General features: G+C 39.6%; 1 long non-coding RNA gene across 2 annotated transcripts; it reads right to left on the bottom strand.

Annotated features, from left to right (window-relative positions):
- Window positions 1-22,070: 22,070 nt before the first annotated feature.
- On the bottom strand, window positions 22,071-44,987 carry LOC149120131 (uncharacterized). Of its 2 annotated transcripts, none has more exons than XR_016226694.1 (6): window positions 44,428-44,987; window positions 44,103-44,188; window positions 34,982-35,150; window positions 25,296-25,388; window positions 24,374-24,496; window positions 22,071-22,192 (listed from the first exon to the last, which is right to left on the bottom strand). It is a non-coding gene; the product is annotated as an uncharacterized LOC149120131 (long non-coding RNA). The 2 variants fall into 2 exon arrangements; XR_016226695.1 differs by having other exon boundaries at window positions 44,522-44,987.
- Window positions 44,988-72,089: the final 27,102 nt, after the last annotated feature.

Raw genomic sequence — 72,089 nt, 5'->3', positions numbered from 1 at the left:
GGATAACTCATTTCAGTTCTTCCTTCCATACCAATTGAGATTTTGACCACTGGGTTCTAACTGCTGTACCCGATTCTACTATAATCATTTAATTTGGATTTTCTTCGGAGGAGTAATCACTTTTTTTTTTTGACAGGCAGAGTGGGCAGTGAGAGAGAGACAGAGAGAAAGGTCTTCCTTTTGCCATTGGTTCATCCTCCAATGGCCGCCGCAGCCGGTGCACTGCGCTGATCCGAAGGCAGGAGCCAGGTGCTTCTCCTGGTCTCCCATGGGGTGCAGGGCCCAAGTACTTGGGCCATCCTCCACTGCACTCCCGGACCACAGCAGAGAGCTGGCCTGGAAGAGGGGCAACCGGGACAGAATCCAGCACTCTGACCAGGACTAGAACCCGGGGTGCCGGTGCCGCAAGGCAGAGGATTAGCCTAGTGAGCCGCGGTGCCGGCCAGGAGTAATCACTTTTCTAGAAAACAATCCATTTGTGATACAGATTTGCAGTTGGTCAATCTTGAGCAGTGTGTTGCCTTTTGTGGACTATGTGTTTACCTACTACAGTCTCCACTAGAAGCCCTTGAATGACCAAAGCCAGTCCATCATCTTAAAAAGGAGCAAGCTCTGATCATTTTGGCCAGCATCACCCTGTATTTTCTTCAATCACATTTGAAGTCACAAGTATGTCAATCTTTCCCAATGAGTCTTCCAATGGACTCTGGAGACTTACTGTTCTATGTCAAACCTATGCCTGAGACATTGTCTTGTTAAATTTATAGAAGTAATGCTACGTGTGTAAATTGCTAATTCGAGGTTATATTTGAGGAGCTCTGAGTATTATATGTATTTCCCACCCACACCCCCTCACAAATGAAGGGCAAGTAATTCATCTCATTTTGAAAAAATGAAAATAGCACCTCTTTTAAACAGTGCCCAAATAATTTTTAGTACAGGTTAGCAATTTTGCACCTCCAAGATATATACATGTTTTATGAGAACTGAAACATATGAGAACATTTTTAGGATAATATCTGAAGTATTTCCTAAGAAAATAAGAATGGCCACTGAAAACAAAGATTTCACAAATAAAATGAAGTGTTCCTTTGGCAGTTCAATATAGTGCTCCAGGAACTACCAATTCTGATTAACTCAGTGCTAAGCATGAAAATATGTAATAAACTTTAAAATCTTTGAATAAAACCATACTTCCATTAATGGAATGGTGTGTTAATTAAGCAAGTAATGTACTTTCATGTTCTTAAGAGGATCTAAGAAAATATTGTTATTCATAAGTAAATTGAGACTAGTTGCATTCGCTGTGATTGCATATCACAAGTTGCTGGTTCAAACAAACCTACCACTGAGAAATCCAATTAAGGACCATTGGAGCCATCAAGAGACCAAGTGTGTACAGAATACAAATGGACTACAAAGATTTACGAGGAAATGGTTCCATAGAGAGGGTCTCGTGACTCATAAACTACCAGAACTCAGCCTTTAAATGGTTTCTAATTTTTACCAGAACCCTAGGATGGAATTAATTCCATGTAAATTACTATCAAACATCTCTTTTTGTTATAACTTGGAGATCTGACACTGTGTGTGAGGATTTTTTGGCTTGAAACATTTAAAACAACTGAAGCATTAATTATTGAGGGAGTCATGCTACGAATTATTACAACTGTCCCAATGCACCAACTCCTGAGCATTGGATGGTGCAACTATTAGTCAGGCAGACTTCCATGGCTTCAGTGGGAGCTCTGCCAGAATTAAAGTCACAAAACATGATCCCACACTCACGTTGATTCCCAAGATTGTACTATAGTTATAATCAACACTCCTCAGGAACCCTCTCAAACAGTAATTCATCATTTTACAATGTCACGTGGCTTCTCTTGACAACCCCCAATACAGAATTGTAAACTTAAAGTTGCCAAAAATTATCAGAAAAAAGGGAGAGGGGGTGCATTTATTCATTTGTTAAGATTGATGGACAAAAATGCTACAGACTGGGCGACAAATTCAAACCTCAGTCCAGGAGAGTAAATTATTTCAGGTAAATGATTACAGCAAAATGATTTTCATATTCAATTATATCGATTAACACATGAAACAGTGCATAGTACTGAAAAATATGGCTATCATGGAGTAAATGTTCATACACATGTAATTAAATTCAAATGTTTCCAAAAATGTGAAAAAATCCTACACTAATAATTGGTACTACAGAATCAGGTTACCTAGTACTATAGAAGTGATGTGGATAGTTCCTCCAAATCCTTAGCTTCTTTAAGATACATAAGACACATGATCAAACCTATTTTCTCACATTTCCCCTATCTTCTGCCCTTATTTTTATTATTCAATTTGGAGAAAATATGGCCTATAAACCCTAACAAATACAGATTTAAGTTCAAAATCCTAGTATTACTGTAAATTGACAAAATTGAACCAAGAGAAAATGTCAAATTGGAAAATTCCAGTTCTATGTATTTTTACACTAAAAATCGAAAGCAAAGATATATTCAAGAAAGGTGAGTTTTTAAAAAAGATTGGAAATGGGAAAAAATTCATTGATAATTTATCTCTTTTCCCCAAGAGCAGTAGTTAAGTGAGTAGAGGTATTTCAGACAATGGGCTGTCATTCATTGTGAAAGACATCCCTCAAGCAATGTATTAATGTACAGTTAAGTTTAAGTGGATGAACAATGTCCAAAAAACACCTGTATACCTTATGATTCCAACTTGAAAACATCCTAGAGAATGCAAAATAATGGAGACCATGAAAAGATGAATGGTTGTCAGAGTTTGGGGCAAGGGAAGAATGAATAATATGCAGACAACAGAACATTTTTAGCAAAAGTGTATAACAAACTACTATATGATACTGTAATAGCCATCGCATGTTAATATAGTTGTGTCCAAGCACACAAGATGTACAACATCAATAGCAAAGCCCTATGGACTCTGGGTGTTAATTTGTCATTATAAATGTCTTAGTCATAGAAAATTTTTTTTTTTTTTTTTTTTTTTATGACAGGCAGAGTGGACAGTGAGAGAGAGAGAGACAGAGAGAAAGGTCTTCCTTTTGCCGTTGGTTCACCCTCCAATGGCCGCCATGGTGGCGCGCTGCGGCCGGCGCACCGCGCTGATCCGATGGCAGGAGCCAGGAGCCAGGTGCTTTTCCTGGTCTCCCATGGGGTGCAGGGCCCAAGCACCTTAGTCATAGAAAATTTAACACCCTGGTGGGAGATGTTTATAGTTGTAGCTTTTATGCATATGTAAGAGCAGGATATATATGTAGAATCTCTTAACATTCACAGTTTTGCTGTAAACCTGGAAGTGTTCCAATAATCAATTGCCTTTCTAGAGAAGTACTAGCCATTAAAGAATTAACTAATGCATTTGGGCACATTAAAACTGAGAAGTTTTATTCATGGAAGACTACCTCTAGTAAACTCAAAAGGTTAGAAAATAAACATCAACCACATTCTGGCTAAATTTGACCGATATTGGGCTCATACTAAAAAATCTTAAGAGCAAATATCACTTTTTACGGGCAATATAAGAAGAGCCATGGGACGTGTGTAGCCTACTGAAAAAATATAGAACAGCTAGACCCCTTATGCAGTGCTGGTTGGAGATTAGTTGGCACTGCACCTTGGGAACACAGGCAGTCTTGAGTTCATCCCTATATGAGGAAGCATGCCCACACTCATCTGAACTATGCCCAGTAATGTAAATAGCATTTCCAGGACAGGCCTATGGTTAATTGTACTTTATCAGCTTGACTAGGCCAGTTACCATAGTTTTTGGTCCAACATCAATGTACATATCACTATTAATGCATTTTCAAAAGTGATTAACATTTTAGTCAGTAGACTAAGTTAAGCAGATTACCATTCACAATGCTAGTTGCCTTCAAGCTACTCAACAACCATGGGATAAAGGGTCTAGATGCAAAAAAAAAAAAAAAAAAAAAAATAGAATTCTACCTCTAGATTAACTTTATATATAATACTGCAATAATAGTCTTCCTTGGGTTTCTCAGCCAGCTGACCTGTCTGTCAGACTTCTGACTTAACAGGTCCAACCATCACATGAGCCAATGCCCAAAAATCATATGAATAGGGGTGAAGATGGTCAAGTTTAAGTAAACAAATCCAACTGGTTCGATTTTTCTGGAGGAACCTAATACAAACTCAAAACTAAAATCAATTCAGTTGTCTAGTAACAAGCAGATATAAAACATGTAGAAATACTGAATTCCAATCAACAAATACGACTATCAAAATTTAAGTTTCATAAACATGGAGTTTAACAATAAAAACAAAATACCAAACAAATGTGGTTCGATTTTATCTTAAGTGTGAAAATAAGTAGGAAATTTTCGTTGTTTAAGGCTCTGTGCTCATGTGGTTAAATGACAAGGAAAATCATCACTGTTAATAACAGTAATGATTATCTTGGGAAGGGAAGGAAAATGAAGGAACTGGAGCACAAGAGTGCCTTCTGGAATACTAAAATGCACTGTTTCCTGAGTGCTACCTTGACTTTACTTGAGGATAACTACTTCAGCATTTTTTGTGTTTCTGAGTTACCCATTTTTTTCCTGAGCTAGAGGCTCAAACACTGTAGAAACAGACGTTCTTAACCAATTAGTTCTTGCTATGATAACAGTATCAGACTACATTCAACACTAATCATTTAGATCATTGGCCTGCATTGCTTTCGAGCCAAGTGGAAGCTGAGCAGAGCCATTCAATGATACAAAAACATTATGTCTAGAAGCAGTCATATCCTGAATGCATGTTTCAGCCTTCTGCAGTCAGCCAGTCATCCAGCACTCCTCCATCTACAAGGTGGTATCAATACACTTGCCTGTAACTGATAGTGATATTCTGTAAGGTAACAAATACTGCAGACCGTTTTTGGCAAACTGTTACCTGACCCAAAACTGCAGATTAAAAACCCATAATTTGCGTAGCCAGCATTGTCTTAGTGGGTTAAGCTGTTGCCTATGATGCCAGCAGTTCATCTGGGCACCAGTTCCAGTCCGGGTAGCTCCACATCTGATCCAGCTCCCTGATAATGCCCTAAGGAGATCAGGGGAGAACTGCCCAAGTGCTTGGGCCCCATGCCATCCACATGGAGACCCAAAGTCTTTTGCTCACACCTGGAACAGCCCCTGGCCTTTGCAACATTTGTAAAGTGAACTAACAGCAGAAAGAACTCTTCCCCTCTCCAACTCTGCCTTTCAAATAAATTATTCTCAAAAACCCAGTTTTCGACTGCTGAATCAGTCCAATGATGCAACAGGAAGCATGCTATATGAGCTTCCTTTACTTTGGTATCCAACTATTTTAATCAGCTCAAATCGAGTTCCCCTCTATTAGAAACTTTGTATTGATAACACTATTGCCAATCAGTAACTTTTACTAGGACTCAATAGCTCTGTTTCATCGTCTAACCTATGCCCATTCAACCCTGGAGTTTTACTTTACAATCAGTCCTACTGCTGTTATTCACATACTGGGTCTCCAAAACATCTTGAGTAAAATCAGTGTGCTTTAAAAAAATTTAAAATAAAACTTATAAAAATTCTGGTAAGTAAGGAATATAATTGCAACAAAAATGGTCTACACACTAAAAAGTACATCTGCTGATACCATGTTATGTGGCTCTTGAAGGCATGGCAACCTAAAGTTTTACCTAGTGTGCAAAATTCAGACCACCTGTACAGGTCTAACTGTTCCCTCAGTGCTTTTATGGAATTAAATATGATTTCTGTTGTAAGGAAGTTTCTACCTTTAATTTGATGCTTCTAAAATCTTATTAACAGAACTTTTGTTAACAGTCATCATTTACTTTGCTTGAAGACATTGAAGTCCAAACTTAATTCCTCCTTTTTAATTGAAGTCTAAATGATACCACTCTTTTTCATTAAAAGAAGTATCGGAGGGGCCAGTGCTTTGGCATAGTGGGCTAAGCCTCCACCTGCAGTGCCAGCATCCCATATAGGTGCTGGTTCGTGCTCTGGCTGCTCCTCTTCTGATTGAGCTCTCTGCTATGGCCTGGAAAAACAGTCCAACATGGTCCAAGTGCTTGAGTCTCTACACCTGTGTGGGAGACCCAGAATAACCTCCTGACTTTGGACTGGCCCATATTCAGTCATTGTGGCCATTTGGGAAATAGATCAATGGAACAAAGACCTTTCTCTCCATCTCTCCCAAACTACCACTCAAATTAATCTTAAAATTTGTCTGAGGATCATAAACATCATTAACATCTGTTTTAATGATCATGAATTACTTTTATGAAGTTTAATGTTGACAAGATTCAAGTAAACACTTTAATGCAAATTATTTTACTTGAAGTTTAACATCAATACCATTTAAGAAGTAAATATCTGTTTTTCTATCAAAGCCAGGTTATTGAAATATTTTCTATTTTACCTATGTTTCTTCTAACCTTTCACCTCGGAACAGAGCATTCAGATTCTAAAGCAGATATTCAAGATTGTTACTACTCCTGCACTCCAGGGTTTTTCCAAGACATAAAGTGGAAACTGCTAAAATCTTTTGCTCTGAAGCTCAGTAAAGTGATATTCTGGAAAAACAGTACAATTTTGAAATGAACCAAAGGGATCATGAAAAATCTTGATGTTTGTACAGAGAATACATATTGGGATTTGTTAGTAGTGATGGAGGAGGTACACCTACATATGATCAAGGTGACATGGTATTTATACATCTTCTTTAAAAGACATAGTTTAAATGTATCTTTCATTACTTAAGAAGAAAGGTTTCTACTCCAATTCTATCATAATCAGGCTCCCAACTCTTGTGAATATCTCCATAATTTCCAGCATTACAAAGCCTAATAAAATGAAGGGAAGACAAAAGCAAAACTAGATAAATTACATCTAACTCAGGAGCCAAAGAAATAGAGTGGAGATACATACAAGATGTTAAACGTTTGCACCCTACTTCTGTTAAAGGATTAATACCCAGAATCTGTCCACGTCTCAAAAATCTCTACAATCAAGTACAACCAAAACACAACCAATTAAGGAATGTGAGAAGAACCTGAACAGTTCTCAAAAAGAAAAAAAATGGTCAGATGTGTATATTATATATATATATACACACACATATATATGTATATAGATGAATCAGTATATATAAGCTCAGTATCATATATGATATACATATTATATACATATATATGTATACACACATACACACACATATATATATGTAAAGCTCAGTATCACCAGCCATCAGGGAAACGCAAATCAAAACCACCATGAGTATCACCTCACCCCTTTCAGAATAGCTATCATCCAATAGGCAGAGAACAAATTCTGGTTGGGATTTGGATAAAGGTAAACTATCATCGTGTTGGTTGGAATGTAAACTAATACTACCACTGTGTAATACAGTATGGAGATTTTTTTTTTTTTGACAGGCAGAGTAGACAGTGAGAGAGAGAGAGACAGAGAGAAAGGTCTTCCTTTGCTGTTGGTTCACCCTCCAACGGCCGGCGCACCGCACTGATCCAATGGCAGGAGCCAGGTACTTATCCTGGTCTCCCATGGGGTGCAGGGCCCAAGCACTTGGGCCATCCTCCACTGCACTTCCGGGCCACAGCAGAGAGCTGGCCTGGAAGAGGGGCAACCGGGACAGAATCCAGGGCCCCGACCGGGACTAGAACCCGGGGTGCTGGCGCCGCAAGGCGGAGGATTAGCCTAGTGCGCCACGGTGCCAGCTGGAGATTTCTTTATAAACTAGAAACCAAACTGTCATATGATGCAACAATCCCAGTACTCAATATGCCCCAAAAAGGCAAACTCATTTTATCATTTTCTTACTCCACCATGTTTATAGTAGCACTGTTATGTCACCATCTATGGAATCAACCATCCATCATCTGATGAACAGATAAAGAAATGTGGTATAGGACCCAGTGCTGTGGCACAGTGGGCTAAGCTTACATCCCATAAGGGTACCAGTTCGAGTCCCAGCTGCTCTTTTTCCAATCTAGCTCCCCACCATGGCCTGGGAAAGCAGAAGGTAGCCCAAGTACTTGGCCCTCAGGACTGGACTGGAAGATCTCGAAGATTCTGGCTTTAAATAGGCCAGCTCTGGCAGTTAAGGGCATTTTGGAAATGAACCAGGAGATGGAAGACCTTTCTCTCTCTCCTTCTCCAATAACTAAAATTAAGAAGAAACGTGGCCCATATGCAATGCAATACTATTCAGCTATTAAAAATCATTGAAATTCTATCATATGCATCACAAAGGACGTGTTGAATGAGATAAGCTAAACAGAAAAAAAAATGCCACTGTTCTCCCTTCTGTGCAGGAGCTGAAGCATCAGTTACTGGAGGGTGAAGTGGATCTGAGGAGTTTGCATTTAAAGAAAAGGACTCTGGGTGTGCTAGATCCACTTTGACAATACTGCTAATATGAAGTGTTAACAGGAAAAAGTGCAGGGGAAAGAGACAGGAACTCTTACTATCTGAGTTACCTTGTAAATATAAATAATTCTCATGTTTTAATTTTAAGGTAAACAGATTTCATATCTCATATATACTAATTCTGGAGCATAGTTATACTTCCCACCCTACCCTCCCTCATTCCCATGTTTCCAACCTCTCCTTTGCTTTTCCATTCAATGTTTTGTTTTACATTTAACAGAATGATTTGTAGAGACAAGTCCAAGAATGTATTGATATTCCCTTCCTCCCTCCTAGTCTCCTTCCTACTAATTTTTTTTAGTTTTTGAGATTAATCTTCAATTTACATTACAGTAAAAAGGCTTCATACTTCACTGAATAAGAAGTGATCAGGGGCTGGTGCTGTGGCTTAGCAGGCTAGGACTCCATCTGCAGCACCTGCACCCCATATGGGCACTGGTTCAGGCCCTTGATGTTCTGCTGATCTAGTTCTCTGCTATGGCCTGGGAAAGCAGAAGACAGCCCAAGTGCTTGGGCCCCTGAACCCCTATGGGAGACCCAAAAGAAACTCATGGCTTTGATTCGGTACAGTTCCAGCCACTGCAAACATTTGGGGAGTGAAACAACAGATCAAAGACCTTTCTCTCTTTTTCTCTAACTCTACATCTCAAAATCTTAAAAGTTTAACATGTAACAAACAAAAAGACCCTAGTTTATTGGGAATATGTATCATATCTATGAACAGTTAAATGTATTTCACTCATACAATTTTGGGGTCAATTATTCATAATTTCTTTTGATAAAATATAATTTACAATGTAACAAATGTATTTCCTGTGTGATTATAATATATCTTGCTTTTACTTTTACAATGCTCTTCTCTCAGGCTATTTTATACCCATAAGATTAAGAATTCAACAAGAAAAAAAACACTCTTATTCAAGAGTGCAGACAGCAGCATATTCTTAAGTATTTAAGAGTCAACAACTATCCAGATATAATTTTCAAATCCATTGAGTCTATTAATGAATTTATATCCAAGGACAGACAACCGAGTTGACCTGGCCTAATCCATTTCATGCCCCTAATACAAAAAATTACGACAAAAGTTACAGTAAACTCAGAATCAAATTCATGTGTACTTCAAGTTTTGAATACCATCTTGTTCTTAAAAACGATGTATTGTGTATTTTCTAACCAGTTAACCTCTAAGCTATTTCTCCAATCCCTATTACTTTTAGTTATCCTCAAATTATTTATCTTTGAGGATCCCATAGTCACAAAGATAGCTATTTTTCTGGTTTGACACTACATAGACTTTGTGGGGCATCTCTACAGATTTAGAACATTTAATAAGACTTTCAGTAAACCAGTCTTTAATATAAGCTAAACTCTTTACTTGACTAACAAATATGAAAAATATGAAGCTCAACATAGCTGACATGTACACACAAGCTGAAATGTACATATTAGTTGATACATAAAGAGATATGATAGGGGCCTGCACTATGGTGTAGTGGGTAAAGCCACTGCCTGCAGTGGCAGCATCCCATATGGGCACTAGTTCAAGTCCCAGATGCTCCACTTCTGACCCAGCTCTCTGCTATGGACTGGGAGGGCAGCAGAAGATGGCCCAAGTCTTGGGCCCCTGCACCAGTGTCGGAGACTGGAAGAAGCTCCTGGCTCCTGGCTTCAGATCAGCGCAGCACTGGCCATTATGGCCAATTGGGGAGTGAACCAGCATATTGAAGAGCCTTCTCTCCCCCCTCACCCCTTCTCTGTGCAAATGACCTTAAAATAAATGAATCTTAAAAAAAATGACAAATTGGATTACTCAGTCATAGAAGATGGCAAGTCCCATGTCATGCCATCTGAAAGCTGTAGACTCAGCATAGCCTGCAGTGTAAATGAGTCTAAGTCCTGAAATCCCAGAAGTCAGTGACATAGACACATATTTGAAGGCAAAAGAAACCCAATTGTCCCTAAAGCCTTTAGTCAAGGAGGAACAGATTCTCTTTCTCCACTATTTGTCTTATACAGCCCTAAATAGATTGGATATAGTCCATGTACACTAGGGAGCTGCCATCTGCTATATTCTGTCAACTGACTTAAATGGTAATCTCATTCAGAAACACCAAATAAATACCCAGACATTAATGTCTGTCAAGAAACCGAGTATCCCATGATCCATTCAACCCACAGAAATCAAGCATCACAATGTGCCACCTGGATTTCAGTGGTTTTCTAGCTGTATCACATTGTTGTCCTGACCTGAATGGCCTCTCTGAAGCTCATATTCAAATTTATTCCTCAGTGCATATGGTCATGGTATTTGGAGGCAGGGGTCTGCTATGGTTTAGGTGTTGTTTACCCTCCCCTAGGTTTGTGTTTGGGGACCTTGTTCCTCAAGGTGCTATTACTGAGAAGTGATATGGAACCTTGAGTAGGCTAAACCAGGCAGAAGGTCTTTGGTTCAGTTGAGGGCATGTGCTCAAAAGAAATTCAAGTATTACTCACGTGACCCCAGTTAGTTTTCTTAGGAGGATTTTCATTAAGACCCATGCCTGGCCCCACCAACGCTCTGGTTGCCCAGTTTGAGATGTGATTGCGTCTTCACACAATGCTTTCAAGCATTGCCATTTGCTATCAAGTGACCCGGCGACAAGTAGGCCCTCTCAGGAGCCCCTGGTGATCACATCTACCTACCTCGTGTTGGAGGTTGAAAGTAAACCTTTTTCCAAGTAGCCTGACTCCGGTATTTTGCTGCAGTAACATAGAACTGACAGTTACAGGATTGTGGGGAGGAGCGGGGAGGAACTGTGATTGATAAATTCATCAGGGTGGGCCCCTAAAGTTTCGTAAGCAAGCAGACATGGGCTGATGCATTCTTGCTCCACTCTGCCACAGCAGGCTGCAAGACAAAGGTCCTCACCAGGAACTACCTAGTAGCTGCTGGTACCAAGCTTTGGGACTTTGCAATATCCAGAACCATGAACCAAAATGAACTTCTATTCTTTGTAGGTCACCTGGCTTTAAGTATTTTCTTGTAACAGCACACCCCATCATCAGCACCAAAGCAGTACAAATACGAGTACCAAACAGTTTAGCTGTTTAAGATCTTACCTAGGAGTCTTACAGATATCTGTCCAAGGGGATATTAAAGCATTATTTTGGTAGTTCAGAGGCAAGCATTTGGCTTAGCAGCCAAGCTGCCAGGCGGGACATCTGTAATTCCATATCTGAGGGCGTGGGTTTATGAGTACTGGTTCCTGGGGTGTGGCTTAACCCAGTAGAGACACCAGAGCCTGTTGGAATAGTTGGTTCTTCACCATGCACACCGGAGGCCTGGAATAAATTCATAGCTCCTGGCTTCGGTCAGGCCCTGCCCTAGCCACTGCAGGCATTTAGCAAAGTCAAAACAGTTCGTAGCTATTTTTGAGTATCCGATTTAAATACTGTAATGTTTGAATTCCAAGTAAGCTATTTAATCAGAATTGTTTCCCACTGTAAATTGAGTATGATCACAAAAATGCCTCCAGAAATGCCTTTTTACTCAGACAATTGTACCGATTATGCAAAATTAAGGTAAATAGACAACTGTTCCCAGAGGCAGAGACACTTTGGAATAACAGGTTTAATTGACAAAGCAAATATGTGTTAGTTATCTGTTTCATTGGAATGGTTTTAGAAGTCTAAGGGCAAAGACCATCAACTTGAGGAAACATGTTCATTTTATTACATGCATCTGTACACATTTCTAATCTATTAGACTCCTATATGAGGGAGAAGGAATTTCAGATGGCTATTGGGACCCTGAGTAACAGTTTGAATTATGCTTGATGCTTAAGCTTTTTCCAAATTGCTACAAACTTTGCCATGTAAGGAGCACCTCCATAGCTACATTCAAAGTGGACTTGACACCTTGTAACAGTCCAAGAGAGTGTCAACATTATGCTTAATACATGACCAATGCTGAAAGTACAAATATGCTAATTTCAGATAGTAATTATGGATTGGCAGTGAACAGTCACATTGTTTAGAGTGCTTTATTAACATAAAAAGATCCCACTGGACAGAAATGATACTAAACATCTAAGTATTACAAGAGATACTTGATAAAAAAAAATCCCTCCTATTTTAGCATTAGGCCTATACTACAGTGGTATCAGTGAGAACTGGAAAAAAAGAGTACAGAAGACAATTTCAAATACCCCCCCGCCCCCCGCCCAGCTAGAGTTTTCTAGGTCATTTGCAATGACATTGTTCTGGCAATTAAACTTCCCTAACTATCCATCAGGTAATTTACTAAGTTTTCTCCAAATAAAGTTCATGCTTTTGAAGATCAAAAACTTAGCTCAATTCATCCATTGAAGTGTGTACCTTCTCCCTACAAATTCAGTCTTGTGGAATAGGAGTAGGATTAGAATCCAAAGCCCACAATCAAAACACATCCCACAGCACAAAGCCAAAGCAAACATGGGAAGCTTTGTATCAACAGTTTTAAAAAAACAAAAGTAATACCAAAGTGGAACAGTGAGTGATGTATATCTTTAAGTACACCATAGAATTTTTTTCTTCCCAACAATCTGCAAGATGGGCCAGCACTGTGGCTTAGTGGGTTAAGCCTCCACCTTCAGTGGCAGCATCCCATTGGGGCAGCAGTTCATGTCCCAGTTAGTCCTCTTTTCAACCCTGCTCTCTGCTATAGCCTGGGAAGGCAGTGGACAATGGCCCAAGTGCTTGCGCCCTTGCAACCTCGTGGGAGACCTGGAAGATGCTCCTGGCTCCTGAACGGCCCTACTCTGGCTGTTGTGGCCATTTGGGAATCGAACCAGTGGATCGAGGACTCCAACTTTAAAAAAAAAAAATTATGGGAGGACTTAAACTTTATGGGAAATGGAATTAACTATACTTGGGATAGGTTTTTTTAAACAATGCAGAGTTTTCATAATATACATATTCCACGAACTCGGTAAAAACTATTTACACATGCATACACACACACTTAAACTTCAACAAGGTCTTGTTAAAATAATCCTATGACTAATTTAGTTTTAAAAAATCACCGAAATAAAAATTAAACTTCTCAGTCTATCATTTGCAAGTATCTTCTAACAAGCAGCTGTTTAGTTTACGTAAGTTTTCTCCTTGGGAGGAAAACATACCCCATTTTTGCCCAAATTTTCTGAAATGTAGAATGGGCATTACACTATTTTCGGAAAAAAAAATCTGAATCAAACTACACGTACTATATTAAAAGCATTTTAAAGCATTCAAGTTCCATTTTTAAACCCAATTGTGAAAGACAGTAATCAAAGTGTCATATGGGTTAATAAAATACGTTATTAAACTATAATATAAATCAGAGGAGGTACAAATATTGATGCAGAATTTACTGGCTGTAAGCTGTATCTCATATTACTCATCAAAATTGAAAAAGTCATAGTTATTCTCCTAGGAAATTAAGGAGACTTGAAACAACTTAATGCAAGTTATTTGAACTTACAAGGCAGTTGTGTAAAAGTGAGATTAAATTCCCACTTTCAGAGGAAGCCAGAGCAGAAATGGAGGTAGCTAACAGCAAATAATGGAGTAATGAGATGGCTTGAGGGCTTGAAAAGTAATTTTATAAGACTTTTTCATTAGGCCTTTCGAATTCACTGATGTTGGGGTCAGTGCCTCTAGGTTGGCAGCAGTCACAGAGCAGGTTTGATGGTGAAGACAACACCAACTGACCCAAGCAGGCACAACTTGCCAGGATACCACTGACCTGAGATCATGGTTACTTCAAAAGCTCATGGCTCTGATCCGCCAACTCACTAAGGCCCAAATACAATAAGGAAAGCGAACTGGCCAGAACTTCAAGTCACCCAACCAAATTTAAACTAAAAATTTTTAAGTCTAATTCTGAAGATTGAATACTAAAGTTTGTTTTAAATCCATTCAGCTGGGGCCGGTGCCATGGCTCACTTGGTTAATCCTTCACCTGTGGCACCAGCATCCCATATGGGCTAGTCCTGGTTGCTCCTCTTCCAGTCCAGCTCTCTGCTGTGACCAGGGAAGGGAGTGGAGGATGGCCCAAGTGCTTGGGCCTCTGCACTGGCATGGGAGACCAGAAGGAAGCACCTGGCTCCTGACTTCGGATTGGTGCAGTGCCAGCCGTGGCAGCCATTTAGGGGGTGAACCAACGGAAGGAAGACCTGTCTTTCTCTGTCTATCCGTTAAAAAAAATAACCATTCAGTGACCTCAAAGCCGTAAGTAGAAACGTGTAAGAAAATGTTTTTGCAATATTGTAGTGATTCTGGCACAACTTTCCTACAATAATACATTGGCCAATTTTATATGCAGAAAAAAAAAAGCTTCAGAAACAATTAGAGATATGCCATTTTGTATTTTAAAGTCCCAAGACATGTTAGTGACATTTTCCAAAACTGAGACCAGCTTACACAAGTCCTACCCATGTAAGTGATTCTTTCCTTAAGTGCAAAGGGATCATATGCTTGGGAAATGCAGTGTCTATAAGGGGTCTTCAAGTTTGAGCAAAGTAGAAAATTTAATATTTATTTTGCTATAGAAATTTGAAATCCACGCTTGGTTTTTTCATCGTATGTTTTCCATGATTTTAAGACTAACTGATTAAAACCACAAACAAGTATTTTATGTTTCTATTATAATTTTCAGTCACCACTGTAATGTTGATCAGAACAAGCCACATAGTGGGATCTAACTTAAGCCTTGATAAACTTTAAACATAGAAGTGGAATCGAATTATATTAACTGTAACACATTTATTTGTAAATTAAGTGCCAATCTAAATACGAAAATAGGTAGTTGATAAATAATTTCAGACTGATAATGAAAACACAACATATCAAAATTTAAGAATTTAGGAAAGTTTATTCTATGTTTTCTAATTTAAAGGTAACAATGAAAAATTTCCAAGGAAAAATAAGCTGTAATATGAACTAAGTTAGTGAACTAAAGATCACGTTATAAATGAGTAGAAAATAGTATTTTTTCTACTCAATTTATAATAATACTAAAAGCTATATAGTGCTTCTTAAAGGTGGTAAATGAAATGGATTCACCACTCTGTTGCTCTTTCCTAGGGCTGACTTAAATGACTATGAATTGGGTGGTTCCCAACCAGTCTACAGGACAGAAACGTTTAAGTTGCATTAACAGGGTTAATTCTTGCCAATCACCAGGGGAGAATCCGTTCCATGCCTTCAAATTCTGGTGACCACTGGCAGAATTTTGCATTCTTTGCCATTTGACAGCCCCCAGTCACTGGCTCCATAATTCTGTGACATTTTCTTCCAATGTCTCATTTTTTGTGTCTCTTTAAACTTGCCATCATTGGATTTCAGGTCCACCCTAATGCAGGACACAGTCATCTTCAGATTCTTAATCTGTGAAGACCCTTAGGCTACTTAAGGTCATATTCAAGTTCTTAGTGGACAGTTTTATTGACAACATTCAATCTATCATATAGGTTAATCAAGTCAAAAAATACACAAAAAATGTTGAGGATAAGTTAATACTCCATAACTCCAAGATGTTCAAAGGATAACATGGGAATTTTATCAGCATAGGGAACCCAATATAATACCTAGAAAATGCAGTCTTTCAAAAACCAAGTTATAAAGTCCGATTCATCTCAAAACTACAGCATGCATTAAACACACATAAAACTGCATTAAGAATCAAACACTTCCTTTGAAATATCGTTAATTCCGATTTCCATGGTGAGCCCCAGGATAAAGGGCAAATGCCAATCTTTCACACACTGCTGTAAAATGCCAAAGGGAATAGTGATGGCTTTTTTTTTTTTTTTTAGTTTTTAATTTATTCTAGAGGCAGAGTTACAGACAGAGGGAAAGCAAAGAAAAGTTTTCCATCCACTGGTTCACTCCCCTAAATGGCCACAACAGCTGAAGCTAGGAGCCAGGAACTTCTTTCAGGTCTCCCGTGCAGGTGTAGGGGCCCAAACACTTTTACCCTATTTTACTGCTTTCCCAGGCCATAGCAGAAAGGAGGATCAGAAGAGGAGCTGCTGGGACTAGGACTGGTGCCCGCACAGGATGTTGGCACCACAGAGGGAGGCATTACCTGCTATACCACAGCACTGCCCTTCAATTCATTTTAGGAGGCTATGGTAATGAAATATAGCTAACACAGTATTTGAGAATAAAAAAATCAGATCAATAAGTTTTCTATGAAATTTAATCAACTCTAATATGGCAATTAAAAATCTCATTTTAAGATCAAGACTTTAGACAAAACAAAGCATAAATGAAGTTTGGAATACTACCCTCAATGATCAAACTATTTAATAAAAGTCATACTCATTAATAATAACCCTCAGGAAACTAGTAATAGCATAACACTTTTTCAATAAAGTTACTTATGAATACTTACAGCTGACACCATATTTAATGGTGAAAAACTAAATACTGCTGTGCCAGCATCCTCTAAGAGCACCAGTTGGTATCCCGGCTACTCTACTGCTAACGCACCTGGGAAAGCAGCAGAGAAGGGCCAGATGCTTGGGCTCCTGCACCCAGGTGGGGAACCCAGAAACACTTCCTGGCTTTGATTGGCCTGGCTCTAGCTATTGTCATCGTTTAGGGAGTGAACCAGAAGATGTAAGATACATCTCTTCCGTTCTACCTTTCAAACATGCATACACACAAACACACACACACACAGAATGACAGACAACAACTTTCACCCTCAAAGTTTCCATAGGCTGCTCAGACTTCAACTGTGGTGGAATGAGAAGGCCATGCCAACATGGCCACTGGCAACGGAGCCTGCCTGGCAACAGGCTGTGATTGGATGGCTTCGGAAACTGCCTGGCAACAGGCTGTGATTGGTTAGGGCATAAACTGCCCCTTGACTGGATTGGCTGCCTTGGCTATATAAGCTACTGTGCCAACAAATAAATCAGTCTGCAGGCTGCTTGCGTCTGGCCTGCTTTCACCTGACTCCCGGGTCTGTGTGGTGAGATCGTGCCTCTTGCCCCCACCACATTCCTCCTCTCAGAATGAATCCACAGCAACATTCATCTTTACCCTACAGGAAACTGGCAGTCAGCATAATTTTACAAGGCAGGCAGTGAAAGCTTCACCATACAGTTTTACATACTCCAATTGTCTTAGCACAATGAGAACTCCAACAGTTTACAGATGACTACATCCAAAACTCCCTTTAGAAAGTGTCGGTCAACTAATACCACTCTATCAAGGATGTTTTGCTCTGAATGATATTTCTGGCCATTTAATAGTGTGAAACAATTTCAGCTTTTAGGACTTTAAAATTCGAGACTAAATATCACCCATATTACAAAATAATTTTACTAGACGCTGAAGAATCACTGTTGTAAATTCCAACTCCTTATTGCCTAGGGGTCAAGTCAAATAGGAAACTTGTCAGAAGAGACGATTACAACTAATCTTGTTTCAGAGATCCTAGTTGGCTTTCTGATTTTTCAGCTGGGCAGCAGTCGAGACTGAAGATTGCTTAGTACACTCTATTCCTGGACAGAAACTGAAGCGTGGCAGGTTAGACCACCAGCTGGTACACCGACAACCCACACTGAAATGCCAGTTTGAGTCTCGGCATCTCTACTTCGAGTCCAGCTTCCTGGGAATGCATTCTAGGAGGCAGTGGATCAGTGTTCCAACACCGGGGCCCCAACTCCCATGTGGGAGACCTCTGTCAAGTTCTGGACTCCTGAATCAGCCTGATCCAGTTTTGTGTATTGTGGCCATTTGTAAAATGAACCAGAACATGGGCCATCACTGCACTGCTGTGACTTTCAGATAAAATAAAAAGTCCATCCCACCCAAGGGGAATGCATACTTGTTGTTAGAACTAAGAGGCACCTAGAAAATCAAATAAATGGCCCATTGGGTTACAGATCACGCCTGGTCCATATGGCCATGTTATTAGCAACTGGTTGCTCATAGGTGCCTATGACTCGTTAGCAATATGTCAGTCACTTTACACATTGAAGTACCCTTCAGTTTAAAGTTTAAAATCTGGAGGCATCTTTAAGTCAACTGCTTCAACACTTAAATGGGAATGCACTTAAAACTTCTCTGCTGGGACAGCCATTACGTCACAGCAAGTTAGGAAGCCACTTGGACAGCCAGCATCATATATTGGAGGGCCTGGTTGAAGTCCCAGCTACCGCACTTCTGATCTAGCTTCCTGCTAACAGGAGGCAGCAGATAGCAGCTCAGGTATTTAATTCCCTTCGAGGGAGTTCCTGGTTCCTGTCTGATGTGGTTCAACCACATCAGCTGTGTACATTTGCAAAGTCAGCTAGTGGATAGAAGATATCCCTCTTGGTCTCTGGTACTCTCAAAAATAAACCAACATGTTTAAGAAGTGTACTTTCTCCCACTAATTTACTCTTTACATATTTACCTAGTTCAGCAGCTTGTAAACAAATAGTCCCGAGTTGAACAGCCAAGCATTTGGTCAGAGACCAGAATGACAACACCCATAGGCTTGCTGCCTTCTTTGATTTAATAGTGAATATACCTCACCTCAAACCAGACTTTCTGTACTATTTGCAGTTAATAGTGAAGTTACAAGGCACCATATATTCTACCATCTAAGATATTTCATAAAAAGGAGGTTTTTCTTAACATCAGAACACTGTTCACCAGAAAGCAGTATCAATTTCATATTTACAGTCATCCAGGACACTATGAAGTGACATTTTTTAAACAAAAAATAGGTGCCATCTGGTAGCCACTGGATTTACTGTTTACCATTACATACCAGTCACATTATATACCAGTCACTAATAAAGCCAAGACAACCAAATATGTATTCCTCCTGTTTTTTTTTTAAAGATTCATGTATTTTAAAAGTCAGAGTTACACAGAGAAGAGGCAGAGAGAAAGGTCTTCCTTCCACTGGTTCACTCCCCAGATGGCCCCAACAGTCAGAGTTGGGACAATCCAAAGCCAGAGTATCTTCCTGGTCTCCCACACAGGTGCAGGGGCCCAAGGACCTGGGCCATCTTCTACTGCTTTCCCAGGTCATAGCAGAGAGCTGGATTTGAAGTAGAGCAGCCAGGACTTGAACCAGCGCCTGTATCGCAGGCTGACACTGCAGGCAGCAGCTTTACCCACTATGCCACAGCACTGGCCCACTGGTCTTTCTACATTTAATACAATTTAAGGAATATTGAAATCTGAGTCAAGTCATACTTGGCATTTCAAAGAATAAGACTTTGATTATGTCCCCAGAAAGTTAACTTCAAACAAATATACTTAATCACACTGCAAATTGGGGTTGCTAACAGTTCTAAATGTATTGCTGTAGAGTCAAAGACAAAGCATTTTAAGGTGTTCCCAAGTAACATGTCCTTACTTGACACAGTCTATTTCTACCTACATCTTTTTATTTTTTAATTTTTATTTAGTAAATATAAATTTCAAAGGAACAGTTTATGGATTACAATGGCTATTACCCCCCATGACTTCCCTCCCACCAGCAACCCTCCCATTTCCTCTCCTGTTCCATTCACATCAAGATTCATTTTCAATTCTCTTTATATACAGAAGAGCGATTTAATATATATTAAACACTTCGTCAGTTTGCACCCACACAGAACACAAAGTGTAAAATACTATTTCAGTACTAGTTATAGCATTACTTCACATTGGACAACACATTAAGGACAGAGATCTCACATGAGGAGTAAGTACACAGCGACTCCTGTTGTTGACTTAACAAATTCACAGTCTTGTTATGGCATCAGTAATCTCACTAGGCTCTTGTCACAAGTTGTCAAGCCTTTTGAGTTCACTGACTTCAATCTTATTTAGACAAGGTCATAGTCAAAGTGGAAGTTCTCTCCTCCCTTCAGAAAGGTACCTCCTTCTTTGATGGCCCGTTCTTTCCACTGGGATCTCACTCGCGGAGATCTTTCATTTAGGTCCTCTCCCCCCCCCCCACCAAAGTGTCTTGGCTTTCCATGCCTAAAATACTCTCATGGGATTTTCAGCCAGATCCGAATGCCTTAAGGGCTGATTCTGAGGCCAGAGTGCTATTTAGGACATCTGCCATTCTATGAGTCTGCTGTGTATCCCGCTTCCCATGTTGGGTCATTCTCTCCCTTTTTTTATTCTATCAGTTAGTATTAGCAGACACTAGTCTTGTTTGTGTGATCCCTTTGACTCTTAGACCTATCAGTGTGATCAATTGTGAACTGAAATTGATCCCTTGGACTAGTGAGATGGCATTGGTACATGCCACCCTGATGGTATTGCATTGGAATACCCTGGCACATTTCTAACTCCACCATTTGGGGTAAGTCTGATTGAGCATGTCCCAAATTGTACATCTTCTCCCTCTTATTCCCACTCTTATATTTAACAGTGATCACTTTTCAGGTAAATCTAAACACCTAAGAATAATTGTGTGTTAATTAGAGTTCAATCAATAGTATTAACTAGAACAAAAAAATACTAAAAGGTATAAAGTATTAAATTGTACATCAACATTCAGGACAAGGGCTGATCAAGTCACTGTTTCTCATAGTGTCCACTTACTTCAACAGGTTTCCTTTTTGGTGCTTGTCTACCTACATCTTTTGGACCATCCTAAGGTATTGTGTCCTTATTTGATGTTTTCATCTTTTTGACAATTGGGATTCATTTAATAAACTCAAAGCTAGACCTTTCTTGCTATGTTAACATGTTTAACCTTGGGGGATTGTCTTCTTTACCAGGATTATGCACACACTTCATATTTACATAAATACATTGAGCCTGCAGGGGGTCTAATTGGTCTCATGAATATTCAATACTGCTGTATTTTCTAGGAAGACACAGACATCTTTCTTTGTGGAGAGTTAGCATTACGATGTCTATTTTTCCCTGTCAGGTTTTGTTTGCTTACAACTGATAATACAAGGAGTGTTGAAGCTCATGTTTATTATGCCAGGTACCAAGATATTCTAACATCTTCATCCAAACAATTCAATTTCAGATTCAGATCTTTAGTATCCTATGACAGAAGTGCGCATGCACACACACACATACACACACACGCACACACACACACACACATGATCATTTTAAAGTCTTGGGATGGGGCCAGTGCTGTAGCATGCCTGGTTAAAGCTGCAGTTCTGGCATCCCATATGGGTGTCAATTCATGTCCCAGCTGCACCACTTCCAATCCAGCTCCCTGCTAATGTGCCTGGGAGAGCAGCAGAGGATGGTTCAAGTGCTTGAGCCCCTGCATCCATTTGAGACCCAGAAAAAAAAAACAGGCTCCTGGCTTCAGATTGGCTCACCCCCAGCTGCTATGGCCACCTGAGGAGTCCATCAGCTGATGGGATCTTGGTCTGTCTCCCTGTCTCTGCCCCCTTCTCTGTCGATCTCTCCTGCTCAGTCTCTCCCTCTGTCCTTCCTTCTCTCCCCACAACTCACTCTGCTTTTAAAATACTGTGTTTTATTTATTTTTTTAACACATGGAGTAACATTCTGATGGAAAGCAACCAGTATGACATGACCTGTTCCAAACCAAACTTATTCAAGCTATTTTAAATTCTAACAGTAAAAAGGCAAAAAACCAGTATTTTAAATAATTATCTATAACAGTTCACACAGAAAGTTGTCAATCATTCATCTATACACTTGTATGTTTGCAGCATTTAGCAGATCTGGAAATTATGTAGGCTCTAGGAAAGTAATGATGGAACTTACATCCTAAGGACAAAGAGGAGACAAAACACAATTGAATGCATAGAAGTGGCTGGATATATAAAGTTCTGAACACTATGCATTTAATTTCAGGAAACAATCTCATATTCATGTGCTTATCAGATATAACCTACCTAGTAGCAACACATGGATATATCTGTACATATGCACTGTTTTACTCACAGCAATAGTATGAAACGTTTTATAGATTAATATCACTTTAAAAATGGAAGAAAAGATAAACAGATCTCAAGCACTGATTCACACCATCAATATGCCAATTTATAAATTCAACTTACAGTGTAGTACACCAGCTTCAAGAGCTGCCCTCTATATGAACCATGCCCTTTATTAGGTAGCAATTCCTAAGTTCATCAATTTGTACAACATGAGTTGCAGCAAAGTAACCTGGAGACAGTCAAGATACACTAATTGGATGACAACGGTGTGGCTGCAAGTTTCCGGACTGACCACTAACAAGAATATGCATTTTACCTTGCAAAGAAACTAGTAGCTAGCTAAATGAAGCATAGTTAGGTCAAATAGGAGGTGGTGGGGGCAAACAACTTTGCAAAATAAGAAGCTTCTTCCCTACAGAGAAAAAGAGGGTATCCTTTTCTCCTGTCTACCAACTTCAGGCCATTATGTCACAGACATAGGAAACTGGGTCCTATGGTTACTGTTAATATGATGGAAAAGAGGCAATCTTGGTTATTGTCACATGGAAGAACAATCCCCCCATGAACAATGCAGTCAGCAAATCAAGATTTAAGTCAGAAACCTTTGCAGCAGTCAGGAGGGGGCATCCAAGACAGACAAGCCTAAGAAACTTTTAGTCTTTATTTTTTTTTTATTTTTTGACAGGCAGAGTTAGACAGTGAGACAGAGAAAGGTCTTTCCTCTGTTGGTTCACTCCCAAAATGGCCGCTACAGCCGGTGCACTGCACCGATCCAAAGCCAGGAGCTTCCTCCTGGTCTCCCATGCAGGTGCAGGGCCCAAGCACCTGGGCCATCCTCCACTGCACTCCCAGGCCACAGCAGAGAGCTGGACTGGAAGAGAAGCAACTGGGACAGACTGGTGCCCCAAGACTTTTAGTCTTTTAAGCCTTTTTTGGGGAGAGTGTGCTAACAATTGGAGGGTGGGGACAAATCCCATCAAGATGCCCAAGTCTCATCTACTTTGCTCATGATAGACCTTAAAAGCCATTAGTGGGGTATGATTGGGAATTTCTCCTTTATAGTCTCATGAACTGCAACTTCCTTGCTATGCTCGTGACAAACCTGGAAACTGAAAATACAAGTGGCACTTTAATCTTCTAAGGCAGCTTTGGGGAAGCAGCATGTACTTTGTACTCTTGAAGAGGCTTTCCTTTTTCTCATTTTGACTGGGACCCACTCTAACTGCCTATTAGTCCATCTCTCCCCTCACAGTTTGATGAAAGACAAGGATATCTAAAAAGATTTGTACAAATGTCGATTAAGCTCCTTCCAGGTGAGTCCAACCAGCTGATGCTACTACAATGGGAGTCCCTGCCCCAGACTAAGTATTACCCATTTTCTTGTTTACACAGCAACCTTCTAGGGAACTAAGATTCCAACGGGGCAAGGGGGGAGGGGCAGACTAAGCATTTCAATCAAAAGAAATTACTTTTAAAAGACCCTAAGTGCTCCCTATAGTACCCACAGATAACTAACCACGTGCGACTATGCTTTTGCCATAAATTTCAAGTGGAGGGAACCAGTTTAGAGGTTTCTTGGAGCCCTTTGCTCTCCGTATTGTCAGAAGAGGATCCTAGCCTTCGCTTGGAGATAAGAAATTTACTCAAGATCCCTTAATGGCAGATAGAAAATCTTAAGTCAGTGTGTGCTTTCTGTTCCCTATAAACCAGGACACTCATATTGACAAACAGCTTGGAGACAAATTAGAGGAAACTTGAGATCAAATCAACCCTCACCACTGTTGAGGGTCTTGTGTAGGACATCCACTTGAATATTCCTGTAGGGGAGACTGTATTAACAACAATGACAGTATCACGTTCCCATTCCCATCTCAAGAGTAGTGAACTTCTGTCTCCTGGATCAGTTTTGTCCCAATCCCCCAAACAGCATTATTATATAAGCAGTCACCTTGAAAAGCCACAGGGCTGTCTCTGCCAAATCTGGGTTAGAAAAATTCTTTGAGATTACCTGCTGCTAGCATGCATGTTATCCCATCTCATGAGGAGCTTTTTCAAGTTTACACATAGCTGTAAAATTAAAGCCCTACAAGGTCTTTGTAGATATTCAAACACTATCAAATCTGAAACTGCCCTGAAAAAAAAGAAACATGGATGAGATTATGCACCAATATTCGTCTCTTTCATTTTACAGCGACTTTCATGGAAAAAGATGAATCTGAAAAGTTGTGGTAAAGAAAAGCTGGCAAAGCACATTGACTCTCAGTCTGGCTTCAGTTGGCTTTTAGGAAATGCAGAGAGGAACAAATACCTTACAACAGGGATACAGTAATTTAAGTCCAAAGGCTTCAAACAAAACAGTAGTACTATTTGGTGGTAATGAGCTTATGCCTTAAGAGAGGCCATAGGTTATTAAAATTGAATATATTTTCACCAAAAATTGATAGAGATGTTCAATACTTGATACTGGAAACTAAGTAAAATCAATTTCAAATAGTGAGCTAGAAATGCACACTTAAAGTTGGTTGACTGTTCCAGATCATGACTCAGGTCTACCGTTTAGAAATTAAGTTACAAACTCTAGTGATATAATCAAGTTGATAATGATAGTTCTCCCAGACATTTCTGACTTTTGACCTTTTAAAATATACAAGTTCCAGTAGGACTGCTAGCAGGAACTTGCATCCTCTTCACAGGTATGTGTGGGATATGGCTACAATGACCCTGTACTGTGAGGACAGAGACCAAGTTTTAGGACTAACAGGTAGTAATCTAAGAGTAATCTTGGCAGACATTGTTGAACAGAACGATCAAACTTGCCTTGAATCACTTATACCTAGACTCGTTATGTTTGAAAATAGTCAAGGTCTAACAAAGCTGTTCAATTCACTTTCATTTATCATGATAAAAATAACCTGCATATTAAGGCTTACGTGCTCTTTAAGCCAGAGTCTCACGGTAACACGAATGGTCCAATCTCTGCCCAGTTCCGAGTATCCACTGAACTGAGCATGTCCATACCTCACCTGTAAATACAGATGCCCTTAAGTCTTCAAAAAAAAAATAAAATAAAATAAAAGTAAAAAATAAAAATCAAAGTCCATTAAGGTTAAGAAAACCTCCCATGACTGAATCAAGTCTGCCATGGCTTTACCCTCTTATCTCAACCATTAGAGACCTTTTCGAGGCCCTTTTGAAAATGTGGTTCTGTTACTGAAGATAATCAACTTCTAGCCTCTCTATTTTTTGTTACTCTAATCTCCACCCCCCGCCACCCCACTCACTAAAGGATACGTTGTCCCTTCCCTAACCCTTCCCCATGCTGACACATTTCCTCCCTTTAGCTGTGACCCTTGGTGCCAAACCAGACCCTTCCAGACCCCTTGCCAACCAACAGGCACACTGACAAGCTACCCAGTGCAGCTTATCTAACAGTGAAGATCAAAGTACCAGAGGCTTCAAAGAGCCCCCACTCTCCTGCCAGCTGCCTTCTACCTCCCCCTGTAGCAGCAAATTCCCTCCCCAGGTAAAAATTACGAACGCACCTTGCCTGGCCAGTCTCCTTGCAGACTGTAGCCAACCTCTTTCCTTCAGTAAGGCAATTTGTCTCTGAGGTTGGTTTCCATCTCCTTTTCCCATCTCTCCTTTCTGGGGATACAACAGGTCAGAACCCCGAGCTATTCCAAGCCTAACACTCATGGTGGCTCACCAACAGCCTGATGTGTTACAGATTTTTTTTTTTTTTGACAAGCAGAGACAGACAGTGAGAGAGAGAGAGAAAGGTCCTCCTTCCATTGGTTCACCCCCCAGATGGCTGCTATGGCCGGCGCACTGCACCAATCCGAAGCCAGGAGCCAGGTGCTTCTCCTGGTCTCCCATGCGGTGCAGGGCCCAGGGACCTGGGCCATCCTCCACTGCCTTCCCGGGCCACAGCAGAGAGCCGGATTGGAAGAGGAGCATCCGGGACTAGAACCTGGTGCCCCAACCGGAACTAGAACCCAGGATGCCGGCACTGCAGGCAGAGGATTAGCCTAGTGAGCCGTGGCGCTGGCGTGTTACAGAATTTTAAGTTAACTGCCAAAGAAAAAATTCCCAGGATAAGTTAAACAGGCAAGAATGACATGATGCTACCGTATTACAATGGAGAAAAAAATCAAATTCAGGTTTTGCTCAAACAATAGATTGTCATTTCAGTACTTAACTCTGCCAAGAAAAACATTACCACAAGAGATTAGTGGGGAGGTTGGTCAATGTGATCAGTCCACCTGTTATCCAACCAGCACCCTCCCGAAGAGGGAGGTAAGCATTACCTTTTTCCGGTAAGTAGATTTAAAGTGGACAGTTCCAAAGTTCTTGAAAAACACATCTCGTGGTTATAAAAACTATCTCTGGACATCTACAATGGAAGCCAGGAATACTGATTTTATTTGTATTTCATGTTTAAGGACAGAACTTCCAGTCCAGGAAAGGATTTGCTGCAGTCCTTAGTATTTCCATACTGAGTCAAGCATTTTCTTCTCGGACCTCACAGTACGAGGAAAAGTTGCCTAATCCGGAGGAAAGTATAGTTGCCGAGTCTTCAGCAGTTTTTTCTGTACACAAGGCAAAGACTCAAGCACATATTCCTCCTCTCCAGACGCTAAGGAAGACACCAAGAACAATTATGTACACCTTTTTGTCCAAGGCCCAGCTGATGGGGGAAAGCACACTGATAACACTGGAAGAATTAAGCCTCTACCCAATCAGGACCCATTAGCATTCTCCGTTCTTGCTTAGATTTTTCTCACCAATGCTAATACAGTAACTTCAGGAGAGTAGAAGGTTGATGGTTAGTATAGGTGAAGTCAGTAAACACAAACATGAGCTTCACGTTTATACACTTAGTACTAGAATTGAAAGCCAAGTGCTTGGCTGCTGGTTTTCTACAGCCCACAATTTCAGTAAATCTCTTCTGTCACCTCGTGTATTCACTGTAGAAATTCCAGCAAATGTGATTTCTCTACTCTGTTCATTTATTGATGCTCTTTGAATGGATGCCCCAGCTGCGTTTCTGTGCCTACTCTTCCTTTTGCTTGAATTGCTTATTTCTTAAAAGCCAGAAACTTCCAGGAAGAGCTAAGCAGCTATTTCTAAGCACCATGAGAATTCTATGTTTCTGTGCAGAAAATTCATGGAAGTAGTTTAAAAGCAGCTAAAAAACTTTCAATTCAAAGTCCTGTTCTGTTAAAACTTTGCTCTTATGTTTCCTTTTCAACAATCCGCAATAATGCTGAGGCCAACTCAAGAGGAGCACAGTCCTTAGCTACCAGAACTCAGACTTTCCAAACCTTAGAATTAAGGTTAAACTTACTGGGTAACATGGTCAATGGTAACACTAACAAGTGGTAAAATTTTATGTTTTCACTAAGCTCAATTGAAGTGAGAACTTAGGGCAGGACAAGTTTTATTTATAATCTAGTTAGCTGTAGGATCTGTAAGCTTAAATGATTCAGTTCTATTTGATGTTCTTAAATGTGTCTAAGAAACATTCCAATCAGGAATGGTCAGTATGGCCAGTTTTTTCCGAATGATTTCATTTAGGATGCTTATAATGTCTTCCAAGTATTATAAGATTAGTAATTGTCAGAGGTCATGAGAATGATAAACAATTTCTTACTTCATACCCAAATGAGGGTCTGTGCTATTCATTCATTGGTTAACCCACTATGGAAGTCAGTCTGGAGATTCCTCAGAAACCTGAATAGAACCCTACCATTCAACCCAGCCATCCCACTCCTTAGAACTTACCCAAAGGAAATGAAATTGGCAAACAAAAAAGCGGTCTGTACCCTAATGTTTATTGCAGCTCAATTCACAATAGCCAAGACCTGGAATCAACCTAAATACCCATCAAGAGTAGACTGGATAAAAAAATTATGGGATATGTACTCTTTAGAATACTATACTGCAGTAAGAAACAATGAAATCAAGTCATTTGCAACAAAATCGAGGAATCTGGAACACATCATGCTGAGTAAAATAAGCCAATCACAAATGGACAAATATCATATGTTCTCCCTGATTGGTGACAACTGACTGAACACCAAAAAGGAAACCTCCTGAAGTGAAATGGACACTATGAGAAATGGTGACTTGATCAGCATAGCCCTGACTGTTAATGAACAACTTAACACATTATCCCTCTTAGTATTTTTTTTTGTCTGTTCTACTTAATACGACTGGTTTAATTCTGTAATTAATACACAGTTATTCTTAAGTGTTAAAATTTAACTGAAATGTGATTCCTGTTAAACGTAAGAGTGGGAATAAGAGAGGGAAGAGATGTACAATTTGGGACATGCTCAAGCTGACTTGCCCCAAATGGTAGAGTTAGAAACATACCAGGGGATTCCAATTCAATCCCATCAAGGTGGCATGTACCAATGCCATCTCACTAGTCCAAGGGATCAATTTCAGTTCACAATTGATCACAATGATAGGACTAAGAACCAAAGGGATCACATAAACAAGTCTAGTACCTCCTAATACTAACTGATAGAATAAATAAAGGGGAGAGTGATCCAACATGGGAAGCGAGATACTCAGCAGACTCATAGAATGGCAGATGTCCTAAACAGCACTCTGGCCTCAGAATCAGCCCTAAAGGCATTTGGATCCAGCTGAAAAGCCCATGAGAGTATTTCAGGCATGGAAAGCCAAGACACTCCGGCAAAAAAAAAAAAAAAAAAAAAAAAAAAAAAAACCAAAACACCTAAATGAAAGATCTCTGTGAGTGAGATCCCAGTGGAAAGAACAGATCTTCAAAGAAGGAGGTACCTTTCTCTGAAGGGAGGAGAGAACTTCCACTTTGACTATGACCTTGTCTAAATAAGATAAGAGTCGGAGAACTCAAAAGGCTTCCATAGCCTTGGAAACTCATGACTGGAGCATAGGGAGATTACTGATGCCATAAACAGGAGTGTCAATTTGTAAAGTCAACAACAGGAGTCACTGTGCACTTACTCCTCATGTAGGATCTCTGTCTTTAATGTGCTGTACATTGAGATTTAATGCAATAATGAGTACTCAAACAGTATATTTCACTTTGTGTTTCTATGTGGGTGCAAACTGTTGAATTCTTAACTAAATGTATACTAAACTGATCTTCTCTATATATAGGAAATTGAGAATGAATCATTATGAATGGAAGGGGAGAGAGAGCGGGAAAGGGGAGGGTTACGGGTGGGAGGGAAGTCATGGGGGGGGGTGGAAGCCAATGTAGTCCATAAGCTGTACTTTGGAAATCTATATTCATTAAATACAAGTTAAAAAAAAAACAAATGCAAAAAAAAAAAAAGAAGAAGAAGAAGACAGTGTGGACTATATTGTGCTGCAATAAACATTATTGCAGATAAAAGGGTGCAGACCGCTTTTTTGTTTGCCAATTTAAATTCCTTTGGGTAAATTCCAAGGAGTGGGATGGCTGGGTCGAATGGTAGGGTTATCTTCAGGTTTCTGAGGCATCTCCAGACTGACTTCCATAGTGGCTTGACCAGTTTGCATTCCCACCAACAGTGGGTTAGTGTCCCATTTTCCCCACATCCTCGCCAGCATCTGTTGTTGGTAGATTTCTGCATGTGAGCCATTCTAACCAGGGTGAGGTGAAACCTCATTGTGGTTTTGATTTGCATTTCCCTGATTGCTAGTGATCTTGAAAATTTTTTCATGTGCCTGTTGGCCATTTGGATGTCCTCTTTTGAAAAATTTCTATTGAGGTCCTTGGCCCATCTCTTAAGTGGGTTGTTGGTTTTGTTTTTGTGGAGTTTCTTGATTTCTTTGTAGATTCTGGTTATTAACCCTTTATCTGTTGCATAGTTTGCAAATACTTTTTCCCATTCTGTCAGTTGACTCTTCATTCTCCTGACTGTTTCTTTTGCAGTACAGAAACTTCTCAATTTGATGCAATCCCAATAGTTGATTTTGGCTTTGACTGCCTGTGCCTCCCGGGTCTTTTCCAGAAATTCTTTGCCTGTGCCAATATCTTGAAGGGTTTCTCCAATGTTCTCTAATAACTTGATGGTGTCAGGTTGTAGATTTAGGTCTTTAATCCATGTTGAGTGGATTTTTGTGTAAGGTGTAAGGTAGGGGTCTTGCTTCATGCTTCTGCACATGGAAATCCAGTTTTCCCAGCACCATTTATTGAATAGACTGTCCTTGCTCCAGGAATTGGTTTTAGATCCTTGATCAAATATAAGTTGGCTGTAGATGTTTGGGTTGACTTCTGGTGTTTCAATTCTGTTCCATTGGTCTATCCATCTGTTTCTGTACCAGTACCATGCTGTTTTGATTACAACTGCCCTGTAGTATGTCCTGAAATCTGGTATTGTGATGCCTCTGGCTTTGTTTTTGTTGTACAAGATTTCAGCATCATTTTTTCTAGATCTGAGAAGAAGGTCTTTGGTATCTTGATTGGGATTGCATTGAATCTATAAATTTCTTTTGGGAGAATGGACATTTTGATGATATTGATTCTTCCAATCCATGATCATGGAAGATTTTTCCATTTCTTGGTATCCTCTTCTATTTCTTTCTTTAAGATTTTGTAATTCTCATCGTAGAGATCTTTAACGTTCTTGGTTAAGTTTATTCCAAGGTATTTGATTGTTTTTGTAGCTATTGTGAATGGGATTGATCTTAGCAGTTCTTTCTCAGTCATGGCATTGCTTGTGTATACAAAGGCTGTTGATTTTTGTGCATTGATTTTATATCCTGCTACTTTGCCAAACTCCTCTATGAGTTCTAATAGTTTCTTAGTAGAGTTCTTTGGATCCTCTAAGTAAAGAATCATATCATCTGCAAAGATGGATAGTTTGACTTCTTCCTGCTCAATTTGTATTCCTTTAATTCTTTTTCTTGTCTGATGGCTCTGGCTAAAACTTCCAGAACTATGTTAAATAGCAGTGGTGAGAGTGGGCATCCCTGTCTGGTGCCAGATCTCAGTGGAAATGCTTCCAACTTTTCCCCATTCAATAGGATGCTGGCCGTGGGTTTTTCATAAATTGCTTTGATTATATTGAGGAATGTTCCTTCTATACCCAATTTGCTTAGAGTTTTCATCATGAAAGGGTGTTGAATTTTATCGAATGCTTTCTCTGCATCTATTGAGATAATCATATGGTTTTTCTTCTGCAGTCTGTTAATATGGTGAATCACATTGATTGATTTGCGAATGTTGAACCATCCTTGCATACCAGGGATAAATCCCACTTGGTCTGGGTGGATGATCTTTTTGATGTGTTCTTGTATTCTTTTGGCCTGAATTTTATCGAGGATTTCTGCGTCTATGTTCATCAGGGATATTGGCCTATAATTTTCTTTCAGTGCTGCATCTTTCTCTGGCTTAGGGATTAAAGTGATGCTGGCTTCATAGAAAGAATTTGGGAGGATTCCATCTTTTTCGATTGTTCTGAATAGTTTGAGAAGAAATGGAATTAGTTCTTCTTTAAATGTCTGGTAGAATTCAGCAGTGAATCCATCTGGCCCTGGGCTTTTCTTTGTTGGGAGGGCCTTTATTACTGTTTCAATTTCTGTCTCAGTTATGGGTCTATTTAGGTTTTCTATGTCTTCGTGGTTCAATTTAGGTAGATTGCATGTGTCCAGGAATCTATCCATTTCTGATAGATTTTCTTGTTTGCTGGCATACAAGTCCTTGTAGTAATTTCTGATGATTCTTTTTATTTCTGTGGTGTCCGTTGTTACGTTTCCTTTTTCATCTCTGATTTTATTGATTTGGGTCTTTTCTCTTCTTTTTTTAGTTAGTTGGGCCAATGGGGTGTCAATTTTATTTTTTCAAAAAACCAGCTCTTCGCTTGGTTGATTTTTTGTAATTTTTTTTATTCAATCCTGTTAATTTCTTCTGATTTTAAATATTTCTCTTCTCCTACTAGATTTGGGTTTGGTTTGCTGCAGTTTTTCTAGGTCCTTGAGATGTGCTGAAAGCTCATTTATTTGGTGTCTTTCCAATTTCTTGATATAGGCTCCTATTGCTATAAACTTGCCTCTCAATACTGCTTTTGCTGTATCCCATAAGTTTTGATATGTTGTATTGTTATCCTCATTTACTTCCAGAAAGTTTTTGATTTCTCTTTTGATTTCTTGAATGACCCAGTGTTCATTCAGGATCATGTTGTTCAGTCTCCATGTGTTTGCATAGTTTCTGGGGTTTCCTGAGTTGCTAATTTCCAACTTCATTCCTTTATGGTCTGAGAAGCTGCATGGTATGATTCTAATTCTTTTAATTTTGCTGAGACTTGCTTTATGACCTAGTATGTGATCAATCCTAGAGAAGGTTCCATGCATTGCTGAGAAGAATGTAAAGTCTTTAGATGTAGGATTGAAAGTTCTGTAGATATCTGTTAGATCCATTTGGGCAATAGTGTTGATTAAATCTGCTGTTTCCTTGTTGATCTTCTGTCCGGATGATCTGTCTATTTCTGAGAGTGGAGTATTGAAGTCCCCCAGTACTATTGTATTGGAATCTGTCTCCCTTTAAGTCCCTTAACATATCTTTTAAATAGACCGGTGCCCTGTAATTAGGTGCATATACATTGATAATAGTTACATCTTCCTGTTGAATTGAACCCTTAATCATTATATAGTGCCCCTCTTTGTCTCTCTTAACAGTTTTTGTATTAAAGTTTATTTTGTCTGATATTAATATGGCTACACCTGCTTTTTTTTGGTTTCTGTTGGCATGGAATATCTTTTTCCAACCTTTCACTTTCAGTCTGCATGCATCTTTGTTAGAGAGATGTGTTTCTTGTAGGCAACAAATAGTTGGGCGTTGTTCCTTAAGCCAATCAGCCAATCGGTGTCTTTTAACTGAAGAGTTATGTCCATTAACGTTTAATGTGACGATTGATACATAGTGACTTTGCCCTGCCATTTTCCCGAAAATATTTTCTAGTATATGCTTTGAGCTTCCCATGCTCTTTTACTGGTAGGTGTTCTTCCTTTCCCTTCTTTCATATTGATGGCCATGTTTCTGTGTTTCTGAGTGTAGCACATCTTTAACTATCTTTTGCAGGGCCGGACAAGTGGCCGCAAAGTCTTTCAATTTCTGTTTGCTATGAAAGGTCTTTATTTCACCTTCATTCACAAATGAAAGTTTAGCAGGATATAATATTCTGGGCTGGCAATTTTTCTCTCTTAGCACCTCTGCTATGTCTCGCCATTCCCTCCTAGCCTGTAGTGTTTCTGATGAGAAGTCTGCTGTGAGTCTAATTGGAGATCCTCTGAGAGTAATCTGACGTATCTCTCTTGCACATTGTAGGATCTTTTCTTTATGTTTCACTGTGGTAAGTTTAATTACCACGTATCGTGGTGAGGATCTCTTTTGGTCATGTTTACTGGGGGTTCTATGAGCTTCCTGTACTAGGATATCTCTGTCCTTCTCCAAACCCGGAAAGTTTTCTGGCAGTATCTCACTAAAAAGGCCTTCCAATCCTTTCTCTCTCTCCATGCCTTCAGGAACTCCTAGAACCCGAATGTTGTTTTTTTTAATAGTATCCTGCAGATTCCCAACAATCTTTTTTAGATTTCTAATTTCCTCTTCTTTTCTTTGGTTTGACTGTATGTTTTCCTGTGCTCTGTCTTCTAAGTCCAATATTCTCTCTTCTGCTTCACCCATTCTGTTTGTAAGGCTCTCTAATGTGTTTGTCATTTGATCTATTGAGCTCTTCATTTCATTTTGATTTCTCTTCACTATCACACTTTCCTATTCTACTAGTTTCTGCGTTTCATTTTGATTCTTCCTTAAAATTTCATTTTCACGAGATAGATTTTCAATCCTGTCCAATAAGGATTTCTGTAGTTCAAGGATTTGCTTTTGAAAACTTCTAAATGTTCTTATCATAAATTTTTTGAAATCCGTATCTTGCATTTCTTCTATCTCATCTTCATAATCTTGGCTTGAGGTGTTTTGTCTATTTGGAGGTGTCATAGTGTCATGGTTGATCTTGTTCCCTCGATTTCTGTGTTTATTGCTTGGCATGGTTAATTCTTTTTCCCTCACTGTGAGGTGTTTTTTTTTTTTTTATACTATGTGTTAAGTGGACTGCCTGCTGTTGGAGGAGCCTTGGAGGCTTGAGATGGGTGTAGCCTGAGAGCTCTGCTTGGTTCTTCCGGGTTACGGGTGTGCAAAGGTAACACCCTCAGGTTATGCGTGGTAAATATCTATCTATTTATTTATTTATTTTATTTTTTATTCAGGAGGTAAGTAATACTGCACGGCTGAGCAGAATTGATGGTATTTAGCTTCCGATCTCTGGCTTCTACCCAAAGAGTCTGTGCAGGCTCGGTTTCTCCTGTAGACTCCCACTGTGTTGCCTAGGCTACTGAATTGTAGCCTTAGCTCTCCCCTTTTATTATGTATATTCCAAGTGGGGCTTGCTCTTTGTCTCTTGCTCGCCTTTGCAAGGTTGGCGGAGAGAGGAACTTGTCTGTACCAGTACCCCCCCACCCTTTTTTTTTTTCCTTCTCTCCTATAGTCAGTCTGGTGAACTTTCCTGCTTCAAAGCCCGCTTCCCTCTAAAATTCTGTCCACTGTTTCCCCGCTAATGTCTCCGGTTACTGAGCTCACCTCCGCTTCCAGCGCCGATGTGTGGACTCGGAGCCCTGGGCGTCCCTCCTCTCCCCGCTGGTGTCTGTGTCACATCCACTCCCCTTCCCGCACTGGCACGCAGACCCTGCGGCTCCCGCAGCTCGGCTTCCGCGCGGTCCACACTATCTTCTAATCCAGTTTGAGTAAACTGTTCATGACATGATTTAAGATATTTGAAAGTCAGAACTATGGGGCAAGGCGCGGGGGGGGGTGAAAAGGGAGGTCTTCCATGGTCTGGTTCACTCCCCAATTGGCTGCAACAGCCAGAGCTGCACCGATCCGAAGTCATAATCTTCTTCCAAGTCTCCCACATAGGTGCAGGGGCCCAAGGACTCGGGCCATCTTCTACTGCTTTCCCAGGCCACAGCAGAGAGCTGGATGGGAAGTGGAGCAGCCAGGTCTTGAACCAGCACCCATATGGGATGCCAGCACTTCAGGCCTGGGCATTAGCCCACTGCACCACAGTGCCAAACAGTTAAAAACATATCATTAACAATCAGACACTCTGCCTGGAGTAAACCAATTTGATTGAATCAGTCGCTTAAGTTTACTAAATATAGCATTCACATGTAAAGGTGACTTCTCTGGCTTATCTTTGGAAGTATATCCTGGCCTATTATCATTAGGAATTTACATATGCTTTCATATTTTATATGCATACACAGTTGTGTGTGTGTGAAGTCATATCTATGTGCATGTTTTCCACAAACAACCTTAGACTGAACACTATATCCCATAGCTACTTTAATAAGTGGCAATCTACAAACTCTAATACCAAACTACTTCACCTGTTCCCCTAAACAGTCATTCTTAAACCAGAAAAATATCTGCTGTAGCTATAGTGTTCTACCTCACTTCTGCATATTTCACATGATATTCTGGCCTCTTCATAATGACCAGTTTCACATAAACCATCTGGAGGTCTCTCTCAGCAGAACTGCAGTTTTTTGAAGGCAGGCTTTAACCCCAGAGACTGGGAAACTTGGCCAAGCATCCGGCACACAGGCTTGAGCAACCCCCAAGCACATGGACAAAGTACCTTTGAAGCAACTGTTGCTCAAAGAGGACAGGGTTCTTCAGCTAAGTGCTTTCTTCTTGGGTTTCCTCAAGCACATAGCTTTGATATACGCCTCCTATGACTCCTGACCACATTTTTCCAGACACCAGCAGGCCACAGCAATGATCAATTCAAACACATTCCTCTGCCATCTTTCCCTCCTTCCCTGCATCAATACTCCCAATACCATCACTCCCTTGGCACTACCTGCATGAAAGTCATTGCCTCAGGCTCGGTCCTTAGGTGCGTGCAGGTTATGCACTGAGCCCTTTGTGAGAAGGCCAGATGTTCAAGATAGAAGAAACTATCTAGGCAGCAACATAATAAAGTGCTCCAAAATGTTAGGCTATTCTCTATTTTTTTTTTTTTTTGCAGCAGGTATTCTGTTACAGTGTAGTAATGTTTTATTTGACAGAACTTTTACTGAAAAATGCCATGCATAACATTAGGCACTTTAAGAGTGACTGTAACATCCATTTCCCTATTAAATTTTTTAAAGAGTTAAACTCCAGGCAGGTATTTGAAGAAAATATATTTGATATCAGACTTTCTTCACCACCTGTGCAGCTAAATGAGGCTGTGTGGCCAAGTTCTGAGACAAAAAAAAGAGAAGTTTGGAAATCCCACAATGGTTATGAGGCCAGCTTCCGGGTGTAGTGCATCAAACTGCCCCCTGAGATGCCAGCATCAAGTATGAGCACCGGTTCGTGTCCTGGCTGCCCCACTTCCAATCCAGCAACCTGCTGATGGCCCGGGGAAAGCAGTGAAAAATGGCCCAAATGCCTGGGGCCATGCTACCCACATGAGAGACCTAGAAGAAGCTCCTGGCTTCAGCCTGACTCAGCACAGCCCATTGTAGCTATCTGGGTGAGTGAACAAGCAAGTGGACACTCTTCCCCCGAATTCCCACTTCCAAATAAATAGCTTTAAGAAATGATTGTTACTGGATATCCAATAGCAATTTGAGCAATATTAGTGATGGTCACAAAGAATTGAGTTGTAGGAAATGCAGAGCAGAAGCTTAAGGAACTCTGGATCCCCACTGATATGGAATTGTCAAGCCACCTGTGAGCTGCCTTCATCTTCTTCAGTCATCCCAATCTGCAGTCTGTCACTTGTGTTCATAACTATTCTTAGTAAATTACAAAAATATTGTCCAGATGTATTCACGAACCTGATCATTCTCACTGGGGTGATCCTGTTCCCAGGCACATTTAGAAGTGTCCAGACACATTTCTGTTCCCCAAAGCTGAAGTTAGATTGCTTCTGGCCTTTAGTAGGGGGCATCCAGAAACAAGGCGAACCATCTGACTCCTGGTATAACCGTTACCATCAGCAGTTACCTGGCCCAGAAGGTCAATGCTAAGGTTGAGAGACTCTTTAAGCCAGTCTATACACCCAAGCCCCCATGGGCTCCCATACACACTGGTTCACCAATACAAGAAGCTGCACAACTGGTTCTTGGAGTCAAACCACTCGGTCCATTTTGTTTTCATCCTCACTGGTGGTACTATCCCCTTCCTTTCCATGTAGCGAAAGTCTAACAGCAATTCTCCAGTACTGGAAAACATTTCTCCCTAACTTTTGAATGTAGAGAAACCTTACAGAGATCTTAGTGATACCACAGAGCTGAGAGAACATTTGGTTTCTAAACAATTGAATGTAATACCAAATGTAACCTAATTGCATTCATTACATCGATTTCTCTTTATAGCTAATGACGTTTGCCACCATGGGAGGTGATGTAAGTATTCAATTACTCCCCTAGCACTTTGTAATGACTTCAATATTTTCTGTTCAATTTCTTATTAAAAGAAGGTTCATCACAGGACATTTAGATATCATGGAGCTGAAGATGGCCAATTACAACCACTGATAATCTCAGCAGACTTGGAAAAACTAATAATTTTGCAAACACCTATGAATCCTCTATGCACATATATTACCTAAGTTAAATACTGTTCTTTATAACTAGCACTGTCACTCTACACTTAGAAATCAATCATACTTTCATACCCATAGTTAGCCATCTTTCGAAGGTCCAGATTTCTCTTATAAAAAGGGAGGGGAAGATGTTTGCAAAACTTTAAAGTGACTAATACCATCAGTCAGGTTTATCATTTGCTTTTAAGATGTTAGCCCAGAAGAGAGCCATGGGGTGCTTGTCTTCACATAAGGAACTGAGTCCTCAGAGAGCAAATAAGGTTTTATTAGGAATAGGGCATCCATCAGAACGGAAGGGACAGGGTGATGAGGCACTCAGACTGGGGAAGAGTGAGGTTACATGGTTGAGTGGAGAAAATATACCTGGGCAGGGCCCAGGGGCAGCTCAGCAGAGAGCACATGGTCTCTTCCGTTCTAAGGGATGCCCTATCCCTAACAAAACCTTACTACTTCACTTTGTCTCATACCTGAACTTTAGGTGAGGGCTGGGTGTACTACAGGATTTTCCCACGCCCTGCCTATGGAAAAGGTGGTTGCTTTAAGAAATGCCCTGGCATCCCTTCCATACTGGACACTGAGTTATTACACCCTCTATCCATGCATCTATCTGCATGTTCCCAAGAAAACTGGGGGGCTTTTGGGCAACTGTTTAAGTTGCCCGACATGGAAGCAGGGGCGCACCTCACCTAGAACTCAGTCCTGTTCCACCCCAGGGGCCTGGAGCTGGTCCTCCGCTCCCTCGTGTGCACACGTCTCTTTCACAGGGGGCAGTCCAAGAGGGGACAAGTTGTCAGAGCCCCACAGGCCATGCTTCTGGGACTTGCATCAAAGAGGCTGGAGTGGGATGGTGGGGCAAGTCTTTTTAAAGCATGCGACACGTGGCTGAATATCCTGCTCAATCACTCAGGGGACTCTCTGGACCTGATAGGGCTCCTTCTGAAAGCCACACCTGTCCAACACTGTTCTCCCAGCTGGCCTGGGCCGAGGAAAGGCCAGAAAAGGACGAGGGCTCAGGGGCGGGGAGTCACAGGAGCTGGGCCCCCGAGGCAGCCAGCCGTCCAGTCCAAGGATCCACCAATTCAAGGGTCTGCTGCACCAACAACCTCAGGAGAGATACACTTTCCAATGTATAAGTGAACTTCTAAGTATTGAAAGAAACTCCCAGTTAAATACTAACTCAAAGAATAAATGAATAGTTGGTTTAAGAAAGTTTAGGAGCAAGAGCTGCCTTGCCTAGAAAGATGGGAAGTTAGGGGTGTAATTACCCTTTACCACACTGCCAGCCTTATGATTTTTTTTATGCCTTATGATTTTATTAAAAGCAGCATTTCAAGTTAATTTTGTGAACTGACACTCTCAAGTGTCCGCATCAGCTACCCAGGATGGGATCTTGTAAATGAAGTAGAATTGAACTGGTCTGTGGACCACAGCACCCAAGGAGAAGCACTTGGCCTTCACTGACCACCACTACTGAACCATACCTACCCACGTTCATACACTGATGAGAAACGAGTTCCACTCCTACTCAGGGTTTACCCGAATGCCTTCTTTGCTCAAACGAACAATCAACTTTCCTCAAGTTCGAGTCTCTAACAAAGAGACTCAAGGTATTGTTCAGTCACTTTTTGATGATCTTTTTTAATGACACATCCAGAGAAATTCGGTCATGTGGAACAAGTGCCGGTTTGTCTATCCCAACTGTGCTTTCAGATATGCACAGGGCCATAACCTTCTCTGGGCTACCATCTCCACCCCACCCCACCCCCACCCCCACCCCCACTCCTCCCTACTCCAGAGTACTGCATTCTACAAAGCCTGAGTTTAAAATGAAATAGTCCATGCCTTTTAACTGTGTACAAGTTCTTAAGAATGGGATGGTTTAATTGGTCTATTTTGAATTAACGCTATGAGAAGTTGTGTTTCAACAGAAGGTGTACTGTATTAATACACAAATATTACCCAATTTTATCAGTTATTTTACACTTACACGGTGTAGACGATGTACGAATTTTGTATACACATGAGAACAGATTCTGTCTGAATTAGATAAAGCCTCTGCCTTCCCACAGAAAGGATAGCTTGGATAGTTGGGCACAGAATTAACTCAGCAATCTTGCATTGCTCAAACCCCTGCACATCCAGTATTCAATACTCTTTCAGGGCCGGTTTCTAGGAAAAAAAATTTGATTCACTTGAACATTCTGCTTTAGTAAGTCTTAGAATATTTTTATTCTTTGGACCAATCTGACCAAGTTTACAGAGCTACGTTTAGCCTACTGATGTGACTCACAGAGAAAACCTATCTGCTCTGGAGGGATGAAGTGCAGTCTGAGTAGCAGAGATCCCTATCTTGTGCACTGCACGACTGCGTGACAGAGCAAGGATAAACCCAGGGACACCAACACTATGGACCAGGTCCCCTTCAGATTGTCACACTTACTTGGAAGAATTCAGTGCATCTCTGAACCTCCACTGAGAGCAGATATATGGGAGGTGGCGTCTGGTTTCTGCTCGATAATGCCCGATGTATTGTGTTTTTCAGATTTTAATCTCCATCCTTTGGTTCTATTAACTCACAGCTCCAAGAACAGCTTTGGAGGCTCACCAGTCCACCTAGCATGTCACTGAGCTGCAGGTGGTCCTGGCCTATTTATTTCTACATCCCTTCAATCTCCCCCACCTAGGAGTTTGTTCTCTGAAATAGCCAGTTATATCATGTTGAGTTCCTTATGGATTAGTGATAAAGGTCATGTGAATTTTGAAATTTAAATTTACGTATTATTAAAATGTTACTGGACAGTAAAACTGCTTTCAGTATTGGTAGCCTCACCTTGGATAAATGCAGATCAATATCCCTTTGCTGCTGGTTAACAGGTTCAGTCAAATCAAGTTTCAGATTCGATTCTTCTGTGTAACAAGTACTTTCACCAAGCCCTAACAAAAGCTAACTCTGTCATGTGTTTCATAGCTGAGCCTCTCCAGCAGGTTCATGAGAGACTCTCAGGAGGCAGCATTTCAAAGGCCAGATCAGCCTCCCTTGCTGTAAGGGGCTCCTCTCTCGACTACAGCGGTGCTACCCCTGCCAGATCTACACCGTTTTAAAATTCCCTCACGCAATCACCAGGGGACGCATACAACCTTCCTAACCAACTGCCCACGTGTATTGTTTTAATTTCACTAACAGAATTATTTCTAACACCCTTTGTGCTAAGAAAACTGACTCTTGTGTGCATCGTCACCATATCTGAACGAGTTCATACCTCATCAGGGTGCTTCCTATGAGCCAGCATTTTAACACTCTGAAGTGCAAATTCCTGAAGAACGAATGATGTATAGCAACTTAACCTAGGGTGTAAATTAGAGTTACCTTGCATACACAAACACAGATGGTTAGTACCGAAATAACCTGAAAATATATTCCACACACCAATGTTAGGAAGAACACAGAAACTCAAGGCATCATTATGATCTTACCTTGTCAAGTTTTATTTCCTGAAGATTCAGCCATAAAAAAAATTGACCTAACAGTAACTGTTAATTCAGTCCTAAAACGTAAGATTTTTCTTAGCTCAAATAGAAAAAAGTCAACTTTTATTGACTGTCCCAACAAGCAATAGTGAATTTACAAACGTCTTTAATTTTCAGTTGCCTCAATAAGATAGGTACGATGATGTCATAGAAGACGTGAGGTTAATAAAGTTCAGATAGGATAGTGAAGTGCGATGTAATGCCTCCCTAACTCAAGCTCCTTCCTTAGGGAACAGTAAATTCAACCCCACTCCTCTCAAATGGACTTTCTTCACACACACACACCCACCCACCCACCCCATGCAGTAGTCCCAAACCAGGTCTCCCAAGGAAAAGGAGGTTAACATTCAACAACTGACTTGGTCTGACAACCACTGTGTTAGGTACTGTTGATGACTCATCTCATTTTCTCTAAATACTTGAAAGCTTTGAAGGATTATGCCATCCTGGAACTGATTTTATGTTGATAATTCGTACATATTTTTGAACAAGGGTTCACAGTATTATGTGTTTAATCCACAAAGTGTACCATCTTAAAAAGTCTTTAAACATTTTCTGCTCGGTATTTAGAGAAAATGATCAATATAGAAAACTTGCATACGACAGTTTCCCTATGGTAAGTTTTTATATTATTAACACTGCCAAAATAGTTAACCAGCATTAGGACAATAACTGAAGTCCATGATGTACTCAAATGTCACTAGTTATAACTCATATCCTCCTGAGATTCTAGGCTCCCACTAAGGAATTACAGTTAATAATTACATCTATTTTAAGCCTCTCTGGACTGAGACAATCCCCTAGAAATAACTTCCATAGCATCATCTTTTACCTCAAATATTGAACAATGCTGGTCAGGTAGCTTAATTGGTATTTATGTAAGTTGGTTTGCACAGTGTCCCTTCACTGGGATTTATGTGATGTTTTCATTAGACTTGGAGAATGGGTTAAGAAGAAAACCACAGGAGTAACGCACCATTCGCTTCTTACAGTCATAAGGCTTCTCGCTCAATGCTTACCTTGATCACCTGGATGAAATAGAGCGTCTCAGGTTCGTCCAATAGAAAGCTACTCCCTCTCCCCCTTTCCAATAGTAACTTGATACAGGCATACAGATAGAAATCAATTTGATCCTAAGTTGGAGACCATACCCTCCACCACATCCCCTGTGCGACCTCCTGTCACTACCTGATCTCACCTGGATGCCCATCTGCCAGTCATACTACATAGCGTCTCCCCTTTGGGAGTGGGAAAAAAAAAAACGCCTGGTGCACTGTGGGCCCTTCCATTGTTGTCCCATGCCTCTGGGGTGCATGGTCCATTGGCCTCTGCCCCTCCTCTGCTTTTCTGCCTGCATGCTTGCACCACGTGGCTCCTGGACTGCTCTCTGCCTGGTATGGACCCAACTTAGCTTCTAGACTTCCTGTTCTTCACTAATTAAAGCCCTCACTTTGCTGTGCATTCCTCTCAATCAAATCCTTAAAAATTTACCATATTGTCTGATCTATTTGTGCCAGTATTCAGAATTCTTCTAGATAAAAAATGTCAAGAACCCACAGGACTGGTAATAATGAAATTAATAATCTGGATGATATCAAACCCTTTGGGAAGAAGTTACTCTGCATCTGAGACTAACAGAATGAGAACTACATTCCACTTCTATAGAGAAACTTATTTACATCGATCATTTGGAAACTTTGTCATGAGAGATTTCTCTGTTCTCTATTCACTTATCTGATCATTTCTAAGTGAATTGAGATTTTCACATTTTCAGCTATGATCCAATGCTACTTGATTTTTCTACACAAATTCTTCTAGTTTTACTTATTGGGAGGTCTTAAATGTAAGATCTTATGATCCTTTGGCTATCACTAGTATGTGTAAGCTAATATTAAGTCCACTTCTAGAATCTTCCATCACATCAAGGAGTTTTGGTTCCTTTTGTTGAAGAATGATTTAACAGGGCAAAAATCAACATTGATTATGCTTGTTGTTACTAAGACACCATAGTCACTTAAGTTCTCTAAGACTTAGAAATACTGTTGGGCCGGCACCGTGGCTCAGTAGGCTAATCCTCTGCCTTGTGGCACTGGCACACCGGGTTCTAGTCCTGGTCAGGGTGCCGGATTCTGTCCCAGTTGCCCCTCTTCCAGGCCAGCTCTCTGCTGTGGCCAGGGAAGGCAGTGGAGGATGGCCCAAGTGCCTGGGCCCTGCACCCCATGGGAGACCAGGAGAAGCACCTGGTTCCTGCTATCGGATCAGCGCGATGCGCCGGCCACCGCAGCGGCCATTGGAGGGTGAACCAACGGCAAAGGAAGACCTTTCTCTCTGTCTCTCTCTCTCACTGTCCACTCTGCCTGTCAAAAAATAAAAAAAAAAAAATACTGTTTTGTTAACCTGAGCAACTCATAAAGTAGTCTTGGAAACTGTTTAATTTACAAACGCATTTCCCAGTGTTTCAAAGATTTTTACACAGTTTAAGGTTCTACAAGAATTAGCAAGAAGTTCCTTAAAAGCTATTGCTAAGAGTTAACAAGATCATAAACACATGGGTGAGGTATTCAAACTTACCTTAAGGTCAAAGCTCAGACTCAGGCTTTAAACTTTCAGTTTTGTAGAATTCCACACCACCAAGGATTATTACTTCAAGAAGTCTTCTGTGAGTTCAAAGAATCAGCCTCAAAACACAATACACATCTACACCACACAGTCCCCCATGCAAAATGTCTGCATAAAGTTTCAGAAAACCCTAATACAAATACACAACAGGTTCAGTTAACTCATGAGAACGATTCCTAAATGTCCAATAAACACATACAAAGCTGCCCACTTTCAACACGAAGTTCATTTTCAATGCCTGCCTTTAGTAACTGAGTACACATAGTCGTCATCTTACCGTTCAGTAGGGGGCCTCGCAGAGGTCCCGGAAGGCTGAACTGAGCTGTCAGCGGCAGACTCTCATCCCTGGAGCACCCGGGATTCTTTCTCACCTCTTTGAGCGTCCAAGATGGCAACTGCTTTCCGCCTCCGTGGTTGAAGCCGCTTGCTCCAGCTTGAGAGCCAGCACCGCTTCCTCACGAGGTGGTCCCAACCCTTTCTCCCGCTTCTCTTCTCCTCCTCTGGCGCCGCCTTCTACTTTTAAAGCGTCTGTGACTATATTGGGCCCACCAGGATGAGCCTGGGTACTGTCCTTATTTTCAGACTAGCTGAGCAACAACCTCGTTTTCGTTTGCAAACTTCATCCTCCGTAACTAAGAAATTCGCAGGTTCTGGTTACTAGAAATGTACCTCGTGGTGGTGGTGCAATTTCTGTTTACCATCTTCAGTATTCCCGACAAATAAAACACGACTGAAAATCTCACAAAAGGGACATAAACTGGTACCACCACACTGAGAAGGAATTGAATTTTGTTCTGGAATTTGACACTGAAACCTCATTTCTAGATGGAATACAGAGGGAATCTTACACAAGTGAGTGCAAGCTGTTACCAGTTTCATTCTTGTCAATAGCAACATAATTTAAACACATTTTCCAAGAAGAAGAAAATAAATTGTGGTATAATTATGTAATAAAATATAGCAATTAAAGTGCAAAAAACATGTTATATGGGGCTGGCATTTGTGGTTAAGCCACCATCTGAAATGCTGGCATTCCATATGGGCACCGATTCGAGTCCCGGGTGCTCCACTTCCAATCCAGCTCCTTGTTTCTGTGCTTAGGAAAGCAGCAGAGGATGACCCAAGTGCTTTGGCCCCTGCACCCTTGTAGTGAACCCAGATGGAATTCCAGGTTCGTGGCTTCTGCCTCAAATTCCTGCTTCTAGCCCCAGCCATGGCAGCCATTTTGAGTATGAACTAGCATGCAAAAGATTCTTTACTAACTCTGCCTGTAAAATACATACATACATAAATATTTTTAAAAACATGTAAATATCAACAGATACAATCATAAACATCTGTAGCAACACACATTGAAAATTTATGTAACTGTTTAAATACATAAACATTTGTATGTGTATAGTTGGTTGTACAATGTGGGGAACTAAATATTTAGGTACACACGTGTGTGTTTAGATTGAAAAAAAAAAACTACCAAAGTCACTATTTTCTGAGATTGGCTTAAGGAAATTTATCAGAAATGCTTCTTAATTGCAACTTGGCGTCTCTTCCCCACAGATGACTCTCCAAAGCACTCAGCCAGCCAAGTTTGCTGGGGTGCACCCCGGGGGCTTCAGTTCACTGGTTTCAAAAACAACACATCACTGTGCCTATGCACTATGTTAAAGCATAAATCTACATATGTCTGTTATAGCTGCCTCTTTCCCCCTTTAAAATAAATAGGTTAAAAAACAAACAGTATCACATGCTTTCCTTGTCACAGACTTAGCTATGCTTCCAATAAACCAGCTCCTCCCCTTAGTGCTTCTCTGGCCTGACATTGCCTTCTCCAAAGCACCTGGATTATCGTCCTAGCTTCCTAGCTGCTGTCTGCCTCCACGCTTGTCCTTGATTTCTCTCCTATGCTCCGCGGCCCATGTGATCATTGAGAATGTAGATCATGCTGTGCCACCTGCCAAAATTCTCCTGCAACATCACTTTTGCCTTAGAATCAAACCCAAAGGTTTTACCGTGGCCTGCTTGCTGCTCCAGTGTTCACTTGACAAGCATTTTGTTCTTCAGTTTTTTCCTTCATGTCTCGGCCTCACTTAAAATGTCACTTCTGAGAGAAGCATCTGCAAACCAAACCACTTCATTCAGGCGGACTATTCCTCTTTCATCCTCCTTCCTCTTTAGTAATTCTTCTTACTACCCATCACTAACTAACATATATTTAGTTGTAGATTTTCTTTCTCTCCAAAAGAATATCAGCCACAGAGCAGCAGCAAGGATTTCTTGTTCATTGATGTAGCCCAGAGCACATCAAGGGCACTCTGTAAATACTGGTTTCATGTGGCTGACTAATTCCAGCGGAAGTATTTTATGATTAGGAAAAAAGAGGGATCTAACAAGTGAGAGCAATTTCAGATTTGCAAGAAGACAGAAGAGGGACAGAATAACTGCAGAAATTACTGGAGTAATTTCCCTACAAGGGAGAAGTGAACACAAAAAAAGAGTCACTCAGCAAAGGCAGCAACCAGTATACTTGCAAGACGAAAGTACACAGAAATGAGTGAGTCTTAGCTTCTCTGGAGTGTCAGGTTTGCATGGAGAAACATCACTTAAAGGTCTTAAAATTACACTAGAAAGAGGTTATGCAATGTCTCAAGTGTCAGGATAATAAATTTTTTCAGTCATCATGAATTTATGTGGATGGTGCTCTTAAAAGACAACCACATAATCAGGGACACACTTCAGAAAAATTAATGCACAGTTGTGTGAAAGAAGAGTTAGTGACTCCATGAAAATCAGAAAAGGGACCGAGAAACGAAGGCAATAACAACAGTGCGAGGGGCTTGGATTATCTGTAATGTTGACACTGCCAATGAAGAGACTCAGCAGAGGCAGAGGATACGTAGTTATTCATAATTACTCCATCTGCCAGTGGAAATCACCTTGGAAGATTTTAACAATCTCAAGCCTGGACCACACCCGAGATCAATTAGAGCTGAGCATGTGTTAGAGAACCCATGGATTTAGATTTTTTAAAAAACCTCACAGTTGATACTAATACACAACCATGATTAAGAACTACAATTAGTAATCAGGGAAATCAAATTGCATCAGTGATTCTCAAAGTGTTGTCTCCTCAGCATTAACCTGGAATTTGTTACAAATGACAACAAATTTCTAACATGTAGGAATTAAAACCCTCCCAGGCCTGCCAAATTAGGGAGGTGAGACCCAATGCCCCCAAGGTGATTGTGATGCACTAAGGTTCGAGAATCACCAACCTAGGGTTCTAAGACTTAGCAAATAAAATTAGAGTAACTCCCATGGAGCGTGCTTATGCTAAAGTTTCATCTGCTAGCTAGCTGACATTTAAACATAATTGGCCATCTTGTATTTCACCTGTCCCTAAAGGTGATTTTTTTTTCAGGTTTAATTGTTTAGGGAACATACCTATTCTGAGGACAGATCACCCAGGCAGTGAGATGAGGAAAGAGGTGTTTGTCAATATATTTAGCACTAGTTTCTTGGGTGGGCATTGTATTACAGAATTTTAATTGTTCAGTATCTGTAAAGAGTCCAAATAAGCTCTTTGAAGGCAGGGACAATAGATATGCCTTTTTTAAAAATTTAAATCATCATAAATCCTAGCATGTTAGTATACACATAGGGGTTATTCAATTAACTTTCAATTAACCTTTTGTAAGATAATGACTGACTGAATTAATAGTTTGGAGTGTACTGGAAAAAAAAAAAGCTGTTTGTATCATTAAGATATAGTTTAAAATGAAAATGTGCCCATCCCAGCAGTGTACAGTAATTTAGTATTAGGCTTAAAGATGGGAACGATGCAGCAGCAGCAAGTAGTTTTGCCTCATTATTTAAAAAAAGTCACGGAGAGAGACAAGGTTAATGGTATTTTCCATTTCTTATCGTATGAAGCAACTTAAATTGCTTAACAAACAATGAGGCAGAATATTAGAAAGGAGACGGAATTTGAAAGGACATAAGAAAATGATAAAACTGCCAAACTGCAAAGCAATGGCATATAAAGAGTGCTTAGTGTTTTATTTTCTGAATATAATTGTGTTTTAATGGGTAGTAAAGATATTTCTTCCAACAATCATCAATGTATTTGGTGGAATGCTTTTTATAACTTGAGAAAGCAGATGTTGTGCCCAGGCACCTCCACCTCATCTGGCCTTGCGGTAGGTTGCACTATCATTAAAAAAGGGAACTGCTTGTAAAAATACGTCTTCATCTCAATGGAAGAATTTATTGCTCCAATAAAAGCAAAGGCTCCCAGGGTTCACGGACTCCACTTTACTGAAGAAGAAAATAATGCTGGAGGATTTTCCAGTATTGAATGGCTAGGCCATTGTAGCAAAGTGGGTGGAGGCGGTGAATAGCTGAGGATATTAAAGGAAGTTCAGCCTTAGGGGGAAAGTAAGGGATAGATATTTGGGTTGTTGAAATAAAAATGAACCTCATTTGAAAAGGGGCAAGCTAGAAGTAATTTGAGTGTATTTTACTCAGTGGGATCCCGGCTGGACATTTCTACTGCTCCACTAAATCACTTATTGAAACTGCCTCCTTGGACAATGTATTAGTTTCCTATTGCTGCTGAAACAAATTACCACAAATTTTAGTGGCTTAAAACAACTCAAATGTATTATCTTATAGTCCTGGATGTCAGAGTACAAAATAGGTTTTGCTAGGCTGAAATCAAGGAGTTGGCCAGCCTGTGTTCCTGTAGGAGACTCCGGGGAATAATTCCAATCCTTGCACTTTCAAACTTCTGAGGAGTGCCTTCGTTCCTCAGCTTACGTCATTCCTTACATCTTCAAAGTGAACAATGGCCAGTGCTGTCTTTCTCCCATCAAATCCCTAAGACACAGATCCCCCGCCTCTCTCACATAAACCTCTTTGTAAGGCGGTGTTTGGTCTACCAGCTAAAATGTCCACATGCCCCTTCTGAGTGCCTGGATTCAATTCCTGGCCCCCACTCCTGACTGCAGCTTCCCATCTATGGAGACCCTGAGATGCTGCGGTGGCAGCTTAAGTTGACTGGTTTCTGCCACTCATGTGGAAGTCTTGGGTAGAGTTTCTACCTCCCAGCTTGGCCTGAGCTTAGACCACTGGAGAACTTCAGGAGTAAACCACAGGATGGAAGTGTTCTACCCCTCTCTTTCTCTTTCACTCTCATGCTGGCTCCCCTTGCCTCTCAAATAAACAAACATTTTAAAAACAAAAAGATCTTTGCCATTAGACTAGGCTAATCAACACAGTGCAGGATAATCTCCTTTCCTTAAGATCCAGAACTTAATGACATCTGCAAAGTCCGTTAGGTTACGGAAGGTAATATAGTCACAGCTTTTGTAGATAAGAGTGTGGCCATTTCTGGGCCCAGCCACAGAATGGCAATACTTTAATTGGATTCCAAGTAGAATATATAAGCTCCACAGTGAGCAGACAGGTAAGGAGTTGAACACTGTAAGACTGCCTAGGTATGAATGATTGCCTTAAGTTCTATCAATATGTTTTTTAGATTCTTGTCTTATTAGCAACCATAAAGATAGCTCATAATATTTAGGCTGTGACATTCTTCTTTACTGAGGGCAAAGCTGAAGCCATTTTAATTCTGTTATAGGTATTTTGCTATAGAAAAGTTACCAATACTGGGACCCTATGTCCAGAAAACATTTCACATAAACATGGACTACAAGAGCAGTTAGCAGAGTAGGAAAAATAATACTTCACCTGATCTGTGCTTTGCTTTTTTTGTCTTTGCCATCATCACTCTTGAAGAAAAAGAGGAATGGGAGGAATCTCATTCAGAACTCAATAATTAAACTTGGCAGTGTGCTTAGTTGATAGCATTGTGTGTGAGATGCACAAAATGGGTGGCACTGAATCACAAGAGAGGAATTTGTGAATGGGTCATTTATAGCAGAATAGAAGGCACAGTTCCTGGCTCTCAGCAGTTGTTAAATTAACAGATGAAATACCCAGTGAGTATGGCCTTTGAAACCATGAAACCACCCTGGCTCTTGCAGACTGTATCCAGCACTCAGGTGAGAATCAGGAGATGTGTTAATCAAATCAGTGCACATAATGAGGGAGACGGGTATACAAAAGGGAGAAGCCATCCAGAAAGGAGGGTGACATCCATTTTGTTAAGTGGAACCTACAGAAACAGAATCAGCACAAAAGAAACACATTTACGACGTGAAAAGCAAGTAGTGTTAATAATATGATAAAAGGAAATTAAAGCAGGTGAATCAATGTTTCAGAAGGCCGCCTGGTAGTGACAGCTCAGATCTTCTCACAGAGGGCTCTGGTTTTGAAGTAGGCTCAGTTAAAACCTCGTTGCAGGTGGCTCTACAGGACAAGAGTGCACTGGGAAAGTAGACCAAAGGCAGGATGAAAAAAATGGGAGATAATAGAAACATTATCTGACATAGAACAACAACAAGAAAAAGTCTTTGGTCTTCTTTAAAAGGTCCATGAGCAGCAAGGGAAAGTAGGATAACAGAAAAAAAATGTTTTTGTTCTCTGTAAAATTCAAGGAACTTGAACATGCTTTTGTCTGAGAAGATTTGTGAGTGTAATGATACGAATGTTCTCAGCCTCCATTCCCCAAAAGTCAACTGAGGAGATAACGAATGGATCCCAATTAGTCTCCACAGCAGTGGGGAACAGTGAGGAAACCCTGGAAGAGGAGTCCAGAGACCCCAGTTGTGGTGTGGAACTATAACCAAGAATCTCTGTGTTTAGGCTGCATCACAGGCTTTTTCAGTTTTCCTTTGTTATGTGTGTATTTGGTTTGCTGGGTTGCTTAATTTTTAATTACACAATAAATATTTTAATGTGTGTTCATTAAAGCAAAAATTCAAAAATATAAAAGTCTTTAAAACATCCCTTAGCACCAACTCCCATGATTTCTATCATTCCCCTCCCTAAAGGTAAACATTTATAAGGATTTGGAATATTTCCTTTCAAAGCCTTGTTTGCATACTTCTAAGTGTGAATTTTACACATAATATTTAGGAGAATTTCTGTATTAAACTTTTGAATGGTATTCCACATTACTAAAACTCTGAAATACTGCACCATGGACAGAGATTGTTTAGATGTTCCAAGCATTTTTCTGTTATACAAAACATGCTTCCCTATTGGCCATTTTTATACCTCCTTACACACACACACACACACACACACACACTACACACGTCTTAAATTTGTATGTAGGCAAAATTTCTAGAAAATGAGTTATTAAGTGGAGGAATGGGTGCTTTTCCTTACATTAAAAAAGCATTCCATGATGGGCATCTAGTCCAATGGTTAGGTTGCAGGCTGGGGCACCAAAATTCCATATTGCAGTGCCTGGGTTTGACTCGAGCTCTGGTTCCATTTAGCTTCTGGCCAGTGCAAATCTTGGAATATGTCAATTAGGTGGGTCCCTGACACTCACGTGCAAGACCTGGATAGAGTTCTCAGCATCTAGCTTCAGTCTGGCCAACTCCTGGCCATGGAAATATTTGGGTAGTTAACCAGCAGGTGAGAGCTTCCTGTTTGTTTTTGTTTCTCTCTCTCTCTCTCTTCTCTTTGATTCTCAAATTAATAAAACAAAACAAAAAAAACAGAGGTTTCTCAGATTACTCACCAAAAATGGCAGGAGCAGTTTATATTTCCACCAAAAGAGAGAGACCCTGTTCTCCCAAATACTTCTGAGTGCTAAATGTCGTCAATAATTTAAAACTTTCAAATATAGATCATGAGTAAAAAATGGTATAGCATTGAAGTTTGTTTTTTTTTTTTTTTTTTTTTTTTGACAGGCAGAGTGGACAGTGAGAGAGAGAGACAGAGAGAAAGGTCTTCCTTTACCATTGGTTCACCCTCCAATGGCCGCTGCTGCCGGCACACTGCGGCAGGTGCACCGCGCTGATCCAAAGTCAGGAGCCAGGTGCTTCTCCTCGTATCCCACGTGGGTGCAGGGCCCAAGCACTTGGGCCATCCTCCACTGCACTCCCTGGCCATAGCAGAGAGCTGGCCTGGAAGAGGGGCAACCGGGACTGGAACCTGCTGTGCCGGTGGCGCAGGTGGAGGATTGAGCCGCTGCGCCAGCCAGCATTGAAGTTTTATAGTTTTATTTTGCAATTACACAGTTACTAATGAGGTTTAGTATCTTTCAAATGCTTACTGACAGTTAACATTTTGTTTTCTGGAAATTACTTGTTTTATCTTATTTTTGTATTGAATTATTTGTATTCTTTAATTGATTGGGAGAAATTTGTGTGTACCATCAATGTGAAATATTTGCAGATAAGTTAACATTATTGTATTCTTTTTGTTTGATCTTAAAGCAATATGTTTACTTCTGTGTTTAGCATGATTACTACATTTAAAAAATCAGCACTACACATTATATTTCACCAAATATTTACCATCATCTATTAAGCTAATATTATGAATTTTTTTATTTACTCTGTAACCACACAGCCAATGCTTTCTTGAGTTAAAATCGCCTACTCCAACTATTAATGCTAAGGGAGAGAAGCATGACACATACAATGGCAAACAACAACCACCATTTTAGTATCCTCATGAATTCTGCAGGTTGAAAGTCTAGAACAGACTTGGCAGGACAATCTCATTGCTCCTTATAAATTTATCTGAGGTCACTCAGTGGTGCTTGGCTGGCTTAAGGTAAAGTCAAGAGGATGCAAAGATACTTCGCTCTGGGGTGAGCATTTGGTACAGCAGTGATGATGCCACTTGGAATATCTGCATCTCATGTCAGAGTCCCTCTGTTCATGTCCTGGGTCCACTTCTGATTCCAGCTCCTGTCATGTGCACCCTGGGAGGAAGTAGGTATAGCTCAAGTCCCTGGATCCATAACACCAATGTGGAAGACTTACATTGAATTCCAGGTTCCTGGCTTTAGCTGGCCGAGCCCAGGCTATTTACAGGCATTTTGTGGAGTGAAATTAGCAGATTGAAGATCTCTGTCTGCCTCTGTCCCTCTATTTCTCTGCCTCTATGACAAACAAAAAAACCAGACAAACAAAAATAAACATAAAGTTTTCATTCCACACATCTGATGTGTGAAAGAACATCTGATGAAAGAAAGAACAATGAGCCGGCGCCGTGGCTCACTAGGCTAATCCTCCGCCTAGCGGCGCCGGCACACCGGGTTCTAGTCCCGGTCGGGGTGCCGGATTCTGTCCCGGTTGCCCCTCTTCCAGGCCAGCTCTCTGCTGTGGCCAGGGAGTGCAGTGGAGGATGGCCCAGGTGCTTGGGCCCTGCACCCCATGGGAGACCAGGAAAAGCACCTGGCTCCTGGCTCCTGCCATCGGATCAGCGCGGTGCGCTGGCCGCAGTGCGCCGGCCGCGGCGGCCATTGGAGGGTGAACCAACGGCAAAGGAAGACCTTTCTCTCTGTCTCTCTCTCTCACTGTCCACTCTGCCTGTCAAAAAAAAAAAAAAAAAAAAAAAAAAAAAAAAAAAAGAAAGAACAATGAACGTAGTTGGGACAGCTGTCATGTGGGCGGACATGTGGATGTCCCACACGTGGTCTTTTTATCAGGATACTCATGAAGGTGTTGGGATTTCTGATATGGCAGCTAGTTTCCACCAGAGCAAATATGCTGGAAAGAGGGACCTAGCTGCTTGGCTTCTTATAATTTATCCCTGAAAGTTTCCTAGCTATAATCTCACCATATGGTATTGGTCAAAACAGCTCTGAGTACTCCAGTTGCTGCCAAAAGAGACCACACTTATAGAGGACTGAAGAACTCAAAGAAAGGACTTCAACTAAGGAGAGACAGGACCTGAAAAAGGACTGAGAGGAAAAATTGGTTGTCCTTCTTCCTGGGCATGGTAGTTTCACACAGGCAGTCTAAGCACATCCAATAGGTCAATCGATTTTTACAAAGTGTGGCAAGCTTAGTAGCACACTGTCTTGAATTTGCTTTCCCTCTTTTCCTGTTTTCTTTTCTTGTATCCCTGTATCCCTGGATTCATGTTCTTCAATAACATATTAACACATAAGTTTTGGACTAAGCTCTTATCTCTGAAGATTTTGGCCTAGAACAAAGTATTATGCTATTATAATAAAAGTATATGAGTAGATTTCATTTTTATTTGCTTTGGACTAGTTTATATAAAATATCAACAGCTTATCTACAATTTAATATTTTTAAGGAGGTATACTAATTAAATTACTAGGGTTTTAAATTTCTTCTTGACTCAACTTTTGGCAATTTATATGTTTCTAGAAAATTGTCTAAGTAATCTGTAGGCACTTATCCATTAAAGCCATCCCTATTGATGAATTTCTGAGAAAAAAAAAAAACAAAGTGATATTTATCTAATCTCCATCACTTGTCAGTATAGCAGGTAAGACAAAGTCAACCAACCATTCTGGGTTTCAGGTAAAATAAGAAATTTGCTCTAGACTTTTGTTACTTACCTTACGGATCTGAAATTTTCAGTGCTGGATGATGTTGGTTGTATGTTAAGTGCAAAATAACACTGGAGATGTGGGCCTTATAAACCAATATTTATTCATCTGTGTGACCTGAAGAAAGCTAATTCATTAGTCAGACGCTTAATTTTCTCAAAGGAAAATGTGAAACTAAAGCACATTTCATGCTTATCAACCAGAAGAGACACTGCAACCCTAACTTGAAAAGCTTTCAAACAAAGTCATTAAGAATGACAAGAAAACAAAGAGATGAAAGTTACTACAAGGTTTTTTGTAAAAACGTATGTGTGAAACTATGAAAGTTAAATGAAAACAAAACATCACAGCAATTTCAAAACTATTATAGAAGTAGATTGCAAATAAAAGCTTCTGAAGGAGAATAATAAGAGATTTTCTGTTGTTAAAAACATAACACAGGGAAAAAAAGAAATATCTCCCATAAGCCTTTATGCACAACATAACAGAAAACAGAAAGAAGCAAAACCAGCCAATGAAAATACAAAATGATAGTGGGAAAAAACAGAAAGAGGCCCTTTTGTAACTGCTTTTATATATTAAGTTTTAGAAAACAAATACAGTCATAATATAGTTTCAAATCAGTTTCATCAAACTGCTGTAAACTAAAGCCAAAAAGCACATTTAAAAGCACTCAGAAGAAAAAGACACATTATATACATGAAGGTATTGCTAAGTTACTACAGACTTCCATTATACAAAAAATGGAATACAACTTTAAAATTAAAAAAAAAAAATAAAACACCACCACCACCATCAAAACCTGTCAATACATAATTTTATATCCAGAGAAAATGATCTTCAAAAATAAAGGTCAATAAATGATATACAAAAGCTGAGAGGATCTGTCATCAGCAGACTTACACTGCCAAAAATGCAAAGGATGCAGTTTGCAAAGAAATTATACCAGCCAGAACCTTGTATCTACAGGAAGGAAAAATGGGCACTGGAAACAGCAAACATAAAAAACCTTTTCTTATAACTCCCTTTATAGTTAACTAAAGCATCATAATGACTTATGCGCTCATAAAATATGTAGAAGAGAAAGGACAATCATTCAAAACATAGCAGCTGGTAAATGAAACTAAATTGTTACAATGTTATTATACTTTTTACACAGAAAATACTAAGTGGTAAGTGGGAAACCTGAAGGGCCAGGTGTGAAGTCTCAAGTGTGAGATGGTATACTATTGACTATGAATATACTTGCTAACTAAATGCATAATGTTACCAGAAATTCCCAATCTCAATAGAATTAACATTGTAGGCAATAGAATTCTTTGTTGGAGGGGCCTCTCAAATGCATTCTCTGTGTAACCATCTCTGTCCTCTACCCATGGATGCCAGTGGCATCTGACCCCACCCCATGTGTAACAAGCAAAATTGCCTCCTTCCAGATATTGCCAAATAAATCCCAGGATCAGGGGAATCACTCCTTATTGAGAACTATTGTCTTAATCAATAATATTAATAAAATAGTAAGTATAGTTAAGGAACACTTGAGCAAATAAGAATATTAAAGGTTATTTAGTAACAAAGGCAGAAATGAAGAAATAAATTATCAAAAAATTAAAGAAAAAGCTGACAACAAATAGCAAGACACTGCATTTAAAATGTTTTTACTTAGGGGTCAGCATTGTGTCCAGCAGGTTAAGCTGCTGCTTGCAAAGCTGACATCCCATTTTGGAGTGCCGATTCAAGTCCACACTGCTCTGTTTCTGATCCTGTTCCCTGCTAATGCACCTAGGAAGGCAGCCAGTGATGGTTGGATAATAAAAATAATAAAAAATTAACTAGGATTAATCCAGAGCTTCAGTTGACAGCGCTTTTCAATTCATCCTCCTATTAGTGTCACAAAACCTGAGCATTATTTAGGATTTTCAAAGTTATAATCAGCTGATCTTCAAATACCAAATGGATTTATTACTAGATGGCATGAATGTATTCTCTGGATGTTATTATGGCAGAGATTCTGAAGTATTACTTAGGTAAGATGTATAGAAAAATCTATAATGTAAAAATCATGAAAATTACAAATACTACTCCAAACCTGAAACATCTCAGAAAATTTCTTGCTCAAGATAACACCAAAAAAGTTCTTACTGCATGTAGAAATATGGAAAGGTTTGAACTGTGCTACAAGAGACTTTGGGGTCATCATTATAGCTTACCATCACACTAGTTCTATAACTTTCATGTATATAGCAGAAAAATCCAACCAACCACAGCCTCAAAGGAAAGGGTTAACATGGTTAACACAGTTTGAACTGGCCACATTGTCTGACTGGGTACTTATTCTAACTGTGGTACTGAGTTAATTATATTACCATCTTAACTCCCATAGACTCAAGAATTTGGAAAACCACACATTTATTCCAATTTTATACAAAAGGAAACATTTCAAAAAATAATGTCATACACTAAGAATGTTCAAGCAACGTTTTCACATGGAAAGACAAATATCACATGTTTTCTCTCATATGTGGAAGTTAATGTACATAGAGGAGTATAAAAATTGTGTGTCAAGGCTGGCATTGTGGCTTAGTGGATAAAGCTGCCACCTGCAGTGCCAGCATCCCATATGGGCACTGATTCGAGTCCTAGCAGCTCCACTTTCCCATCCAGCTCTCTGCTATGGCCTGGGAAAGCAGTAGAAGATGGCCCAAGTCCTTAGGACCCTGCACCCACACAGGAAACCTAGAAGAAGCTCCTGGCTCTTGGCTTCGGATCGGTATAGCTTTGGGCAATGCAGCCATCTGGGGAGTATACCAGCGGATGGAAGACTTCTCACTCTCTCTGCTTCTCTTTCTCTCTCTGTGTAACTCTAACTGTCAAGGAAATAAATTAATCTTAAAAAATTGTGTGGATGTCATATTAATTGGCTGTAGTTTTAAATATCACCTTTACTAGATCATACCATCTACATAACATCCATATACCCTTCTTTCCTCACTTTATGATCATTGTCATGAATCCCACATTTTCTGGCATTAATACCCCTGTTTCCAAGAAAAAAGACGATGCATGTGTATCTATATAATACTACTCATGAAGATAATATGGCAAGATGTTAAAACTCATTACATCTTACAATAAATTTTAAAAATGTTCCCAGGGGACCAACATTGTGGAACAGTTTATATGCCACCACTTTTAGTCCAGCATCCTGCATCTGAGTGCTGATTGCAGGTCTGAATGTTCCACTTTCAATCCAGCTTCTGGCTAACATGCCTGGTAAGACAGAGGATCATGGCCCAGGGATTTGCTCTCTGCCACTCATGTGAGAGACCCTGATAAGTTCTGGGCTTCTCCCTTCAGCCTAGCCCAAACCTGCCTGTAACAGGCACTTGAGGAGTGAACCACTGGAGAAAATATGTTTTTCTCTCTCTGTGTCACTCTGCCTTTCAAATAAATAAATAAATTTTTTTGAAAAAAAAAAAAAAACTATAGGTGTACACTCCCCCCAAAAACAGTTCTTAATCATGCCTTTCTGAAACCAAATGTTATTTCTTTGCCTCGACATAATCACATGAGGGATAATATGGCTAATATATATGGTATTATATTTCATGTTTTTACTTTAATATTTTTCTTAAATCTTTTACAAAGCTTTCTATTCTTGAAAATGCTGTGTTACTTAGAGTTAATTGCATGGAAACAGGTTAAAATGTCTCTTAAGAAAGAAAAACAAGGAAATTGTAGTAGTAATGCTTGTAAAATTAACACTTCAAGACTGATATCGTTATTGACAGAATTCATATCCTGCAAACCCAAGGATGATAAGAACCTTGAAGAATGTTTTAACATTACTGGGGATTTTATGAAAGCTTAAGAAATACTCTCAAGCCTCAGCAGCCATGCTGATGTTGTAAGAATCACATTTTGTATATGAGTTAGGGTGAATATTTCACCTACGAAGTCTGGTCAATAGCTAGATTTCTAAAAGCCAGAATGAAATCCTGAAGATTGAATACCTCCAAAGTAGCTACAACTTCATTTTGCAAACCCTTCTTGCCCATAGTCTCAAAGCACAGAACAATAAAAATACATTTTCAAACATGACAAGTACAATAAAACCCATTTTACAAAAGCAAGAGTAAGTAAAATTTGTTTCAAATATGATTCAAAGCTTATCGGATACAAAGATCTGAGACAGGATATACAGGAAACACTTGTATAAGAGGCTGCTGCAGTTTAGTCACCTTGGCCTTGCCTTGTCTCTTAATGGCCAAGCTTAGAATTTTCCACTTTCACAATCCCTCCTAGCTCGCTCCATTCTGTGACTGTGGCAGAACAGATGCAGAATAGTGCAGAAAGGAGTGGCTGAGACGCATCTACCAGGCATTTATATGCTGAGGGAGGCTCTGAAGTGGGAGACTGTGAAGGTAAGAAGCCATCTGGAAATGGAAGCAGTTAAAAAACAATGCTTCTTTTCACTGAAAACCAGAGAGAGAAACCAAGGGATTGAGGGGTGTCTGTGTTTTAACTAACATGATGTTTTCAAACCAGGGAACTTTTACATCTTTAAGTGCATGTGGACAGATTCTCTCCCTTTGCCACTGTCCCCAGGGTAAAGAGTATTCTGGAAGCCTACTATTATAGTTTATTTTAGGTGCTTTGAAATATCAGTATCCTTGAGGTGGGGTGGAATCAAAAGTCACCTTTCTTTGCCCAAACTACACTTATATTTTTCCCCAAAGAAACCTTTTATTTAAGGAATACAAACTTCATACATTTCATAAGTACAACTCTAGGAATATAGTGATTCTTCCCACCATACCTGCCCTCCCACCCACTCTCTCATCTTTCTTCCTCCTCCCTCAACCATTCTCAGTTCCATTCTGCACTAAGATCCATTTTCAACTAACTTTATACCCAGAATACCAACTCTACATTAATAGTTCAACAATTTGCATGAAAACAAATAAAAAACTGTTCAACAGTTAAGGCAAGGGCTGTTCAAAGTCATTGCATCTTGAAGTTAATTTCACTTTTATTTTAGAAACTTAATTAACTTTAAAAAAGCACCCAAGAATGATACATGTTTTGCAAGCACTTAGACATAATTATAATACAACTCTTTGAGGACAGAGGTCTTGCATGGGAAGTTACTGCAGAGTGACTCTTGTTATTTTAACAATTAACACTCTTATGTATGCCATCAGTGATCACCCAAGGCTCTTGACATGAGCTGCCTAAACGATGGAAGTCTTTTGAATCCAGAAACTCCATCTGTATTTAGACAAGGCCATAAGCAAAGTGGAATTTCTCTCCTCCCTTCTGAGAAAAGTACCTCCTTCTTTGATGACCACTTCTTTCCACTGGGGTCTCACCCACCAAAGTCCTTCATGTAGGACATTTTTTGCCATAGTGTCTTTCTTGGCTTTCCATGTTTGACATTCTCTCATGGGCTTTTCAGCCAGACCAGAATGCCTTGAGGGCTGATTCTAAGGTCACAGTGCTGTTCAAGCAATTTTCATTCTATGAGTCTGCTGTGTGGACTGATTCCCATATTGGAGCATTCTCTCCTTTTTTTTAAGATTTATTTTATTTATTTGAAAGACAGAGTTTCAGAGAGAGATAGATTTTGCTGTGGATTCATTCTGAGAGGAGCACGGTCACAGGCTCAGGGTCACAACACAGACCCCAGGAGTCGGGTGAAAGTGGGCCAGAGGTGAGCAGCCTGCAGACTCATTTATTTCAGTTGGTACAGCAGCTTATATAGCCGAGGCAGCCAATCAGGTCAAGGGGTGGTTTATGCTCTAACCAATCACTGCCTGTTGCTAGGCAGGCCCCTTTGCCAGGTGATATCTGAAGCCATTCCTGAGTAACTGATGCTCGCTTGCCAGCGGCCATTTTGACGCATCCTTCTCATTACCACCACAGGTAGAGACAGAGAGAGAGGTCTTCCATCCAATGGTTCACTCCCTAGATGGCAGCAAAGGCTGGAGCTGTGCCAGTCATAAGCCAGGAGCCAGGAGCTTCTTCCAGGTCTCCCATGCAGATGCAGGGGCCCAAGGACTTGAGCCACCTTCTACTGCTATCCTAGGCCATAGCAGAGAGCTGGATGGGAAGAGGAGCAGCTGGGACTAGAACCAGCGCCCATATTGGATGCCGGCACTTCAGGCCAGAGCTTTATCCCGCTGCACCACTGTGTAAGCCCTGTATTCTATCCTTTTTAATTCTACCTGCTATTATTACCACTTAATCCTATATAAATTATCACTTAAACATTTAAGATGGTATTTTTACCATCCAGCTTAAGGGTATTGGCAAGTTTTTAAACTGTACCCTTAGAAGTAAGTCTGAAGGAATGTATCAAGAACTATATAGTTTTACAGTTACAAATTTCACTTTTTTAAAGATTTATTTATTTATTTATTTGAAAGGTATAGCTATAGAGTGGCAGAGGCAGGGAGAGAGAGAGAATATCTTCCATCCACTGGCTCACTCCCCAAATGGCTGCAATCACGAGAGCTGGGCTGATCTGAACCCAGGAGACAGGAGCTTCCTCTGGGTCTCCCACAAGGGTACAGAGGCCCAAGGATTTGGGCCATCTTCTGTTACTTTTCCATGCCATAACAGAGAGCTGGATCAGAAGTGGAGCAGCTGGGTTGCAAACCAGTGCTTATACGGGATACCAGCACTGCAGACAGCGACTTTACCAGCTATGCAACAATGCCAGCCCCACAAACTTCGGTACTGGTACAAAAATAGATGGATAGGACAATGGAACAGAATAGAAATGCCAGAAATCAATCCGAGTATCTACAACCAACATATTTGACAAAAGAGCTAAAATCAGTCCCTGGAGCAAGCATAGTCTCTTCTAGAAATGGTGCTGGGAAAACTGGATTCCACATGCAGAAGTATGGAGCAAGACCCCTACCTTACACCTTGCACAAAAATCCACTCAAAAAAGGATTAAAAACCTAAATCTACAACCCAACACCATCAAATTATTGAATCACATTGGGAAAGCCCTCCAAGACATTGGCACAGGCAAAGACTTCTGGAAAAGGACCCCAGAGGCACAAGCAATTGAAGCCAAAATTCACAAATGGAATTACGTAAAATTGAGAAAGTTCTATTCTACAAAAGAAAGAGGAAAGTGAAGAGGCAAACCACAGAATGGGAGAAATTATTTGTAAATAATGCAACTGATAAAGGATTAATTATCAAACTATATAAGGAGGTCAAGTAACTCCACAACAACCAACCAAACAACCCAGTGAAGACATGGGCCAAGGACTTAAACAGACATTTTTCAAAAGAGAAAATCTAAATGCCAACAGACACATGAAAAAATGCTCAGGATCACTAGCCATCAGGGAAATGCAAATGAAAACCACAGTGGGGCTTCACCTCACCCCAGTTAGAATGACCATCATATAGAAAGCAACAAACAACAAATGCTGGTGAGGATGTGGGGAAAAGGATACCCTAATCCATTGTTGGTGGGAATATAAACTGGTAAAGCCACTATGGAAGACAGTTTGGAGATACATCAGAAATCTGAATATTTGAATATAGACCTACCATATGACCCAGCCATCCCACTCCTGAGAATTTACCCAAGGGAAATGAAATCAGTCTGTGAGAGAGTTATCTGAACCCTCATGTTTATCGCAGCTCAATTTACAATAGTTAAGACATGGAATCAACCTAAATGCCCATCAACAGAAAACTGGATAAAGAAATTATGGGATATGTACTCTATGGAATACCACACAGAGGTTAAAAGAGGTCATTTACAACAAAATGGACAAATCTGGAAAACATCATAAGTAGTGAAATAAGCCAGACCCAAAGGGACAAATACCATATGTTCTCCCTGATCTATGATAACTAATAGGGCACCTAAAAGGAAACCTGTTGAAGTGAAATTGACACTTTGAGAAGCAATGACTTTAACAGCCCTTGACTGTTGAGGAACAGTTTTTTTTTTTTTTTTTTTATATACTATTTGTTAAACTCTTTACTAAACATGGAATTAAGCATATGTGTATAAAGTCAATTGAAAATAGATCTCAGTAAAAAATAATAGTGGGAATAAGGGAGGGAAGAGGAGGAGGGGTTGGAGTATGGGTGGAAGGGTGGGCACAGTGGGAAGAATCACCATGTTCCAAATACATTTAAAATGACACTTTGTGAGGTCTTTAAAACAAGACTTCTTTCCTACTGTTTGTCCCATCAATGTCCTCAGGTAGCAATATCTGATTTAAATAGAAAGTTGCTCTATCCAGTAGGAGTGCTAAAATATCACCTGATTCTGTAAGCCTCCAATTCAATAGCAAATGCATATTACCTCTTAAAATAAGTTTTCTGTCAATCCATTTAGCCAAAGTATTTATTAGAAACTGTTTGAAGTGGAATTACTAATAAATATCTATTCTCTAGCAATGTATCAAGTTTGTGAATATTTATCTATATATCTTATATTTATATATTATTGAATATATTATTTATTATACATCACTTACATATTATATCATTTATATAACATTTATTATTTTTATATTTTTTAAAGGAAGATATTAAATTCCCTTCCTAATCACGGAAGCAAGAGGACAACAATTCTCTCACTTCTCTAGAAAATTGATTTTCTATACATAAGTGAGACCACAAAACCCTGCACGTGGAGTGACAAGTCCAGAAAATCAAATTTTGTCCATGTCAGATTCTCAGAGCAATCCTTTTGCCTACACTCTGGCAACTTCAAACTGATTCTTTCAGTTGAAGCTGCCTGTAGGCAAGTATAAAATTTTCAAGCATTGCCGTTCTCCTGCCTCACATTAATATATTCAGAAAAAAGCCAGCACAGAACTCACTGTCTTGTATTTACTAATATTAAGCTGTAGGTACCACTAGACTGTCATATTTAACATCCTATTTCACAGGCATTGGCACAGCAGGATATTCTGTCTCGTAAATTACCCTCGTGTCCCTCCTAACTGCCAGACATTCTCTCGTGATCTTTGTTCCTGATGTTCTTCCAGCAGGTAACAGTGTACTTTAAACAGCCAAGAGGCAAACTTTCTCACAGTAACCAACTGCCTTCGGCATGAAAAGAAAGTCCTAAAAAGTTGCGGAATCAGCATCATCTAAACCTTGACTTTTCCATTGCTTGCATCCCAAATTTCACTTTGACATTTTATTCATTGTGTATTTCTTATATTTATCTTAAATTTTCTACAGAGAGAACTCCCATATTTTCCCAGCCATGTCTTTATATCTGTTTTCAGTTTTTCCTTCCTAAGAAAGTACTCCTTAGAAACCCCTAAATCCTTAAATATTTCCATTGTACAACCATGTCCAACCTCAACTGATATCACAAACTGATAAATCTTGGCATGCATTTAAAACTGTATTTACAAAGTAATCACCAAAACAAAACAAAAAATTGCTCTGGCAGAGTTTCTGTTGGGTCATTTTTGTATCAATAAACTCTCCTTTTGACATTTGCACATGGTTATTTCAAGTGTCTATATTCAGATTTGTAGAATGTGTGTAAAACCTTTGCATTGTGAAGAGCACAATTTTTTTTGTTATCTGATGGTAGCTTTCCATCATTTCTGACCTATTTAACAACTATGTACATTATAGACTACTAACAGCATTACAAAATAATCTTTGTCTTTGGAAATGCAAATAAACTTTGTCTGGTATAAGTTCAACTGACTTGCCCCCTTTTCCATTGTGGAAAAAGCCAGTTTTCTTTCATTTCTAAATTTATTTGGACATAACTTTATTTTATATAAATGTATTCACTTTTTAACTGATTATAACATCTGCCTGATTCCTTCACTAATAATGAGTTAAATAAAATCCTTAGTGCTTTAATGTGTTCATTTTATACCTGTATGATAGTTAAGATTTAACCATTTTTCCCTTTTTTTAATTATTCTTGAACACCAGGCTTCACAGTCCAACCACAACCACTGTGCAACTTGAAGTCATAAACTATGAAGTAGTGAAAAGTGTGCTTATCTAAATCCATTTGTTCTCTGATATGAAAATAACAAAAATCAGTCTAACATTTTATATGTAAATTACAAAGTTCTCAGAAGTGTAATTCAAGATGCTGTCAGTTAAAGAATGAATTAAAGTGGAAAAGGTTGAAACAATAAATCAATAAATTGGACCCTTTAATAATGTCTCCTATTTTCCTTCCTTTTTTTTTTTTTTTATTTCTTTGACCTGCAAGAATTTTGGGGAAAAAAATGGATAAAGAAAATGGCAAAAGAAAAAGCTCTTCTGGCTGCATTTAGAAACAGGAAGTATAGTACTTCCACTGATTTGATAGCTTTTCAAGGAAGAGTACTACATTTGGTTATTCTAACTCCTTGCTGAATCTGAAGTGTCTGTGATGTACAGTGCTTCCATCCTGAAATCCATGGCACCATAGCACAGGGAAGGCAGGCAGGCAGAGGGAAGGATCTCCAGCACCAGACAACATGAGGTCATACAGTGGTTCCACAATCGGCTAAACATGTGACTCTGGTCAAGTCTTATAACTTCTCTGATGTTCAGATGCGTAGATATGAACCTATGATAGCAGTGCTATCATTTTATAGATGTTTCTGAGGTTTAAATGGGAAAATATGAGTGTTCAAAAGATTAATAGAAGAAGATTAAAATATAAGCTCAATTTGGCACAAAAATACTGGAATTTAATACATAGTTGTTTCATAATACAAATTTCCCATAACTTTTTGAAAACTTCTGTATGAATTTAAAAAATACTTCTGCTATAATAAACTTATGTTTTAAATTCATTATCTAATAAAATTTTTGAAATACCGTCCTATGATTAAAGCACTCAGACTATGGCCTATCATATGGTAGTCATTCAATAAACATTACAAGTATTTTTTCTATCCTCTGATTTGCTATGAAGATTATTTTTTATTCATTCTAACATTGTCAACTAGATTCAAAAATTACAAAATTGGGGCTCTGCTATGGCACAATGGCATCCCATTTGGGCATCAGTTCAAGTCCCAGCTGTCCTGGGAAAGCAGTAGAAGATGGCCCAAGTGCTTGGACCCCAGCACCTGTGTAGGAGACCCAGTAGAAGCTCCTTGCTCCTGGCTTCGGATCAGTGCAGCTCCAGCCATTGCGGCAAACTGAAGAGTGAATGAGAGGATGGAAGACATTTCTCTCTGTCTCTTCCTCTATGTCTGTAACTGTACCTCTCAAATAAATAAATAAATATTTAAAAAAGTATTTACAATAGCTAAGACATAGAATCAGCCTAAATGCCTGTTAACTGAAGACTGGATAAAGAAATTATGGGATATGTACTCTATGGAATACTACACAGAGGTTAAAAAAAATGAAATCCGGTCATTTGCAACAAAATGGATGAATCTGGAAAACATCATACTTAGTGAAATAAGCCAGTCCCAAAAGGACAAATACCATATGTTCTCCCTGATCTGTGATAACTAATAGAGCACCTAAAAGGAAATCTGTAGATGTGAAATTGACACTTTGAGAAGCAATGACTTGAACAGCCCTTGTCTTAACTGTCCAGGAACAAGATTTTTGCTTCTTAAAGGAAATGGGACTGGGAATGGGAGAGGGAAGAGGAGTCGGGGTGGGAGTGATGGTGGGAAGGCAGATATGGTGAGAAGAATCACTATATTCCTAAAGCTGTACTTGAAATTTGTACTCATTAAATAAAAGGTTTATTTGGGAAAAATGAATTACAAAATTAATGTGTGTCCCATTACATGTCTGCAAGAACAAAAGATCGGTTTTGCAAACATACAATCAAGAACTGAGACATCTGAAAACAAAAGAAATTCAGACATAATTATCTAAAATAGGTGTGTTAATTGACCCTTGGGGAACTTCTATAATAACTGCTCCTATAAATAAAGAGATGTCACCTAAACAGTTCATTAAGCTTCTGTTAATTTAGGAAATCAGGCTAAATATTACTTTCCTTCTTGAAGCCTTGTATTCAAAATTAATGTGAACATTCTTTTGGGTATAATCTCCTGTGCACTTGAGTAAATATGCATGCGAATTTGTATACATGAGTGCACATACATACACACACCAATATGTGTACACATGCAAATATATATACATAATATTCTTCCTATATTGATATACAAAGATACTATAACTATTGGTAGAAGAACGTTTACATCATTAGAACATTACAACATTTAAGTAATAGCTTAGTGCCACAGACAGGACACAAAGCCTACTCAATGGCATTATTTTTAATGAGCACACTGTATTTTAGTTGCCCCATTGTTAATAAAAATTTTAGATGGCCAACTCCTTTTATGCAATAATGTAGAAAAGATAAATGAGACAAAATATCAAAGGAATCCAAGATCAGTTTCAAAGACTGTGCTCTATAACTCCAAGCTGGCACAATGCTGAAGAACACAAATTTAAGCACTTTAGATGCAGTAACTGGATTGTTGATGCAATGACTCTATTTTCCCACCTGCTCTCTCTTCCTATACATTTCCCAGGTGCTGCTGCAAAATCTTCCTCACAACCAAGCAATTACATTCTGTGAATTGTATGGTTAGTCAGCTAACCATCTGCTTTCCAGGAGCAATCATATATTGTGTTCACAATTTCCTTGATTCAAACCATGAGAAGGATGCAGAAAGCTCAGCTGCAATATTTGAGACATTCATTAGTTTGGAAAAAATAAACTGTAAGAATGAAGATGTGACCTGCCTTCCTTGACTTGCTTGAAAAGTTTCTAAGGGGAGCGAACAAGATCAGGGAGGCAAACAGAATAAAAGTAACACTCACCTGCTACGTAAATAAAAATATGACAAAATGCATATACTAGTTTGATTTTTTTTCTTGATTGTGCTTCCACTCCCCACTCCAACATATGAGCAGCCTGTGTATGCCTCCAGACACCCAGACAAAAGCAGCAATCTTAATTAGCCAAATTAAAACAGTAAGACACATCCGATTATCCCTTTTTAGTCTAAACCAACCCCTAAAATGACAACTGATGTGAAAATAATTAAACCAAGACAGACTGGAAAAAAAGAGGAGAAATAATGTATTTAGATTTTGAAAAGAAGTAATTAGTTTTGGCAGGTTATTTATTTATGTAAATTGAAAAATTAACTCTACTAGGCAGAAGCGATACATTCAAGTGTCTGCATTTCTGGCACAATATAGAAGAAGAAAAAAGTTATAATGAAAAGCAACAAGATGAATTTCAAATGAGGAAAAACTCTAAATTGTTACTCTTTTAAAGGAAGACAGATTCATAAGGAAAAACAGAATTCACAAAATCTGTCTCAATAGTTCAGCAGTACTGTGAATGAAAAAGCAATCTTACTAATTTCTGAATATTGCTTTTCCTCTATACAAATATAGATTTTTATTTAAACAGCTGCCTATGCTTTTCTTGTTCTGTGTTATATTCATAACTTATTCTTCCATCAAGATGTCATTTTATACAGCTCTACTTCTTCATTTCAATGGCTTCATTTCTAATGGAAAACTACACCAGCTCCCCTTACTTCATCCTGAATAGTTCTATGTGATCTGTTCTTGTACCTTGCCTGGTTTTACCCACACAATAACATCAGTCATCTTAGATAGATTGATTACTCCTAGATTTATAAATCTTGTACTCTCATCATGCTTAAAGAAATACATATGGGGGTGGTGTTGTGGTGTAGCAGGTAAAGTTGCTGTCTTCAATGTCAGCATCCCAAATGGGCACCAGTTCGTGTCCCAGCTGCTCCACTTCTGATCCAACTTCCTGCTAATGCTCCTGAGAAAGCAGCAGAGGATGCTTGAGCACCCGCCACCCACATGGGAGACTTGGATAAAGCTCCTGGCTTCTGCTCATCTCAGTCCTGGTCATTGTGGCCAGCTGGGGAGTGAACCCTCAGATGAAAGAAATACATGCTTTACATTATTCAATTTATTCATCATCATCACAGAAATTATTCACTAATTGCTTTCTGCATGACAGGAGCCATATCATGATTGAAGACTGGGGCCAGCACTGTGATATAACAGGTAAAGCCACCACCTGCAATGTTGACATCCCACAAGAACACCAGTTTGTGCCCTGGCTGCTCCACTTCCAATCCAGCTGCCTAGTAATGACTTGGGAAAAGCAGTGGAAAGTGGCCCAAGTGCTTGGGCCCCTGCCACCCTAACAGGAAATCAAGAAAAAGCTCCTGGCTTCTGTCTGGCCCAGTTCTAGCATCTGGGGGAGAGAACAAACAGATAGAATATTCTCTCTCTCTCTCTCTCTCTGTTTCCCTCTGTTAAATTCTTGCAAATAAATAAACATTTTAAATAAGGAGGAAGGGGAGGAAGAAAATGAGAAGAAAATTGGAGTTCTAGGTGTAGAAGTATGACTTGAGTTGAAGGACTGAAGAGATTTATTCCCTAGAAGTGCTAAACACACATATACAAATGAAATCAAATATTATAAACATTCTGATAGAAGAGTAGACAGAGTATAGTGGAGATATAAGAAGAAAATTGTAATTTTTTTTACCTGATTTGTAGTGTGGGTAGTCGTTTCTTCATAAACTAATTACCCTCAATCCCTTCAAGCTCCAAAACCATGCATTTCTTAATTAAAAAAAAAAAACGCTCAGAATAAAGTAGAGTACAATTGCCAGCTTCAATTACCCACACTACTGAAGAAAACCGACAACTACTGTTGCTACTATTACTACTACTATACACACATATACGATGTAAAAATTAAGTGATAAGCTATTTGTCAGAGTGTTGTTAAGACAAAGCTAACAAATAAAATCAAATCCACTCCACTTTCTAGGCAAGCCTTTGGTTCATGAGCTAAATTTTCGTCTTCGTTTCTCAAATACATGTAGGAGTTTTAATATATAATGTTATTATGAAATCTTGGCACTGTTATTTACATGTTCAGATTGGCATATCCTATTTATGGCTCTAGAAAAATTCTAGAAATCTATTCATTTCTAGATTTAATTAAATATTAGTTTCAAAAATGTCACATCATTTTGTGATTTCTTCTGTGCAAAATGGTTAATAAGTAGTAAGAAAGAGTCATGTTCTGACACTTAACAGGAGACATGAAATGTACTCATCATAGTCTTTCTTCCACTGCACATAGGAAGACTACAGTTTCAGCCTCCACAAAATTAAGTTGACAGCACGTGACTGACATTTCACATATAGGAACATAAACAAAAGAGGTACTGAAGAGCTGGTATGTCTTCCTCATGGCATCAATGTTCCATCTGTGCAAACATGAAAGAAAAGACTCCCTGCATGGGGAAATTATGTCACAAAACCAGCTCAGTGAGCCAAGACACCCAACCATTAATATTAGTGAGATACAAGCCTTTTTTGTGTTAAGCCACTGAGATTTGGAGCTTTGTTAGTTACCACAGTATAGTTTAATTTATCTTGAAAAACACAACGTTACAAGAAGCTACCACTGTCTCCTACATGAGATTAAGAGGCACTATCAAATACCAGTAGTATACAGATAACATAAATAAAAATATTCTATAGAGTTAATATTTAAGAATTGTGTTCTAAGAAAGAATGGCATGAGTTCAAATTCTGACTCTGTCTCTTACTAGGTGGATCAATCTGGGCAGATTTCTTAACTTCCCTGTACCTCAACTTCGTAATCTGTAAAATGAACATATTAATGCTATCTACCTCATGTATTTCCAAAAGGACTAAATGAATAAGTCCTAGAATATATTAACCTCTTAATACCTCTAAATACTTAAATTTGCTACTAGTAAAGTTTTGAGGTGCCATGCTTTCCAATTTATTTCTCTTAGTATGGATGGCCAATACATTTTTGTGTCACATATCTCTATACAGGATGACTGATATATAGTTATATGATGGGAGAGGGATATTTGCACAAGTCCTGAATCTGTTTCTGACCACACAGCTGCCAAGACCTTACTGAGGAAGCCATGTGATGTATTAAATGATGAAATCCTTCTGATGCTAATGAACTTTTATGGACAATCTCTATTCTTATTTACAACCATGGTAAACCCCTACACAATTCTACTTATGTTTCTTAATTTGTATAATTACATCAATGGCATGGCTCATAATGACAAGGATGAGCATAAGAAGCAATTCAAGTTGCCACTACATCTAATGTTTATGAGTATAACATTTTCTTAAGTTATATAGAATACGTGAAAACTATGATTGTATTCAAGTGCTGTGTAATTATTTACCAAAGAATCTAGGAAACTGTATACACTAATATTTATGTACTTTAAAAATAGATATTGAAATGCACGGATTTATCACCAACTAGCATCATGCATTTCATGCTACCTTTAAGTTACTCCTAGGCGAGATAGCCAAATCTAGGCATCATAGAATCTACCTTAGCAGAAAAAAAAACATTTGCTCAATTATATTTGGAAAACTTAAAGTTGTTACTCTGTTCTTATACACCTAAATATAATTATTTTTCTTAAATTGGGGATGAAAGTATAAACTTTTAAGAGAAATTCCGGCCGGCGCCGCGGCTCACTAGGCTAATCCTCTGCCTAGCGGCGCCGGCACACCGGGTTCTAGTCCCGGTCGGGGCGCCGGATTCTGTCCCGGTTGCCCCTCTTCCAGGCCAGCCCTCTGCTGTGGCCAGGGAGTGCAGTGGAGGATGGCCCAGGTGCTTGGGCCCTGCACCCCATGGGAGACCAGGAAAAGCACCTGGCTCCTGGCTCCTGCCATCGGATCAGCGTGGTGCGCCGGCCGCAGCACGCCGGCCGCGGCGGCCATTGGAGGGTGAACCAACGGCAAAGGAAGACCTTTCTCTCTGTCTCTCTCTCTCACTGTCCACTCTGCCTGTAAAAAAAAAAAAAAAAAAAAAAGAGAAATTCCGAAACTGTTCACAAAATAACACACTTTAACTCTGATCTTGCCAAAGTCTGATTTCCTAATATATTTTCATGTGAAGGATGATGATGATGATGAATTATGCTAAGATTAAAAATAAGCAAAATTTATTGATATTGTAATATTTTAGATGACATACTCAGATTTTTACACTTAATCATTATTTAATCCTGAGAAAAACTTCAGAGGAAAACAGTATTATCATCATTGTATGGATAAGCAAACTGTGGTTTTGAGAAATTAAGAAACCTACTGAGGTCATACAACTGGAGGTTCTATAAAGTATAGGTGAGATTTGAACCCATAAATCTATCTGCCACCAATCTTTGCCTGTTTAATCACTACAATATATTACATCCTACTCCCTTCACTTTTCATTGATTCTATTATATATTTATTGATGCACAATCTTTTGGACTTATCTAAACTGCACAAAGAATTTATGAATTATATATTCATGATTATGCTATTTTTTAATGCAAGCACTATTTCTTTCACCAAACTCTGTGAAGGTCACTCACATCTCTTTGCCTTAGTTTTCTCAACTGTCA

Source organism: Oryctolagus cuniculus, chromosome 20 (genome assembly GCF_051225735.1).
Source record: "Oryctolagus cuniculus isolate XC-2025 breed Fujian yellow rabbit chromosome 20, ASM5122573v1, whole genome shotgun sequence".
Classification (NCBI taxonomy): Eukaryota; Metazoa; Chordata; class Mammalia; order Lagomorpha; family Leporidae; genus Oryctolagus; species Oryctolagus cuniculus.
The sequence above is the reverse complement of the archived record's forward strand: the minus strand, read 5'-3'. Positions and strand labels throughout refer to the sequence as shown.